The sequence below is a fragment of the Chenopodium quinoa genome, unplaced genomic scaffold (assembly GCF_001683475.1).
Source record: "Chenopodium quinoa cultivar QQ74 unplaced genomic scaffold, ASM168347v1, whole genome shotgun sequence".
In the NCBI taxonomy this organism is placed as follows: Eukaryota; Viridiplantae; Streptophyta; class Magnoliopsida; order Caryophyllales; family Amaranthaceae; genus Chenopodium; species Chenopodium quinoa.
This window is the reverse complement of record NW_018745395.1, coordinates 115,621-186,617: the sequence shown is the minus strand read 5'-3', so window position 1 is coordinate 186,617 and position 70,997 is coordinate 115,621. Positions and strand designations below refer to the sequence as shown.

Sequence of the window (70,997 nt, the reverse complement as noted above, 5' to 3'; positions counted from 1 at the left end):
GTTTTCCGATAGATTTCGTGGTCAGAAAAAGGAATATCTCCATCACACTTGTTCCTAACCAAATAACTAAACAGGTATTTATACAAGCTAGCATTAATTCAATTACAACACCTATCTTGGGCCCAAGTAATCAACTTATTCTGGGTAAATTGTACATAGTTCTAATAAGGATTTAAATGTTAAACATTTGGAATTGGGCCCCATTTGTCTGGGACAAAAGGGATTATGGACCATATATCTTAACCCGAATAATTTTGTGACACTCGTACATGATCATTGTGGCGTTTTTGTAAAATATGTAACGGGTGTTCGTTTTATTATTAGAATTTAAATACGGTTATGAATAAGTTGTAATTCACGTGTTGACGAATATCCAATGATTAGTATTGATAGGTTTATACTTTACAAAGTTGTTTTGTTGCCACTTAATGAAATAACAGTTTTATTATCATAAAAAATAAGCAACTCCATAAAACACATTCACCGTTGTACTAAGATTCGCACTTTATTGAAAACTAGGTTAGGTCCCGTGGAATAATGCACAGTAGTTACAGTTCCAATATAAGTCATATTATTAAAAAAAACTCTTGTTATATAGTTTTGTACAATTAATGCAATTTACGTTTGAGAAAATCTATAATTACCTTAGTTAAAAATTTACATAAAATAAATGTTAACCCAAAAATTCTAAAAGATACACCAGGAGATGACACGTGTGGTGTGTCTTTTAATATATACTTATAGTATATATTATTGATTAATGATGATTGATTGATTAATGATGATTTTTTTAATAAATAAAACATAGTCATAAATTGTTCAGATACCTATTTAAATTATTAAATGTCAACTAAAAAAATAAGTTCGCAATAAAATATCAAAAATAATTGAGTGACAGTTTAAGCTAGTGATTAATATATATTATACGAAGTTTAGTCCCAACATTGGGTAGTAGGTTGTGGTAAACTAACTTTAAATTTGACTTATGACAAAATGTGAAATTGGGTGGACCCAATCAAATAAATGGGCCATAAATACACAACAACTTGGATGTTTATACCTCCCAAGAATTGTACAATTAAACCAAACAAAGCAAGATTGGGCCTAATAGTTTACTTGATGTACTTGGCCCAGCTGTTTTTGGATCCACATATAATAGGGATGACCCATACCTTATGGGTGCAAGTTTTACAAGCATTTTGACACTACTGAGGTATAGGATTGGTAAATAAATAAATGTATAAAATAATCGTGTCCATTTACACTTGATTCCCAAATCACCTTGTATGATTGAAGGGTCATTCGATATTGTTATGGAGTTCATGTGTTGATAATTAGATATTCAAAATAAATGTTTATGGGAAGCAAACAAAATGGGGTGTACATTTTGGGACTAAAATTTATACATAAGTGACTATCAAAGGGCACGGAGCGAGTATATGTGTAGGAAATGTAACTTTGAATTATTATTATCTCCTAAGATTAAGGAAACAACAATAATCACCAAGTAATTATCTACTAAATATACCATGATTGTCCTAATGACTCCTAACTTATATATTACGATGATATATAATTATGCAATCTTCTCTTAAAAAAAACAATATTTGATTTAACAAATGTACCCTTAAAAAAAAGCAATCTTAGACTTAACAAAAGTACCCATAAAAAAAAAGGACTTAACAAAGATAAGAAAGATCACTTAATATAAAATATGCAATTTGGTTTTTAACAAGTAATACTTAATAGTAAGTAATATCATACTTAACTTTATAGTTGACTCACTTTTGGTAACAAACACGTAGTAGTTCGGTATGATCTTTTGCATTCTAAAAACAGATATGCCATTATCTAAGGTATGTGTTTTGTCAATATAAAAGTACTTTAAAAAAATATCGCAATCTTTGAGAATTTTTTTCAAAAAAGATATAATCTTCATTCATTTACTTGACAAGAACTACTGAAGTAGGCCCAAAAAAATTTACTTGCTATTTGTATCAACTTCTTCTACTATTTAGTACGAGTATTCTTAATTTCTTTTTTAGGAAACGCATTCTAATACATATTCTTATAAGAACAAAGGATTGAACAAAGTTTCAATACGAGTATACAACAAAATGATTGTAATTTCTATAAGAACATAGGATTAAAAGGCTCATTTGATTTTAATTTAATATTATGCAACGTTGATAATGAATATTACAATATACCGTGCATGGCACGGGACCTATCCTAGTTATCTATTAAAGGAGGATTTTAGCGATAACTCTTCATTTGTTTTCCTAAGACCAATCAAATAGTGAGTATTACTTTTATCCGCATAGTATATGTCTCATATATATCGCTTGATACACTTCATCTGTTGTTAATTAACTATAAAGTATTAATTAGTGATATTTTGTTAAAAAACTTTAGTCCCAAAACATAAAAATCAACCTGTTAAAATGTATAATGGCTCTTGTATGGGTGCACCATGTGGATGTAATAACAACTACATACACATGAATACAAGATGACTATGTCATCTATTAAATTTTGAGGATTAAAAACAAAGTTCATAACCCAATTATTACTGAAATATAATTTTAAGATTATTTTGTTGATGTTAATAAGATTCTATATTATCCAACTTAATAAATTTTAATAGTATGGGAAAATTCTAAGTTTACATATTATAATTTTTTTACAAGAGATTTATTATCTATATCGACTATATGAAAATTATTTTACTTTGTTTGTCTCATGGTGGAGGTATTTCCAACCTATTTTTGGCCTTCATATTGTAACAACCTCGATTATTGGGATAACTACCAAACATGTAACCAATCGTACACCTGAATTTCATTTCAACAACCTAATAAATAATGGCACTAAGACTTTTTTTCACGCTTGTGTTACTATAAAAGTGCAGCCGATAGATAAAGAAATCCACCATCTTTACTGAATTCCATGCTTTGTTCCTTTTTAAAAAACTTTTGTTACATCTTCCCCTCAATCCCACGATGCCTCGTCGTGCAATTACGAAATGTCAAACTCCTTCCCTCTTGTTCTTTGAACCTCCAAAAAATTCGATACCTGAGTTAGACTTCACACAATACGACTATTTGTTTGTAGATGAAGATGGTGACATTTTGGCCGAGCTCACACTTGAAACAATAGCAGCTCTTATAATCCACCCTACCCACACTGATAACGACCTATTTAACTCCTTGTCATGCGTGAAATTGGGTCTGATGCATCCCCAAAACCAGCTCATTTTCCGAATATTCATGACACCCATCCTATTAAACATGAATTTGAAGTTTTTTTTGTTATGGTGCCTAGGCTCCTTACCTCCGTCTTCTTTCAACCCCGAATTAATGAAACCTACAATGCAATTGCTAGATCCTAAACCTAATATCAACCTTTCATGTCCAATTTTCGAATTAGATGATACATCGATAAGAATGTGTGTTGGGGCTTTCACTGACACCTTCCAAGTTTGTAGGGTTCCTCCTTTTCCCCATGTGCTACATATTAGGGTACTTTATTCCAAACTTCCTAACAATGTTCTGGGATATCATATGGTGGATTTAACACCGTATGATAGTAGAAAGGCCGAGGACGCTATAAATGGCCATTTTGGTCCACTTCCTTTAAACTCCCTTGTGTGCATATGGAATGTAAGGGGGATTGGGAGGCCTTCATTTATCGAAAACTTCACAACCATGTATAAGATGCATATGCCTCTAATTGTTATACTCCTCCAGACTAGGCATGGTCATCAAACTATCAAAAAATTAGTTAAGCAACTACCAGGAGATTATGGCTTCGGACTATCATACCCCAATGAAGGACCGTGTGGTGGAGTAGCTTATATGTGGAAGGGCGACCTTGTTGGGATTAAGGCCATGGGACTGTATACAAGCAAAACGAAAATAGATATCTTTGTTAAGGTAAGGGTTACTTCTTGAGTTGTTGCACTTTATATGAAACATTCTTACATCATTGCCATTCATGTATTAATTTTAGGGACATCCAAAGGCAAGCCGAATTCTTTTATGAAGGTTGTGTGGAATGGTGCTCAAGTAGTAATTACCAAGATAAATTCTAAATGAATCTCGCGTAGTTCATGTGATATGTTGCAATGATGTGTCTGTTACTAGTTACAATAAAAGCTATGTACGTCTTAGTTTATCTTTTTCCAAGTTTACTCAAGTAACGGTTAATGTATTAGGGGCCGGATCTTTATTTATGTACGACTTATGAGTTGGAAATATATGGTAACGTGTTATTTTAAATATAATGTTGATTATGGTATAAGTAGGACTTATGATTAGGCATGATAAATTGGTTTTTTTTTTTATATAATGCTCATTTATGTATATGTATCAAGACCATGGACTCACACTTATAATATGAGTAGCTGATGAGTTCAAAATTAATGGATTGAACTATTTATAATTTTAAATGAGCTTTACCTTTATGCAAAGTACAATTGGTACACACCCAATAGTACTTTGATACTTAAACCTAGTTCAGTTACACTACATAACAACTAACATGGGTATACGCATTTTTAAACAAAAAATTTAAAAATATAAAAAAATATTACAACCAACCAGTCAACGTTACACATAAATTTTTTTTTTGTCAATGTTTACTTTTTAATTTTTAAAAAATCTAATTTATTACCTAACACCAACCATACCAAAATAACTTGTATTAGAAGATTCATTATATGTAAATTTTGAAAAATATAGTTTACTTCCTCTGTTTTTTTAATGCACATGTTTAACCATCAATGATTTTAATTTTGTGTAAGTAAAAATTATGAAAATTATAAACTCTTATACGAGTAGTACTTATTAGACGATTCTAACAAGATCCTACATGAAATATATTGGTTTGTATAAGGATGAAGTGATCAACAATATAGAAGAGGCCTATCGAGGAATTTAGAATAGTGGGTTCCGTAACGGCACCAAAATAAGATATAGCCCGCGCTCCTTTTAAATTGCAATGTTGATGGTTTTACGCTTCTCAGTAATTATATAACATTTATTATATTGTTATTTTTTTTAATAAGGGTGGGATTGGTGGATAATGTTATGTTTATATTTAAAATATTATCAGGGGATGCAAATTTTTAAATAAAGTTGTTATCAATAAAGCCTTTTCTAGAGGCATATAATTTCCGAAGATACCATATGAGTGTACATTTGTTTCCCGACATGAGAGTCACAACTTAAAAAAAAAACAATATAATGACTGTGAGTAAAGATTATCTAACCATTGACCTTAAAGTCTAAGAAAAGAGAAGCAAATTTGGAAAACTACTTTAAACAAGTCATACTAGAATATATACTTTAGTCTAAAACACATAGAGATATCTCATCAAATCCACAATAATATAATTCAATTCTCACCCAATAACTACGAAGTGATATAATATACTAATCCCATCTTATTCAGATACCAACATCTATCATATCCATATGAATATAGTTGATGTGAAATTTGTATCTCGTCTTCACGGCTTATAACAATGTATAAATTACAATTTAATGTAGAAAAAATACGGAGGTATTTTTTTTAAAAAACAAAGAAAATCAACATTAATATTAATTCAAAATATAAATGATACATAGCACTATTGAAGACATTATTTACACTTCTTCAAAGAAAAAAAAAAACAGTATTTACAATTAATCTGACATTGCTCCACACATCATAATTGCATATTTATGACTAATGAGATTTTTAACAACCCTTAACAAAAGGTAGGAATACATTTTCACTATATTTCTCTTTTGAGTCTTCAGTTTTGCGTCAAACAGATAACATCATAGAGTATTACAAAATATTTTCCATTTAATAAAGTACATTAAAATAAGATTATTGTACTCCAATTTAAACAACTCGGTTGCTACCTTAAAGCCAACATACGTTATCATAAATTGCTTCCGATGTACTATTTATCTTACCGTTGTCCATTACATATTTGTGTCTAATCTAATTATTTCAGAATTGCTTTAACACGTGTACAAATCCTTAAATGGACCTGGTTCACACTAATTTATTGTGCACCACTAACATTAGAGACAACATGATTGTTTTATTAATAAAAAAATGTCACTATATTAAAATAAAGGTTACCCATCAGCAAAATCTAGTTAACTAAATCTATATAAATTTTTAATAAATTATCTCACTTTTTTTTTGACAAGATAAATTATCTCACTCAAATGAAATATTAGGTTCCAATAACTAATAAAATTATAAATACAACACGCAAACCTATGAGCTGTAAATGTATTTTCATGTGCATTCAATACCATCAACCATTTTCAGCTTTATTTGACCAAAATTGTACTAACCCTATACCTTTATATTATAAGTTTTAATTTACCTTAAAATTGACACGTTTACAAAAAACCATTACATCCTTTCATCATCACAAGATTCACAACCCGTGAAATAGTTGTAAAAAAAAAAAAATTATAATATTTTTTTTTAAATATAATAAAAACCCTTAACTTATAATAAAAAAATTGACACGTTTACAAAAAACCATTACATCCATTGTTATGGTTATAGAAATGTTTTTTTCACTATATGTGTTAATTTCTAATTTAATAAAAGTGTAATCTTTTTATTACGTTTTTAGGGTTAAATATTTGCGAAAAAAATGATAATTATTACTTCATATATATAGTTCACACTCTTATCTGTGAAACCCACGCATCACATTCCAAAGCATCACAAAATATCTTTTCTAATACTAAGCTGGAGTTTTACAAAAATATTAGTCTAGTAGGTTGGTTCCCGTGCCATAGACGATAATTATTAATAACCATTATTAAAATATCATTGCAATTAGTTTTATTTTAAAAAAATTCTTAAATTATAGTTTTTTTTACAACTATTTGAGATTATTTTTAAATTAAACTAATTACAATTATCTTAAATTGTAGTTGACAACTTTCGAGCAAAATAAAGGATTAACTACTATATGTTAAACATGGTTAAAATGAGTAAAAATATGTTATGCTTATTTTTTGTAAGCTACAAATCTATTCGTGTATAAAGAATATGTTACTTTATTTAACATATAAGTAAATATATTACATCAGCATATAAAATAAAATTTTTTGTAATAGAATTTGTTTCCTTAATTGAAATTCATTATCATACCAAAAAAAAAAAAAAAAAAAAAAAAACCTTTGACCAGAAAATATTATGTTATTTACATAGTTACTGATGTTTTAGGTATTAACATTAATCCTTAAAACGATAAAAGGACTTGAATTTTTATTTATTATTTTCGACAAAATTAGCTACAATCATAGTATATAGTGCAGTTAGGATTACTAGTGTTAGTGACTATATTAATGCAAGCAATTGATTGATTAGCAACAATCTTAACATAATCCTCAGCAAAATATGATGTTCTAGATTAATGCTTACTTATTGTAAGAATAAGTAGGAGGAATCACCTTTTACCTTAAATCTAATAAGATTTCATAGCTCTTATAGAATGTAACTGTAAGAAAAAAGAAGAGCAAAGCATTTGATGGTTTTTTCAAGTTGGTTGGGGTCATCATCAATGCACTAGTTATACATCATATCATATTTAAGCCATGCATAGTTGATTGCTACATAGAGTACAATATTGAGTAAATGCAATAAAGTGTATTTTGGTTATTTATTATTCTTTATTTTAAAAATCGAATTACAATAAAAATAAAAATATCTTTTCAAATCTAATGCTCTATTTAGTTTAGACACAATTAAATCTGGTCGAATGAACCTTGTAGAAGTTAGGTGACAATAATAATTTCAAGGTTATTTTTTAATTAAATGCCTTGTGACATTGTATTCTTTTTGTTTCAATAAATATTGAGGTCCATATTACATGTAAATTTAGGTTCATATTTAGTAATTAAACCGTAATATAAATAATCTTCGTTTACATATTGGTTTCAATTTTAAATTTTTGTTCCAAGAAAGTCACTTTGTTTGCATATTCAATTCGAAACATAAATTCTAGGAACTACTCACGCGGTTACCAAATCGAGTTAGTTAACATCTTAAGTGCAGGTCGAGATAAGTCTAACCCGGCAAAAGTTATGAACTAGAGATTATTTAGTGGACCATGAGTACATTTCCGACAACATGTGTGACAAGTGGGATATATTTTTATTTCTTGAATTCACAACATCAAACCCGTAAAGATTAATTATGATAAGATTAATCCTGCTACAAGCTATTATAAATCTTTCATTACACATGTGTACCTTATGCCCATCATCGATATTTTGATAAGTAACTGAAATGAGGTCCACTAATTATGATTATTTAAATCAACTTATACCTTAAAAAACATGTAAAATTGTGTAATGGTTGAAAATAACTTTTACAAGCTATTCTTACTGAAATAGTTTTATATTCATATTAGCAAGGACATTTAAGATTCAACAGCTTTGATAACTATAGTTGCAATATTAAAAGAAGTAGTACAACTATTCATGTCACACTTCAAATATTGCCGACGAATGACAGGTGACTTCAATCAAGCACTTTATTTAATGTGCTACTCTATTGTCAGAGTACTATCCTATAGATAATTTGTGTTTTATTTTCCATATTTGTCCCTTAAATGAAGTCTACCAAAAACTTTTCATATTTTACCCAAGTGATTGTTAAGAGGTTCAAAAATCCTTGGACATCAATTTGGTAGGCCACGAATCAGGCAAACCCGACTTGGAAAATGGTACCCCCAAACCCGAAATAGAAATGTCAACAGCTTCCTTTGTCAGTAATAAGAACTATAAAAGAAGTTCACGAAAACTTATTTGGATAATTTGGATCCTGAATTTTGTTCCTACTGACCCGAGTTTTTTACCCACAAAAGGTTACAATTTATGATGTAGATTTCCATATGGTGATATTACCAAATCAACATTTAAAAGTTGGCTCCAACTATACTTAATCACAAATGGTATGAAAGACTTGTAAATAAAGATGTTCGCTACATAGCATCATTAACTATATACTAAAAGACACACCAGCAATGATAAATGTCATCTCATGAGGTGTCCTATGATTTTTTTTTTCTATATAAATTTCTATTTAGGAAATAAATCTTATACAATATAATTATTTAAATTTGAAAGATTTGACATATGTTTAACACAAAAAATTTATAGTTATTAAAATAATCCCCTAATCTTATAGATGTATTTACTTAAAATTAAAAGATTTGACATATATTTATAGTTGTTTAAAAAATCATTCTTAACATAATAACGTACAATATATTTGTTTAATTATTTTATTTTTCTTTATTAATCTTCTTATCAATTAACACATTTTTTTCTTACATAAACTAACGGAATTTATTTTTCATTTTAATTATTAAATATGAGTATTGTTTTAAAGCAATCATATCTTTGATTTATAATACATCATCTTATATGTATCATGCCTTATGAATTCCCCCCCCCCCCAACACACACACATACATTTTGATTTCCATATTTTTATCAAAATTTGACACCAATATCTTTATTGAAGTTGTATATTTATAAAAAAGTAATTATAATGATAATTTAGTAATAATAATTATTGAAAATTACCGTGCATGACACGGGAACTAACCTAGTAAGTATTGAAATTTATGACCTATTGCATGGTAGATCTATTCATAGCACTATAATTTTTATGTAATCCCAATTATTTTATCCACCGATGAATTACATTTTCTTATCGGACTTAATCCCATCCATACTTTCAAAAGCCCCTAAAATTAAGTCCTACTATATTTGGTGTTTGTATTGGCGATTTACAAGCGGTAGTCGTATCTTGACAAGTTTCTAACTAAATCACATAAACTGGGCCGGTTGATCAGCTTGGTAAATATCAACCCTTTTAAGGGGGTAAAACCACATTGGTATAGCTTCACCTATGAAATTGTTGAAGTATCCTTCTAAATGAAATTCTTTTATAAAAGGGGGTAAAACCACTTTGGTAAGCGGGATTTAGCAAAATGAAAGGGCGAAGTCTTACTACTTCAAAATCTTAAAAGGGAAATATGAATTCTAAAACATGAAACACAATTTAAATTAAGAATTTTAAAGATGTTGTGCTAAATAAGTGTAGAATTATTTGGGCTATGTGTTGCCGGAGTTTATATTTTTTTACCAAGTTGTCGCATATAGTTTGGTTATATTTCCTAAGTGTAGTTTGAGTAGTTTTTAACTTACTAGTCAGTAAGGATATTTATTATTTACCAATCTGGTCAATTGCCCACATAAACAGATATACCTAGCTTTACCAACGCATGCATTATTTGCGTACTATTATTTAAAAAAATGGTTGTCTAATTCTTTTATTTCCTCATAAGGCCAAATATGATTCACCCCAAAAAAATAGACACATTTTATATTATGCATGCTCAAAGAGTTCTGTTTTAGGATGGAGTAGTACTACTATGCTACATTATTACTCAACATGCAAATACTTTACATTCCGGCTAACTTTACTTAATTATGTCAAGAGTAGAATTTCCAAAGGTAATTAGCTTGAACTCGTAGTCATTTGCTAACATATGAAATATTCCACTTATGGAATGATTCAAACCAATTACCCCTATATTGAAGTTCATGCTAAAATAGGTTGATTGAGGCTGTTAATTATGTCCTTATTATTTTTTGTCTAGTTAAAAAGTTGGGATACGTAGCACGGTCTAATATGAATCAAGAAAAATATGAACGACCAATTCACATAAACATTGATATGGTTCAATAATTACATGTAATTACGGTTCGAATCTAATTATATTTAATTTAAGATGGAATAATTACTCTTTAACTAAATAAATAATAATATTTTAAGATAAATAAAAAAAATAGAGATTAAACGAAAATATCTACCCATAAATTTATTTAAAACTCAATTGCCTTTAATTGGCTCTACCAAACTAAGTAGGAGGAGAGTAATAAGAAGCTCATAAATGTATGTACTATCTTAACCTCTCATTGTATTTATTAATTTATGTGTTTTTTATTAAAAAAAATTTAGACACACACAAGATAAGTTAAGTCAACAACATTATTAGGGGGGGAAGTGCTATAAATATAGATGCCTCCAATACCTTTTCCTCACTCCTCCTCCTAACCAGTTTGAAAACACTAAAGAGGAAAATGCCTAGAAAAAATCAGATTAACACCCAACACCCTATTGTTTTCCCACGGCCTGGTGGGAGGAGGCGTTGGAGTCTTAGGGGTCAGGGCGGGCCTAATTCCCGTCAGAATATGCGGGCTCTTGCTATGCTTGCCCATGCAGCCTCCATAACTATTGGTGGCCATCCCTCACACCCTAGCCCTAATGATACCACCAACGGTGGTCGTGTCCAACCTCTCCAACCAGACCTGAACCGCCTCCCAGAAGAAGTGGTGGACGAACCTCCATCATTATCGTTAGGATCTCCTTCAACCCGAGCTCCCTTTCAAGTCCAAAACATGCCTACACCCCCTCATAGCGTTCCTCTTATGTTTCACCATGTCGAACATCCAGGTTATTGCTTGCCGTATAATTATAATGGGGGCATACCTCTTTACAACGTTAGGATCCGTAGCACCAACCCCAATGATGTAGGGATACCTTACACCGTAGCTGGAATTGAGACACTCCATCGTTTGTACCTGAATTATGCTAATAGGGTTGATCGTGATGTTGATGAAATTGTGATTCGGAGGAACGGAGGTGTGCTCTCGAAATCTCAAACCACTTTTGATGCGGGGATTCAGCAAGGAGATGTACTTACTGTTGAGGCTTTGATAACTATTTCTAATTACTTTATCATTTGCTAAATTATTTTCATTTTTATATAGATATATTAAATTCTAAGTACGTCAATTATTATTTCCAAATTAGAAATAAATGTCTATAATTACGTTACAAGTAAAAATAAAAACCGAATAATAAATATAGTAAAGTGCTAATAAATATAATAAAATTAAACATAAAACTTTTATTCATATGACATAAGTGCTAGTAATTAATGTTAAGCAAATGTAAAATTTTTTGCTACATACGGTTGTACTTTTGCAATCAAGTCCAAATCAGGATCTATTTGTTTAAGGAGGATGAAATGTGTATTTATTTCCATAATTTAATTGTTTTAATGTGAAGTTTTGCATATATAATAAAAGTATTCCTTATAATTCTTTGCAAGAGATAGGTACTTATGAAACACAAGCTAAGGAGATGTAGATGCTACTAACATTTAAAAAAACATCAATTTTCTACTTAATCATAGTACAATAATAGGAAGAATTATAGATTTGTTAATAATAGAATACATTTTATCTTGACATTATTTGAACAAAAATGAAATATTTCAGGTGAATCTTGAAAAAAAATAAATTAACATCATATCGGAAAAAGGTGTTAGAATTATGTAACGTTTGTTGAAACTGTAATATTATGTGCATGAACTTGAGCTGGTTCGTGGAGAGTAAAATAAACAAAAAAAATAAATACAAAGTCGAGTTGTAAATTACAAATTAATCTCTTTTTAATTGTATTACAATATTATGAAGAATTTCAAATACGTATCTCCACTGTGTACTTGTACTCTATGCATTTATATATCCATATAAATCAGAAGGTGTATATATGTATAGTTATTTTTAATAAATTAATATATTTATTTTAGCCTGAAGACAAGTGTAAATTTAATCTGAGAAAAGGATGGGAAAAAAAAATGAAACAAACAGATATTATGGAATAAAATATTCTGACAGGAGCAAAGGAATTAGAATTAGATTATGTAACTTTTGTGATATTGAACAATTAATTTTATCATGATGTCAGTATATGGACTTCATCAGATAAGGCATTAAGTGGTCCCCTATATATATGCTATTCATTGGTAAATTGTGTAAGTTAAATTTATTCCAAGTATAGTTGCATGCAATTCATTGGTAAATTCTATTTCACCCACTTTATTCCAAGCTATGAAATTTTTGCTGTTTAGAGAAGCCGAGAAGGTATAATGATTTTTATGTGTACAAATAGTTCTAGCATAGTTTAAATTATATTGAATACGCTCCAGTATATGAAAATTTATAAAAATTTAATATGTCTTTCTTTTACCAATGAAAGTGATAAATCATGGTTACATGTGTACAAATAATGCAGGATCCGAATCACAATGTGGACACCCGTGTCAAGGTTTTTTGGATGCAGGATTTGGTGTCTTTTCCTCGAATGCTTAGAGTCACTGCTTTGCCCGAGGACACATTGTACACCGTATACAAGAATTGGGGGGAGCGTAACAACGTTCATCCTCGTAACTTGTTCGGGGTATATGAGAATGTTGTTGTCACCGAACTCGACACAATCCGAGAGATAGGAATCAAGAACAATTGGATCCTGTATGTGTTGCCAAACAATTGGAGGAACCCTTGAGAAGTGTGGTGCTAACCGTTTCATGATCAAAGTTTGATCTGTATCGATATATATAATTATGAACTTATGTCCGTTAAATTAGGAATGAGTAGTATATGTATTAATCCAGGTACTATGGAACTTATGGGAACTAAGTCTAAGTATTTTTAGTGACGGATAGTATTTGTCATGCCCTCATCTGAATTTTTTTTTAACAAAATATGTAACGATTGAGTTGTTTATTTGTATAAGAAGTGGATTTGGTTCACTATGGGGCTAAATGTAACCCAATTATTATATATATGATATATATTATGAGTATTTAAGAATACACCTATGCCTAATGAAACCAATACTTTGAAGCTATTATATTTTGTCACACAAGCTGTGATAATTTATTCCAAGCCAATAGATCAATGCAATAAAAAAGGTGGCGCTGATGTTTAAAGTAGAGTCATAACAATGTTTATCACTCTAATACTAACCTCTCTCACATAATGGCTGTAGGGGCTTTGAGATCGATATAGATGCAACATGAGCCTTGACATGTCAAGTGTTATACGTTATAGTATAAAATTTTTAATAGGAAAGGTATACGAGGTACCAATTTATTCGAGACAGTGATCTTCTACTAATTTTGGAATGCTTGTTTTCTACCGTAATAGGATGTGCAATTATAAAGGTTGTATTTATTTTTTAGAACAACCTTCATATTTCTAAATTGTTTTATTTTTTTTTTAAATCATTCAGGCCAAGGTTTCCATGACATTCTAGTATACCCTAAATAAGTCCATACATAATTATGTCGGAGTAGTGGAATACGGATCTATTACATTGTACGAATTATATTATATAGAATCATTACCAAGTAAAGGTTGAAGGAAAAAATATCCATTCATCTGTATATAGTATGTATATAAATAATAAAAATTAAAAAGAATTAAGCAAACCATTTAAGTAATGGAATGCACACATAAAGTATGTATATAAATATTGAAAATTAAAAAGAATCATGCAAGCAATTTAGTATAATCATGCCTACAATTAGGTACAAAACCACGAAAAGAAAAAATATGATCACTTCAACAACATAATATGGACATTCTACTTGATATAAACCCAAACATTTGGAATCTAAATATGGGGAATTTAGAATTGCAAAATCCACATTGCGTTAAAAAGTAGTATTGAATTGAAATATCCATCATGGGGAATTTAGAATTGCAAAATCCACATTACTAACTAGTAGTATGTAATGAAGATGAATTATGAATTGAAATATGCACCTGCGATCCAACTTGGAGTAAAGCGTATGCTAAGATGAAATAATCGATCAACTAAGGAAGGGAATATACTTGCCATTCATAACAAATTAGTGGTGAAATTACGTTAACATTAGAACTATAATTTAGAAACATACTCCAAAGGATAAGTCAAACTTAAAGCTTACATGGGTTGACAAAATTCAACCTCATAGTTTCCAATTCAAACCTTAACTATTTCTTAAAATAGGTGTAACAAATTATGTTAATATCCTGAGGTGTCAACTATCAATGTCAGCCTATTCATATCCACAATATTAGGCTATCACAGAAACTTATCCCAACCAAGCTCCTTTGATAAACATATTAAGTATGAAGGTCTTACAAATAAAGCATCACATTCACTTATACAAAGTTCATAGATAAATGATCACAATCATGCAAGCAATTTTGGTTGTCACATGAAGTTTAAAGTTTTTGTTAAATTAAATGTGTAAAAATTGTAATACTTTTATGAAACTTATGTTATAGAATATAAATAACTAAAGATTTATGGATGATTTGGATTATTTAAAATCTCATTTAGGATATCATATTTATTTATATTAGGAATATTTTTTTAGGGAAACAATCATATAAGGATACGAATAATGTAGAGAGTAATTGAATTTTGTTTATGTTAAGGGAAATACAGTAATCTCTTTTGTTTTCTTAATATATTATATTTAGGAATCAATAATTTAGCTAGTTATGGAATATAATTATAAAAATAGCCAATGTTTTGTGAGTACTATGTTCTTCGTATTATATTAAGGGGTTGTATTTTTTATTTTTAAATTTTTAATTTTTTTTAGAATATTTAAACAAGATTAAAAAAATTATGCAATGAAGGCAAACTAGAATTAGCTATTTATTTATTTTTTTTTAAAAAAAAACTTTGCTAATAAGTAGCCATTTTTTTCATTTTTACTAAATAATTCAATTTCTTTTTTCCTTCACTGTCTATTTTACAAAATAATAGCATATATAGTATCGAGATAGCATTAGTGTATGTTAGTATGTACATAAGTGATGTTAGAAATATGTATATATAATAAATTTTTATAATGAATTGGCTAATTAATTAAAAAATTTGTGAGGAAGTTTAGGGAGTTATAAGTAGGGGTGGCAATATCATCCAAACCCGATGGATAACCATCCATCCGATCCATATATATGGATGAAAACCCGAACTTAAGCGGTTGACGGATGGATGATGGATGGATTGGGTGACGGATAGGGTCGGATACGGATGATGTTAAATCCAACCCCTCACCGGGTCCATCCATCCACCCGTTAAATTTATATATATATATATAAATAAATATCTATTTATAATAAGTTAATGTCTATTGTTGTGTTAGGTTTTGACATTTCTTTTAATTTAGTAAAAAGGATCAAGTATTAGAAAGATGTATCAAGGTTTTAATAAAATTGATCACTTTTTTTTTTCAAATCTTGTTTTTAATTATGAAAAATGAAAAGTTATATATATATTATTTATTTTACCCGAATTATCACCCGATCCACCGGATTCAGCCATGGATGACGGATGGATTGGATGTGGATGAAAAAAATTTAGGTGATGGATGGGTCGGTTGATGGATGGATCGTTGGTGGATGGAGTCGGATGACGCATCACCCGACCCACCTCCGATCCATTGCCATATCTAATTATAGGAAAGTTTATGGTGTACACTAACATTTATGTCAAAAAGTTTAGGGATTTCTACCATTAACCTGTAAATGAAGGTGACAATAGGTTATAGTGAGTAACTTGAAACTTTTAAACGTTCGGTGAACTAACTACAACTTTTTGATTAGTTTACGGAGTAGTTGTGCTCTTTACTCTTAAATAGAATGTTAAGATAAAATCGGTCAGTTGTTAACGTATACAAGAATTTAATGTAATGTAAATGTTATACGTGGGCCCTCTTTACTTATACATGTATGTAATTTGTTTCAGTTTCTTTTTACTTTTTCTTTTTTTTATATTTTTAATTTTTTTTTTCATAAATCGGGACTAACTACTACTCTCTAGTACTCTTTTAGCATTAGATCTAATAGCCCTCTTTACCTCTCTACAACTCACACCTCGATTCCCTCCAATTTTATAAATCCTAAATCCATTCTCTCTCTACCTTCATTGTTATAGTGACTTCATTGATTTAGTTATACCTATGTACGAAATACTCAAATGACAAGAATGTTAATTAAATAGTTCTCCTCGTATTGATTCTTTGTGTTTTTAAAAGTTCGTATTTGTGAAACCAAAGAAGATGATATTATCACCCCTTATTGTTGAGTTTTGGGCATAATTTACCGATTAAATAAAATGAATTGTTAATTACTTGAATAAAGATTAAGTTTAGATTGTGAGGCGTAATTAGCCCACACGAATGGTTATTTAAATAGGCAATGTGTCTGCTTTTGAAGTACATCACAATCACTACTATTATTAGATCTTGTATAGTTCTTCAAATGAACCCTGTTGGAAAAGTTTGATAGGCCCTTCTTTGTTGAAGATTTGAAATGCTTGGTCACTATAAGAAATAATTACTATCTAATTGCTTTAATTGTCATGGGATTTGTATAATATGAAGTTGAATGCATCACAAAGAACTATTGAAAGCGTTATGAAAGTTGCTTTGCTATATGTGGTTATGTGGATCTTGTTCAAGTTTTCTGTTGAGGAAGAGGCAATTTGTCATGTATTGGATTTTTGGTATTTGTGCACAACACCATATTAATCAGGGAATACTCCTTGGTGGTGGTTTATTTGGTTGAATTATTTGGCATATTCTAAATAGATTGTTATGTGATGTAGGAATATAATGTCTGCTTCTAGATACGACTTCACACTACGATCAAATCAATGGTTAGAAAAAGTGGTGAGTTCATGTCTATAATTGATCCTATGCTTATTTCTATTTATGTGAAAGTACGGAAAATATAATTAGATAAGTGGGTATTTAGCTAAAATATATTGACATAAATAATTTCAATTATTATTGCAATAAGCAATTGATAGACACAATGAGTTAATTGTGTTAATTGGCCGTATATATAAACTGTATATTGTCGACTACTCGACTATATATGTAAATAAGTGCTAAATTAAACTTAATTTGATTCAACTTTAACATGATTATGATGATGCATTCCTCACATCACTAAGATTATATCGGTAATTATTGGTATAGCTTTCAAACATCTTATAAAGAGTTATGTTAATCAGGGTTGCTAGGTAGCTATCTCTACATCGAATCATAAGAAAAATGAATGAGTGGTCTTTCTTGGTATTGGACTACTGGTGTTTCAATGGGCCACATTTGTTATCCTGTTAATGTTTAGTGAGTCCCATAGTAGGAAGCCATTTGGGGCACCACATCTACATTTTTATTCAATTAAATGTTTTGTTCTATAAGTAATTGTCTAAAAGCAATTTTCATTTGACACATATCTAACTAGATTAGATTAACTACGAGTTATTTCTCTTTTTATTCTCTATATCAATCCGTTAAAAATAGACAGAATTTGTCCATGGAAGAAAAGTCAAGTATATGATAATTATTGAAAAAAAAATCATAAAACATAATTCAAGATTGGTGTTAGAATTAGGGGAACAATGGCTTAATCAGAGCGCAAAAAAATATGTCAAACCATCAAAAATAGACAAGTATACTTCATTTTTGCAATGTGATCCTAAATTATGATACTCTCGATTTTTAAGCATCCCTGATGGCTAGCATTGATAACAAATGGTTTTGAATGTTCATAGGCTCTTCCAAAGCGTATGGGTACGGAGTTGAAAGAAATATGGGAAGCTAACAAGAGTGAAGAGGGTGTGATTCGCCTACACAGAGGCACTGAGACAAAGGTGTACAAAGTAAAAGTGGGAGAGGGTGTTGATAATAGGGGTGTGGTTGAGCGTTTCTTAGGTGATGGATGGAGAGAGTTTGTTACTTCAAACAAATTGCAACTTCAAGACCGTATTAAGTTTATGTTAGAATTTAGTGACGAAATGTTGTGTGAGGTTAGGATTTGGCGTGACGGTGAGGAGATCACACTGACCCTCACATACTCATAGAGCATGACGGCTCAGTCAGTGATGCTGACACATCGGAGTTCGTCCCAACAGAAGTACTTGGAATACCCTCCTTCAAGTTTACATTCAGCAAAGGATACATGGGGAAACCTGGAATTGTAAGTTGCCTACTCACGGATTGTTTAATTTTTTTATACTACATTTAGATATTTTTGGAACAAGCAGTTGACATCTTAGTAAAGCATCCTTATTTATGTCAATTTGGAACAAAGCATCCTTATTGTATTCAAGTTTCAACATCACCATTGTTCCGTAAGCCATTGCATATTTTCCATATTCATACAATGGTATTGTTGGTGATTGTTTTTGTAGAATGTTCCTTTACCGTTTCCTAAAGCACATTTCAAAGGAATTGGGAAAGAAACCCCCATAGTACTTTGGGTGAAACGCAAGTGGAAAGCAACAATGCGCATGAGGTTCGACAAAAAAAAATCAATACTGTCCTGCAGCATTAAGAAAGGAGTGCCCGAAATGATGCGGGGTGAGGGGGTCCAACTCGGTGAAACGGTGTATGTGGAGTTGGAAGGTATGCGTCCCCCACTTCTGACCTTAACTTTTACTTGAAAGTGACCATCCAACTGATGTAAAGTTTTGTTATAGTCGGCTATTAGTGAGGGTTTGTAGGGCTTTTTTGGGACTCTTTCTACACTAATTGATAATCTAAAAATATATAATAATAATAGAAGTGAATCAAAAAATTTTACATATAAAACGTATTTACATTAGTAACATTGCACGGGCGTACCCGTTAGAGATGTGGGCCTAATGTTGGTGTCACAGTTTATGCGAACAAGTTGGGCCCACATTAACACGACTGATAATTTTCAAGACATGGTTTTCACGTTTTCAGAATCCACAAGTACGTGGTGTTGTTTAGAACAACTCATAGGTTTTATTATTATTAATCTAAGTATAAATAAGTAATATTTTTATTATTTGTAGAATTGTTATAATTATTATAATTATTGTTTTCATTACCTTAGCATAATCATTGTTATTGTTCAATAGTTTATTGTTATTGTTTTAATTACTCCGTATTATTATTATTCCCTATTCACGTATACATATTTATTATATAGTCACGCTAGTATAACTAAAAAAAAACGACCGTGATTTTCCTATAATATGCAAATCAGTCCGAAATATTTTAAGTGAAACAAGGGGAAAGTATTTTCTGTAATATTAGCAACAACAATAACTCGCAAAATTTTTGCCATTCACCATGCCAAACACTTGATCGGTAACTAATGTAATGAATTTTCATAAATAAACAAGAGATAAAACAGTTATTTATATTTAATTTAGCTAAACTCGAATGTTAGCCCTCCGAAATTTATATGCTAATATACAAAGGCGCAACATTATAGGAGTAGTGCTAAGAAAAAATAATCTAATTAGTTTAGACTCCTCATCAAAATGCCCAACAGGTAAATGTGGACTTGCATACATGTAAGACATAAAGTGTAGCAGACATCTAGGCAATGTACTATCCAGTGGTCAGTTCTTATAGCTGATAGTTTAAGGGAATGGCGGCTTAAACCATTATTTGATTTGGCATCCATAAGAGAAAGTGACGGTAATTTAAGTCAATGGTAAATGCTCCCCAACCACCTTCAACTCCACATGACTCCTATATATATTGTGAGACCTCAACCCACATAAATAAATCCTCATTCACTCACTCACTCACTCACGGCTGCATAAAACCAGTTAATAAACAAAGAAGTAAGAGAGGTAGTGAGGGTGTTAGGGAAGGAAAAATAACTAGAGATACATATGTGAGGTCAAGCCTCTTTGTCAGGCCTAGGGATAGGTTGCTAACACCTATCAACGAAGAGATAGATGAGGGAGTCACAAACACCCCTTTAAGCCCAATGTTGGGCTCACGCCCAACATCAATGGACTTTGAGGAGTTGTTTCGAGGGGAACTGCCTTACAATGGCAACGAAGAGGATGATGAGTTTCCTTCTCCCGTTTATATTTCGCTTACCAGCTTGTTTTTGCTACGTCTGATCATGTCACCTAACCTCTTAGGGCCTTGGCTAATTCAGCCTAGAGTTGAAAGTCCTGAGGCTAGGTCAGTGATGGATGAAAATGAAGATGAGTTTCAGGTTTCAACCATGGTTAAGAAGATGTTTGCATGGACAAAGGGTAAGATCAAGAAAATGGGTCGATATTTTAATACCAAGAAGAGGCCTTTGGCCGTGGGTGTGGGAGTAGAACCGTTTGTTACTCCAACCAAAAATGACCCCATGGAAGAGGACAATGAAAGCAGTTGCCAACGCAGAGGCAAAAATGTTCGGTGTGGCTGTTTTGCTTAGGTTATGCTAAATCTTTGTTGCTAATGTATTAGGTCGGCTATGTATTAGGAAGTATTACTTGTTGCTAATGTTTACTTAACAGATTGGAATTTTAAGACTAACCAAGGGCTAATTTTTTAAAATTTAAGTGTTAAAGCCCGAATTTGTGATTTTCTTAGCTTTTATAAATTATGTAAATCATGTCCCTACCATGTATTAATTGACTTGATTTTATGCATGCTAATGGTATTAGGTCCTCAGAGTAATTAGAGGTGTACTCCATGGAGTGTTTTAAGTAGCACGTAAAATGTGTTGTATTGCACATAGCCAAGGTTTTTGAAATGTGTAGGCCGAGTTATAAGGCCCAATTTATCCAACTTTTACTATCTACTATTGTAGACACCCATTTGTGTCTCCCCAAAACCAAACCCAGTGATGAGTACCTTTCGCGTCGAATCATAATCGAATGAAGCGAAAGTGTGGAAAGTTTAGTGTTACGGATAGTTTTAATTTCTTTTCTATTCTCTCTGTTTTTGAAAACTTATTTTAAGAAAACAGCCAATCCAGTTTGGTTGGTCCATGATATGGGTCCAATAGTAGTGTAGTTGGATGGGGCTTGACAAGAGCTTTCCAACGATATATTATAAGCCCAATTCCGATGAATATTGAGGAAGTTATGGCCAATTTACTAAACTGGGCCCGGTTTGAGCTTTATATGCGGCTTAATGATCTAGGGGAGGGCCTAATGTGATTTATCATTCCTAATGCAATTAGGAATGGTTTTAGTCTTCTAGATTCTTCTAGAAGGTTCTTTTCATTCCTAATTCAATTAGCATTGATAAATTGACTTTTGTTGACTTTTCAGAGTTATAATTAAAATCAAAAAGCATTTTCAAGGAAAAGATACGATTTTATCCTCCTGAAAGGCAAAACTTATCTGATTTTCGAAAACGCGTCAAAAATAGGCTTGGCGCCTGACTCCAAGCATTGGCGCCTAGAACCAGGCCTGGCGCCTGGCGCCAGCCATTTGCGCCTGGTGCTAGCCATTGGCGCCTGGCGCCAATTAGCTGGTGCTGGCGCCAACTTTGTTTTAGGTGCGCCAATCTCGTTTTGCGTGCGCCAAGTGCTCTGTTTTGATATTTTATCTTTTTGGCTGATTTCTCTATAAATAACGTATTAAAAACTCCATTTTCATTCACCAATTCTCATCAACAATCAGTTTTCAATTCTCTTTCATTCTCTTTAATCATTCGCTAATTCTCCTTAAGATTTCCCTAATCAATTCATTCATTCATTCATCTCTCTTTTTTCTAAACTTGCTTTTTACATACAAAATTCCGCATTCATTAGATCTAGAAACACCTAGCCATATTCCAAGTTGTCTTCGCCCTAGACGTGAAAGGTTTAATTTTTGAGGGTTTGGTCCCAAATCTCTCTTCCAATTATTTAATTTAATTGTTACGCTTTATTATTTTCTTGAAGTTACTAACGCGTGTATTTTGTTATTAGAAAGAGGTACGAAGCATCAAAGTAAGTACTTTAATTGATTTATTGGTGTTATGATGTAGAAATCATGTTTAAATTGTTATTATGATATTCCTAGTATCATGTCTAGGGTAACTTTAATATTAAGTATGATTAAAAGTATGATGCTTTCTATTCTCTTCCTAATATTTATAATTGTTAGTATCATGTTAGGGCTAAAGATTTGATTTTTATTGCTTAGTGACATGCCAGGGTTTGTTATTAATCTTGTTAGTATCATGCCTAGGATCTTGCTATTATTATTATGCTTTAATATTGACATGAACATGATTATGATTATAATTGTTATAATTTATGATGATTATGAATATTATTATATGATTATTATTATTTTGATGATTTTTATTGTCATGATATTTATTATGTTGCTTGATGATTTTTATTTTTATTACTTGATCACGCCTTTATGCATGTTTAAAGGGAATTTGGTACTTGTAATCACGCTTAATAAGATATTTAATAATCTTGTTAGGGTTAATTTGATTATAATTTCAAGTGTTCGCCAATAATAGTTTATTTGTGCATTATATTCAACCAACATAGATAAACAGGTTTAGGGTTAATCCTATTGATTGCATGTTAATTAAAAAGCGCACATGAATACGATCAGAATAAAGTAGAGGCCTATTATTAGGGCAGGTTCAATCTCTTTTAGGTTGGATTTGTACCTTCATCCCCGAACCCTTATTTGGTTCTAGACCTTATGGAGTTGACGATCTCTTGGATCGTTAAGGGGTGTAACCTTCACCCTGTGAACGGTTTACAAGTTCCTAAAACTTGTTGGCGACTCTTTTACTCTATCTTCTTCCCTTTTGGACGCCACCGTACTTTAGTGTATGATCACAGTGGGGTTCAAGCTAGGGGTTAATGCTTGAATTTATTCCCTACAATTTTTGGCGACTCCACTGGGGAGGATTTCTATTTTAATTCCTGAATTTGTTTCGTCAATGGTTTAGAATGAATGGATGAGACTCGAAACGTTCTAAGTATTTCATGTGCGTAATTTTGATTAACATTATTGTCATATGCGTAAAAAAGATCTCATTGGAAAGACCATCCGTAATGAGTTAAAAACAGAGGATTTTACACGTAGGAAATTTGAGAAATATCTTTCACAACTAGGACCAAAATAACACCGCGTGAAACTGGAAAATTTTATCGAGCACAGAAAGCTGCTGAGGCATGTAAGAAGTAGCACCAATGACCAGAGCATTGGCGCCAGCATTTTAGCCGTAGCGCCAGACGCCAGCATTGGCGCCAGGCGCTACAGTTAAAAGCTGGCGCCAGTCTCTGATTGCTGGCGCCAACCTCCCCCAATACCGAGCCAGAAATATGCGTTCTAATTTCGACCGGTTTTTCGTATTGTTTGCTCAATCCTACTTCCTGATTGAATTCTTTCTCACTTTTCTGAAACCCATATGTGTTCTACATATGGACATAACCCTCTGGGAATTCATGCTCCATCTACCCGATTGAACGCTCCGTGCAACAAAGGGTACATCCGAGATTGTTGAATTCACCAAACCATGGAAGCGAGTTTTTTCTCAAACTCGTGGTGTCCCATCCACTCGCGCCAACCCTTCACGGTTAGGCTTCCGTGCGGTGCATCCGGACAATTAACCATGGACCCTATATTGACTAAACCATATCCCGAAATTTAGAGAACTAGAGCCATGGTTAGGTTGCAAACTCATTGCATCATATTGTGCCTACTTGACTAATTGTGCATTATTTGTTGTGCATGCTCTATGTGATTTTTCCTAACCGTTTGTTTGACTTGTTGTAGGGAATAATTTCAAGCCTTTAATAATCCCACTAGCTCGAACCCCACTGTGATCATACACTAAAGTACGGTGGCGTCCAAAAGGGAAGAAGATAGAGCAAAAGAGTCGCCAACAAGTTTTTAAGGAACTTGTAAACCGTTCACGAGGTGAAGGTTACACCCCTTAACGATCCAAGAGATCGTCAACTCCATAAGGTCATGAACCAAATAAGGGTTCGGGGATGATGGTACAAATCCAACCTAAAAGAGATTGAACCTGCCCTAATAATAGGCCTCTACTTTATTCTGATCATATTCATGTGCGCTTTCTGACTAACATGCAATCAATAGGATTAACCCTAAACCTGTTTAATCTATGTTGGTTGAATTTAATGCACAAATAAACTATTATTGGCGATCACTTGAATTATAATCATAATTAACCTAACAAGATTATTAATTATCTTATTAAGCGTGATTACAAGTACCAATTCCCTTTAAACATGCATAAAAAGGTGATCAAGCAATAAAGAATAAATAATGTATCAAGCAACATAATCAATAATAATCATATCATAATAATAATCATAAATAAATAATCATTATCAAAATAATAATAATAATAATAATAATAATAATTATAACAATTATAATCACAATCATGTTCATGTTAATATTAAAGCATAATAAAAATAGCAAGATCCTAGGCATGATACTAACAAGATTAATAACAAATCCTAGCATGTCACTAAGCAATAAAAATCAAATCTTTAACCCTAACATGATACTAGCAATCATAAATATTAGGAAGAGCATAGGAAGCATCACAACAATCAGATTTAATATTAAAATTACCCTAAACATGATACTAGGAATATCATAATAACAATATAAACATGATTTCTACATCATAATATCAATTAATCAATTAAAGCACTTACTTTGATGCCTCTTACCTCTTTCTAATAACAAAATACACACGTTAGTAACTTCAAGGAAAATAATAAAACAAAGCAATTAAATTAAATAATTGAAAGAGAGATTTGGGACCAAACCCTCAGAAATTAAACCTTTCACGTCTAGGGTGAAGGCAACTTCGAATATGGCTAAGTGTTTCTAGACCTTGTGAATGCGGAATTTTGTATGAAAACAAAGTTTAGAAAAGAGAGAGAATAATAATCAAGAAAATATTGATGAGAGTTGGTGAATGATTAAGAGAGAATTAGAGAATTAATGATTGCGAAAGAAAACTGATTGTTGATGAATGACAACGGAGTTTTAATACGTTATTTTATAGAGAAAATCAGCCAAAAAGATAAAATTAACAAAATAGAGTCTGGCGCACGCAAAACGAGGTTGGCGCCAAGAATTGGCCATTGGCGCCAGGCGCCAATGGCTAGCACTAAACGCCAATAGCTGGCGCCAGACGCCAGGCCTGGTTTTAGGCGCCAATGCCTGGAGTCAGGCGTCAAGCCCGTTTTTAACAAGTTTTTGTTTTTATCATATCTTTTGATCCAAAAGTCCAAATCAGACATATAATATGTCGTTGGAAAGCTCTTAAAGTCTACTTTCCAACCCAATTAGAATCAGATTAAAATATTTTTTAGATAAAAAGATATGGCCAAAATAGTGGAAGGGTGTCAGTTTTGGATAAAGTTTCATGTCTCATTCATATCTTTTTCGTTATAGCTCGGATTTAATATTATAATATATCATTGGAAAGATAATTTAAAGATCTATCCAACCATATGAAATTTGGATAAATATTATGAAGCACGAAAATAAAATCTGAATATATTCCACTTCGTACAAAACAAGGATTCTTAAAAGGAGTAGTTTTATTCAATTTCAAACTCTTTAAAACATAATTATCAATCCTAACTCCATTAGGATTTAAAAGAACCTTCTAGAGTATCCTCAAGACTATAATTAATCCTAATAGCTTTAGGGATGATAATTAATAATAGGTCCTCCTCTAGATCATTGGGCCGCATATTAGGCTCAAACCGGGCCCAGTTTGGTAAATTGGTCATAACTTCCTCAATATTCATCGGAATTGGGCTTATAATATATCGTTGGAAAGGTCTTTATAAGCCCCATCCAACTACACCACTATTGGACCCATATCATGGACCAACCAAACTGGATTGACTGTTTTCTTAAAATAAAGTTTTCCAAAACAGGGAGAAAAGAAAAGAAATAAAACTTTCCGCAACACTAGACCTTTCCACACTTTCGTTTCATTCGATTATGATTCGACGTGAAAGGTACTCATCACTGGGTTTGGTTTTGGGGAGACACAAATGGGTGTCTACACTTGTGTTTAGACTAAATAAACTAATTAATGACTAAAGGACTTTGTTTAATTAATTAATTAATTAATTATTTTGAGCTAATAAATAAATATAAATCGAGTCATAGTTCCTTTAAGTCAACCCGGATTTTTATTCCCGTATACTACACAAACGTCAATTTGTTTTGGTCATATCCGGAGTTATAGGAAGAACTACGAGTCGTACAGCCTATGGATCTGTAGCCCCGAGTTTTATATTTAATTTGGCGTTGGTTTCATCTAAATCAGAGTCACAGATCAAAAGTTATGACTAAAATACCATAGTCTGTCCAGTTTAATGCATATATGTGAAGTCTTAACTTAGTCTTTGCTTGAGTCTAGTCACATAGTCTAGCCACATGGTCATGACACGAGTCTTAACATGTCACCTAAACTCACTAGTCTTAGCACACACTCTGAGTACACATGTCACCATGGCCATGTCTTAGGTTCATGCATAAGTCGGTGTTTCCGTCATTTAATTTGGGGGGTATATTCTATTCCTAATTCTTCATATACCTCCATCTACATCTTTTTTCTTCACATTCTATTCCATCTTTTTTCACTTCCTCCATCCATTGCATGTTGAATAAAGTTTGAGTCAAATAATTAACAATGAATATCCCCAAATTCCTTTTCCACAGTACTTGGTCGAGAAGAGAAGGGCGATTAATCAAGGACAACCTCTTTATTCAAGTCTCGCTTTTTGATAAACCGATTCGTCAAAAGAGAAAGGCTAAAAAGATAATGGCAAGTCAAGAAGAAGTCAATGAGCTTAGGAACCAATTGGTTACCGTGACTGAAACACTGAAGCTGCTCACACTCAAGATTGATGACCCTGTGAAGCAACAACAAATGAACCTCATGCAAGAAAGTTTGAGCAAGCTATCTAGTGACTACAAATTTAAGGGAATGAGTTCACAAGGGGTCTCGCTGGACAAGGAACTTCTTCCACATAAGTTCAACGCCACTGACATCCCTAAATTCAAGGCAACAGATAACCCTTACTTCCATCTAATAGCTTTTGAAACTATAATGAGCATTAAGGGTATCGATAAGAAGGTTTTCCCCTCTCTGTTCCCACTATCTCTCGAAACCGTTTGTCAACAATGGTTCTTTTCTCTCGAGAAAGAGAAGACCTCTTCTTGGGAGTCAATAACAAACGCTTTCATAGATAGATATAAGTGCAACATCCAAGACGAAACAGACCACAAACAACTTGAGATGTTAAAACAAAAAGAAAACGACGGGTTCACGTCTTTCTTCAACAAATGGAGGGAAACTTCCGCTAATATGGTCAAGGCTCCTACCGAAAAAGAATCTGTGAGGATGTTTATCAAGAATCTCCAAGGGAAGTATTCAAGGCACTTAAGGTACCAACATAATTTAAATACTTTCAAAGCTGTCTATAATATAGGCATTGACATTGAAGATGACCTTCTGAAAGATAATGGTGCAAGAGGAAAGAAGAACGACCATCCTTCTTCTTCCTCTCCCATTAATGAAGTACATGCCACGAACACCTCTAAACCACGAATCCAAAGATCAAAGAGGGTGTTCACTCCACTTGGTATGAGTTATGAAATAGCTTTCGAGAAGTTACACCACAAAGGACTAGTCATGCCCATAGGGCCTATCAAAGATCCAGGTCCAGAAGCCAGGCCACCTAAGTGGGACCCTAATAAGCACTGCAAATATCACCAAGGAAAGGGTCACGACACTGAGGAGTGTTGGAAACTCAAAGAAGCTACTCAAGATCTGATCGATAACAATGAAACTTCCGAGATTTCAGCCATCGAAGATGACCAAGCATCCTTCGATCCATCACTTCTTATCACACCTGTAGGAGAGCCCATGATCGAGACAACTTATATAACCTCTCTCGATGAAGTGGCCATAATTGAGGAAGATGAAAGTCTGTTCTTAGATAATTTCAAGGAAGACTCGTCAAGTCTAAAAGAGGACGTTCGAAAACTGCAAGATGTCATTGCCATGCTCTTAAATGTGGTAGAAGGATTAGCAAATCGGGTGATGGCCAATGAACAAAATTCTCGCCAAGAGTTTAATGAAGAACTCAATGCTCCTAAGCCACAGGCAAAACGGACCATTGAAGAATACACACCAATAAGAATGACTTGCAATGAAGCTTTCAACTGTCTTCACGATCAAGGTCTTATCCACCCCATTGGTCCCAGTCAAGATCCTCCACCTGAAAAACGTTTTCCCAATTGGGATCCAAATTCCTATTGTCGATACCATAGAGGTCGCGGTCACACTACTAAAAAGTGTCTCGCCCTTAAGGATCGTGTTCAAGACTTCATTGATTCAAATCTCCTTCATGTTCCTCCGCGCGACAAGAAGGCCAAGATCAGTGACAATAGTAACAGTGGCTGTAAAGGGAAAAAGAACGACTATCCTTCTTCTTCCAGAAACACCTACTCTATTAATAGTGTTGGTACTTTTGACCTTAGTGAGATCCTAGCCATGGGTAATCGAAAGCAACTGAGAAAGGATTTTACCCCTATTGGAATTAGCTACAATGAGGCTTTCGATCGACTCCATGCCAAGGGAATCATTACTCCCATTGGACCTATTCAAGATCCCCCACTTAAGAAAATATTGCCTAGTTGGAATCCAAACGAACACTGCAAGTACCACCAAGGTAGGGGTCATGCTACTGAGAGCTATTGGAAGCTAAAGGAGGATATCCAACATTTGATTGATAACAACAAGCTTCCCATACCTCCAGTTTACAAGAAAAGCGAGTGATGATAAAGCAAACAACACAAGACAAGAGGCGAGCTTCAACGACAAGATTTCGTGACCTCTTTTTTTCTATTTCCTTTTTATTTACCCTTTCCCCAATAAGTCTAGAATAGGCACCTTTTTATTCTCCTTAGATTCATTTTGTAGGATCATTATATATTTTCTTTTAATAAAATGAGCATTTATTTCCTTATATATGATCATTTCATTGCATTGCATTAAAAAAAAAATCCATTAAGCACAAGGTATACCAATGATTTAAGGCACCCCTTGTAGCCACATCATATCTCATTTCGCCCTTCAATTATACATCCTTTCTTCATAAACCACTTTAAGCCTCGTTTGACGATAAACCTTTCTTTTTTTTTTTCAACCTACATCTACCTAACCTTGGGATGGGATGGTGTGCAACTTATGCAATTTAAAAAGGCTTGAGTGATTTCAAAAGATTAAAATACCAAAAATAAGCAAAAATAAATAAATAAATAAAAGTGTACAAAAGGGCAAGTGTTCCAATGTCTTTGATATGAAAATATCTTCGATAAGAATACGTCTCAGATTGCGTCTCTTATCGAGTGCTCGGTACCGTGCCTGAGAAACATGAATGCCAAGTGAGTGATAGACCGCATGATCGGGATTGCCCACACTTATAAAAATAAAATAAATGCTAAGGCATAAGCAAAAAAAAAGAGCTAAAAAAGAGTAGAAACTCAAGCATAAAAATACAAAGATTCAAAAGCAAGGTTGCACACCTTGGGGGATTATCTAGGGTCTTGAGCCTTTATCCTCTTCTTCTTCAAACCTTTAGCCTAACCACGTTATAATCCTTAAAAAAGACCTTTTTGAGGTATAACCACTTGTGCGAGGTTCGGCTAGAGCTACGTTCGACCTGATTCCTAACGGATACGTAGGCAACCTCACATCGAGGTGCGGCCGTAATAAACATGCATTCATATTCAAATTCACACAATTGCACCATGATCATATCAAGGGATCCCCTGTGCTAATCCCTATTCACTTAGAGCTAGACTTGGGGGCTTGATCCTTATATCATTAGCTTACCTAGCCTAAGAGTCACCATCATTTGACTCTTCTTGAAATAATATTTTCTCCACACACTTAGCCCTTGCGGCCTAACTTTAGTGTCACTTTCACACACCGCACAGATACATGACCAAATATACTTCCCTTAGGAACCCTTTGTCATGAAATCTTAACATAACGTTGAAGCATGCCTTGTCATATCAACATCACTCGTCATTGCATCACGAAGTATGAAGTACTTAGCCTCCGTGCCTAAGTTACCCAAATACTTTCATCATGGAGTCAACAGTTGAGATAGCCTAGGATGGATTAATCCTTGCACCTTGAGAGATAGTATCAAATGACATTTGACTAAGCTCGTTCAACATGCATTCGAAAGCTTCTTTCTTTTTCACGTCTTTCTTTTTCGGGAGAAATTCGGTACCCTCCACAAAAATGACGGAAAATTTTTGCTTTTTTGCATTTTTGAGTCGCACAATCAACACTATGCACACACGGGTCATGAGTCACATGTGTCATTTCATTTTGAGTCGAGTCAACCTCGAGTCAGTCAATCACAGCGAGTCAAGTTTATACTTTGAGTCGTGTCAAGTCAATGAGTCAAGCAATGCTAAACCTTAGGTCAAACCTAAGATAATTAAAGAGATTGGCAAAGTTCTATAGTCAAAATAAATACAGGTGCAGCAAAATAGGGAAGACCCTATCACAGCGTTCGGCGACAGAGTCAATTCTTGACGCCAAAGATCTTTTCAGTAGCGACAGAGATCGAAGCCTCACAGAAAGGTGATTTCGACCTCATATAGCAATTTCAGGTTCCTTGGTACGTCAGTTAGCCCCTATAAGCAATTTGACATGATTAAGTAGTCAGTTTAATTACAATCGTAATAAGTGGTTGACCTGATGAAAGATCGTCTCACTTAGCTTAAAGCGCCTAAGAATTGGCTCATCACGGAAACACCGACATACTGGTTTCAGCGGAAGCAAAGTTCAGGCGAGCTTTTAAGATCGACAAACGTTGGTCTTCGGAAATTTTTCTTCAGAATATTATCGCAACAAACGTTCAAGTACCGAAGCTCTATTGTTCAGAGACACGTGAACATTTCTATCAAAGCTCTATTGTTCAGAGATGCGTGGACATATTATCAAAGCTCTTTGCTCTAGAGACGCGTGGGCATATTATTCAAGCTCTTTTGTTCAGAGACGCGTGAACATCTCCATCAAAGCTCTTTGCTCCAGAGACGCGTGGGCATATTATTCAAGCTCTTTTGTTCAGAGACGCGTGAACATCTTCATCAAAGCTCTTTGATCCAGAGACGCGTGGGCATATTATTCAAGCTCTTTTGTTCAGAGACGCTTGAACATCTCCATCAAAGCTCTTTGCTCCAGAGACGCGTGGGCATATTATTCAAGCTCTTTTGTTCAGAGACGCGTGAACATCTTCATCAAAGCTCTTTGATCCGGAGACGTGTGGACATATCATCAAAGATCTCCTATTTTCAAGCTCTTTCGCTCAGAGACGCGTGGGCATCCTATTATCAAGCTCTTCGTTCAGAGACGCGTGGACACATCATTCAGAAGATCATATCAAAAAGAAGCTCTTTGTTTAGAGGCGCGTGAACATATCAAAAAGAAGCTCTTTGTTCAGAGACGAGTGAACATCGAAACAGCAAGGTGGCGTTCCCTAGATTATGGAGAGTTGTCACAAACAACTGAGGATTGTTTCAAGAGAAGCAATCTTCGATGGTATTCCCTTGGATGTGGAATATTATCATAGCGGAGGAGGGTCATTTCAGGCGAAGCAATTTTCTATATTGGAAGCAGTTATAGGCGTAGCGGTTTTTAAGCGGGATGACATTCTCTAGCTTGTAGGAAGTCATCAAAACAACAATCGGTTACTTTCAGAGACGTGTGCTCGACGGTGTAAGATACGCGTTTCTTAACTCTTTTATCTGTTTAACTAATGCTAGTTTTGCAGGTATCGGCATTACAAGAGTGATTTAGGATCGCAGAACGTTCTGAATCATTCTCCGTCCCTATCGATACTTTGACTTTTGTTTTCGAAACTTGCGTTTCTCAAAACTCAGTCAAAGTGGGGGCTTCTGTAGACACCCATTTGTGTCTCCCCAAAACCAAACCCAGTGATGAGTACCTTTCGCGTCGAATCATAATCGAATGAAGCGAAAGTGTGGAAAGACTAGTGTTGCGGATAGTTTTAATTTCTTTTCTTTTCTATCTGTTTTTGAAAACTTATTTTAAGAAAACAGCCAATCCAGTTTGGTTGGTCCATGATATGGGTCCAATAGTAGTGTAGTTGGATGGGGCTTGACAAGAGCTTTCCAACGATATATTATAAGCCCAATTCCGATGAATATTGAGGAAGTTATGGCCAATTTACTAAACTGGGCCCGGTTTGAGCTTTATATGCGGCCCAATGATCTAGGGGAGGGCCTAATGTGATTTATCATTCCTAATGCAATTAGGAATGGTTTTAGTCTTCTAGATTCTTCTAGAAGGTTCTTTTCATTCCTAATTCAATTAGCATTTATAAATTGACTTTTGTTGACTTTTCAGAGTTTTAATTAAAATCAAAAAGCATTTTCGAGGAAAAGATACGATTTTATCCTCCTGAACGGCAAAACTTATCTGATTTTCGAAAACGCGTCAAAAACAGGCCTGGCGCCTGACTCCAGGCATTGGCGCCTGGAACCAGGCCTGGCGCCTAGAACCAGGCCTGTCTCCAAGCATTGGCGCCTAGAACCAGGCCTGGCGCCTGGCGCCAGCCATTTGTGCCTGGTGCTAGCCATTGGCGCCTGGCGCCAATTAGCTGGTGCTGGCGCCAGCTCTGTTTTAGGTGGGCCAATCTCGTTTTGCGTGCGCCAAGTGCTCTGTTTTGATATTTTATCTTTTTGGCTGATTTCTCTATAAATAACGTATTAAAAACTCCATTTTCATTCACCAATTCTCATCAACAATCAGTTTTCAATTCTCTTTCATTCTCTTTAATCATTCGCTAATTCTCCTTAAGATTTCCCTAATCAATTCATTCATTCATTCATCTCTCTTTTTTCTAAACTTGCTTTTTACATACAAAATTCTGCATTCATTAGATCTAGAAATACCTAGCCATATTCCAAGTTGTCTTCGCCCTAGACGTGAAAGGTTTAATTTCTGAGGGTTTGGTCCCAAATCTCTCTTCCAATTATTTAATTTAATTGTTACGCTTTATTATTTTCCTTGAAGTTACTAACGCGTGTATTTTGTTATTAGAAAGAGGTAAGAAGCATCAAAGTAAGTACTTTAATTGATTTATTGGTGTTATGATGTAGAAATCATGTTTAAATTGTTATTATGATATTCCTAGTATCATGTCTAGGGTAACTTTAATATTAAGTATGATTAAAAGTATGATGCTTTCTATTCTCTTCCTAATATTTATGATTGTTAGTATCATGTTAGGGCTAAAGATTTGATTTTTATTGCTTAGTGAAATGCTAGGGTTTGTTATTAATCTTGTTAGTATCATGCCTAGGATCTTGCTATTATTATTATGCTTTAATATTGACATGAACATGATTATGATTATAATTGTTATAATTTATGATGATTATGAATATTATTATATGATTATTATTATTTTGATGATTTTTATTGTCATGATATTTATTATGTTGCTTGATGATTTTTATTTTTATTGCTTGATCACGCCTTTATGCATGTTTAAAGGGAATTTGGTACTTGTAATCACGCTTAATAAGATATTTAATAATATAATCTTGTTAGGGTTAATTTGATTATAATTTCAAGTGATCGCCAATAATAGTTTATTTGTGCATTATATTCAACCAACATAGATAAACAGGTTTAGGGTTAATCCTATTGATTGCATGTTAATTAAAAAGCGCACATGAATACGATCAGAATAAAGTAGAGGCCTATTATTAGGGCAGGTTCAATCTCTTTTAGGTTGGATTTGTACCTTCATCCCCGAACCCTTATTTGGTTCTAGACCTTATGGAGTTGACGATCTCTTGGATCGTTAAGGGGTGTAACCTTCACCCTGTGAACGGTTTACAAGTTCCTAAAACTTGTTGGCGACTCTTTTACTCTATCTTCTTCCCTTTTGGACGCCACCGTACTTTAGTGTATGATCACAATGGGGTTCAAGCTAGGGGTTAATGCTTGAATTTATTCCCTACAACTATCTTTGAATCTTTTAGCCCAATTTATATTCATATTACTTACATACTATGTTAACATGGCCCCACTTTTACTATCTACTAACTTTGAGTCTTTTCGCCCAATTTATATTCATATTACTTAAATACTATGATAGCATGGGCCTTTACACTTATATAATATAGGCCATTGGAAATCCATGGTAACATACATACTATGTTAAATGAATTGGGCACCACTATCCCCATGTATTGTGGGCCATAATATGGACATGATTCTAGGGTATTTTGAGACAAATTAATATTTATACTATAAGACATCTACACCTGTATCAATTTAACAATTGTAACCCCACTTAATTATATATTTTTAAACTTAACATTAAATTATAAGTTGATCCTACAAACACACATTATCACCGTCGTTGATACAACAAATTATACCCCCCATCAGTCCTTACATTTCAATAGGACTTTCATTCCAAGCATTGGACAATCAACTGCAATTGTTCTTCTCAAGTTACTAACAAGAGACCACATAACATACCGGAATACTAATTGTTAGGTGTTCGTATCCATAATTATAATACCATACACACAACTCAAGTAGAGATTTGTTTTAATTAATAATGGATTAAAGGCATTCACATAGAATGTCCCCTATCCATTGATTTCCTATCCGTTGAGTCCTACAAGTATTCTGAAAAGCTGGTAGATGTGCCAGTTAAAAGTATATCATCTTCGGCAACAAATTCCATTTGATTAGCCTCTGCGACTGTTTGTTGAGGAGGGAAATTTCGCCTAACCTGTAAAAAACACCATTTAAAGAAGATACTTGCGTCATGGAGATAATTGCGATGGGGAATATACTTGTAATGGAATGTGTAACGAACATACTCTCATCTTCTTAGGCTTGTTAGAGGACACAGCTTCATCTCCCCTATGGGTGTCGGCGTTATCCGAATAAGGGTTATCTTGGGAGTGATTAGAAGAACTCCATTAGTAACGTTAATTTATTTTTTTTTATTTTAATTTTTAGTTTAATATATGTATTAGACAATTATATTACCTGGACAACCTTCTTCTGTCGTGGCTTCTTATATCCAATCTCTGCTAGTCCCTTGTTGCGAGAACCTTTGGGCCTCCTCCTTCCCCTTTTCTTGGGCAAGGGATCTTTAACACCCATATCAATTGGTTGCGGCAACGTAGTTGTTGTACCAAAGTCATCCGAAGTTGGTTGACAAGGTGGAACATTCTCTTCCGGGTACATTAACGGGACTGTTTGCTCTAACTTTCGCTTGTTGCATTGACCAACTTCTGACTTAAGTTTCTCAAGAGACTCAAGCACCATTGCAACTGCCTCGTCGTTCACCATGGCAGCCTCCTCACATATTGGCTCAAACGCATTCATTAGTGTATTATATCTTTTCCCCACCAAAGTCTTATTAGGGTCATAGTAAGAAACCTTCACACATGTGTGCTTCCTTAGTATATCTTTCCTCCACCTATTCAGAATATATTGTTGGGGGATGTCAACAACCTGGTTATGTTCTAGAATCCTAATGATGTGCCTGCAAATAATGCCACTAGTCTCAAATTTCCGATAATCACAATATACGAATTTTGTTTCCGTGTTGAAGGTGGCGGAATAAAACCTTTTCCTGTCTGTGATAACACCCTCACTTTTACCCTCAGGCACAACCCAAACACGGTCTTCAATCAAATACTGAATAAGTGAATCAGACACTTGTATCTCTTCTCGTGGGTAGCTATACATCAGACGTGTACATTAATTTTGCACCTTTTGGAACTTGGTGTCAGTATATATCTTCTGAAACACATCTTCCACAGTGAAACCACTTACGAGTCTTCGAATGTACTTCGAGCATTTTGCATCAGCATCCGTCTCATCTCCAACTCGTTTATCCATGGCTGCTGCATACTTTTGTGGAAATTCACACAGCTTTGTGTTGCGCGTAAGGAAGCCATCAAAGAAACTGTTTATACTTTCCACCCTCTGTGTTGTCTTCATACCCGCCCAAAAGTAGTTTATCATGAAAGCAGGTACCCACATATGACGTTCCAAATACAAATCGCATAGCCAATCATTGTTTTGCAACTTGTACTCAACAATGAATGCATTCCATTTGTTCTCAAACTCCATTACTGTAAAACTCTCATATACAACTTTCTTCATCTCAACTTTCAGGTATTGGTACCTATCAGACATACATCAGTGTTATTCATTATATCAAACGCAACATGTTAACTTTGGTGAATATAAAAAAATAATTAATTTCCTTCTAACCTTTCACATTTGCCCAGTTTTTCTGAAATCTTTCGCATTATGTGCCATATGCACCACCGATGTCGGGAAGTTGGCATCACCTCTTCCAGTGGCTTCCTCATGGAAGCAGCCTGATCAGTGAGTATAGCTTTGGGCGGGGTATTGTTCATACAATGTAACCATTGTTGAAACACCCACCGGTACGTGTCACAATCTTCATGGGATACAAGAGCAGATCCTAGCAATATCGACTGCCCGTGGTGATTTACCCCCACAAAATTAACAAATGGAAGGTCGTATGGATTTGTCAGATAGGTTGCATCAAAACATAAGACATCTCCAAACTCCTCATATGAAGCCCTGCTACGAGCATCCACCCACAACACGTCTTTCAGCCTTCCCTCCGCATCCAACCGTTGAGAGTGAAAAAAGTCGTGATTAGCAGCTTGCATCTCCTGAAAATATGTCATCATTGCTGCAGAATCACCCCCCTCCATCTTTAATCTCCTGATTCTGTATACCTCATGTTGAAGGTCTTTGACAGTGTAAGACAAAGGGTCCGAGCCTCCCATCTCCGTTCTAAAACACCCATGAATTTGAGACACAGGTACACCCAAGTTAAAATAATTCTCTAACCTCTTTCTAGCCCTGGAATTAAAGTTTTTCATTCGATATTCTTTCACAAGCTTTGCATCACTAGGTTTAGGTGTGTGATTTGTATGTTCCAACTCAACGCCCTTAATTTCCCATTGCCCCTGCCGATTCAAGCTAGCATAAACCTTTGCTTTACAGTCACACTTCTTAGACCTCCTTTTACTGCAACTAAGCTCATCCTCAAACTCCACTCCACCAACAACTCCACCTGAACCACATACACCCATAGCCTTTGCCCTCTTTTTGGCCTCCCTTTGCGCCCTCATATCAGGCTTACCATAACACTCACACCGCCATGTTGTAAATATTCTATGCCTCCTCTCGCCTTTCGATAACACACCCTGAACCCTACTCACACCAAAACCTTTTTGCTCCCCATATTCTTTGTAAAATGCTTCAACATCTTGCCATGATGTAAAGACCATCCCTACTTTAGGTTCTTCCACTATGACAATACTATTCTGGTTACTTCCCACCACTGTTTTTGATGTCTCAAAACTCCCTATAGGTGATCTCAAATCAATACTTTCATCATTAATGCAAGGGGAAGGAGTAAAATCTCCACCTTCACCAGCAGATGGAACAATCACACTAACACTAGATGTATAGCGATCAATGTTATTTGCAGGCGCCTAATGATTCCCAATATCACATCCTCTAACCCCGCTGCCCATATCACACACTCCATTTTCATTACCAGACCTAATAAGCGGAGATTGGACACCACTATCCATTACAATAAACTTATACCTACAGAGTTGCACACACACTCATCACGCAAATCCATATTAAACACTTCTCATGAGATCTTGATACATACATGCAATATCTCACAAAACGATATAGGATTTACAATATCTATTTACTGTGATTTTGTCTATATACAAATACATTTAGAATATTATATATTTTCTTACGACTTCTAATGAATTATTTTCATTTGCTAATCAACTTATTAGATATACATTAGTAGTAATAAATTATTGTTCATTTCCCCATTTATCCAACAGTTACATAGCAAAGAGATTCCTAGCCTAAAATTGTTAGAATATATCCAATTATATTCGTTGACTTTGTATATAGTTAATATAGCAAGTGTATATCTCTTAGCTTAGTCATAGCCTAATTTGTAGCTAGCCTAATCATAGCCTAATTTGTAGCTTGACAGTTGCCGAGTTTATCTCGAAACCTTTGTATATTTATACTCTTGGCAAATCAATACAATGATCAACGATCATCGTATTATCTAAAACATGGTATCAGTAAGGTTGGCTAAATTTTTTGAATCTAAAACAATAATACATAGACAATTCTGAATTAATACCCCAAACTAATATAACCACTTCATACTAATTATATGATTAACGCCTAAATCATTTACATCTTCATATACTGAACAATTCCAAACTATACTACGTTATAAGTTAAGCTAAACTCAATAAAATTCGATTTACATAATCTTATTATGAATGAGAAATCAATTCACTACAGATCTACAAGTTAAACCAGCACAGTAATCAAAATACATGTCGCAACGTCCACATATAATTCTAAACAAACGCAACATGCTTTTCATCTCCCAAATACATGCGAAATTATACAACAACTGATAATCAAACGTACCAGGTTGAGATATGTTCACGAACAAGATTCAAGCTGATACACTTGACGCCTCACTGAAAATCGCCATTCTTCTTCGCTATTGTTTCGCTTTGGACTAATTGTATCGAACAAACAAGAACTCCAACTACTTACCATGTGCTAAAGGTCAAACATTTATTACTCAAACACTGCTGCCAACCACTTTGCATCAGAAACGGTGTTATATTTTGCGTCAAACCACATGTACTGAAATCTAAGTCTTCATGCCACATTGAAACCAAGATAATACAGCTCAGCTCTTACGTGGTTAGCTTACTGTTCCTCGAATTTACTCTTATTCCACAAGATGAATGGGGGCGCCCTCAGAGAATATATTTACCAACTTTTTTTTTTGAAATAATATATACGGAGTATATACCAACTTAGATATCTAATCAACAAACATAACTTTGATAAAATCAAACCAAAGTCAAACGAAGTAAAATAAAATCAACCTACAACTTGGAACCATTATAGGCCCTTATTAAAACCAAACCAACTTCAAAACTTTTGTGTTAGTCATGCATAATAATATCATAAATATTTAAATAAAACATTAAACACATCATATACACTACTACAAAATTGGCCAAAGAGACCTAACATAAAAGACCTGTTATCTACATAACGGGTCTCTTTGGTCCAAGAGACCATTTATAACTGATAACAGGTCTCCAATTTAATTTCTTTACGTGGTCAAAAAACTCGAGAGACCGGTTATTTAAGATAACGGGTCTGTGTGATTTTCTTTTAATATTCCTTTTAATAATAAAAACAATTTGAGACCGGTGGTGTAGATAACAGGTCTCTTGCGAATTTAATTTTTTATTTATTTTATTTTAAAAATTTGGAGAGACCTGTTTAGTTAGTTAACCGATCTCTCTACATTCTTTCCTAAACCATCAAAACCCTAATTCTCTAACTCACCGCCTCTTCATTTTCTCTCTCTTCTCATTTACCCCTTTCGCCTACCTCAGCTCCTCACTTCCGACTCTTCACTTTCTCTCTCTTCTCATTTGCTTCTTTCGCTTACCTCCTCACTTTCTCCATTTCCCATTTACTCCTCTCACAATCTAAAACATCTAAGGAGAGGTTGCGATTTTAGAAGTGTCCTCTTAAAGTTCTCCAATGAAGCAGTTTTAGCATTTTTCTCTTCTCCTTTGAAGCAAATTGTGGGTTTCATCATCTCCATTCGAGCATCCATTCATAGGAGTGTTTTAAATTTGGGTTTAAAAGTCATTTATAACATACTCAATGTTAAATTTCTGGCATGTTTTTTTAGATCTTAGCTATTTTATCTTAGGGATCTGATTAATTTTTTGCTAAGTTTGCGTTTTTGTTTTTTTTTTTCTTTTTCATTTTATGTTCTTCTAATATTGTTTTTATTAAATTTTGATTTAAGATATATTAATCTAGATTCGAGATTAGAGATACATTCGAATTATATTATAATCATTTTAATTTTTTTTTGCATTTTTTAAAATAAAATTAGGTGCCCATCATGTGGACTTGAGATTCTCGACGAAGGAAGATAAAAATTGGTTGAAAGAAGTAAGGAAAATGGAGATCTATTTTCTTGTTTGCTTTTGGTTTTCAATTTTGACAACTTTAAAATAAGTCTTTAGATCTATCTTTCATTTTCGTTTTTAGATTTTATAATCTTCATTTTTGTTATGAAATATTTGTGGATATCCATTATCCTCCTTTGTATCATTCCAGAACAATCTTGATCTAGGGTTTATATTCTTATCCATTCAAACCCTAATATATTGTATTTATATATACCCCATTATATGGAATAGAAATACACAGATATATTCTCTATCAATCTCTCTTATATTTCTCTCTATTTTATAACACGTTATCAGCACCAAAGCTCTAATCAATATGTATATTTTATTGTTGATTTCTTAGGTTAATGATTAATTCTTTGTATACTGAATGTGCTAAATTATGCTCATTATTATCTTGTTGTGTCGCATCTTGGGAAGAAATTACAAGGAGATTAATCTTCATCATGGGTTTTGATCATTTAATAATGAAATCACACGTTTCAAGAATGTCATATCATTCTCAATCCTCATTAATTAATTTGGGACTAGTACAAGTAGTCTCACGGTATTAATATTTTGGAATGTTAATGGTAGTTCCGCTTTATTTAATTACAAAGAACTCTCGTATTATTTTTCGGTTGCATTGGTTTGTTTATCTTAAATAATTGCTATACTTTATTTTCTTTTCATTGACGTTTTCATGAGTTACAGGCTAGTAGATGACGTTGACAATATGAAGTTGACGATAAGGCTGGTTTTTATAGTGGGGAAGGTTTTGATACGAAGAAAGTTCATTCTCAACTATCCTGTCATTGTTAATTTTAAACCTTTACATAATATGTTTATATTGTTTCCCAAATTTTTGTATTTTTATTATTCCTGGAGTTCAATGAGCAATTTGGGAATAGTTGGGGTTAATTTTATGAACGTATGGTTTTCATGAAATTGTATTACATATATTTGCTAGATTTTGGTATTACTTTTCCTATCCGTAAATGAGTTTGGTTATTTTTCTATGCTTGATAGCAAATTATGAACGGTTTGATTTAGCAATTATTTACCCATATAATTTGTTTGTGAAATCCTATGTATAATGCCTTGAATGTTTGTAAATTGTACGAAGTAAGCCTAAGGTACATGTGAAACTATTTATAATTTATGTATTGAATTATGTTTTTATATTTCAAGTATGATATGAAACATGTGGTTTTCCACTAACGTGAACGTGTTAATTTTGGTTGCTTATGTGCTTGTTTCTATTTTCTAATTAAGCTTTATCAGGCAATATATTGATATAATTGATCAGACAGTATAGTTGATTCAATCGTTTCAGGTATGTTTTTATTAAAGCGTGAAGTAGTAGGTTTTCATATTTTTACCTTCTCATTCAATTATAGTATTATGTACCTACTTGAAGTTAGATTATTGGAATGAATGTAAATTGAATATGATTTGCGGACCTGAAGTTCCTTATATTTATAAATATTATTCACACTAGCTTGAACATATAAATGACTCAAAACCCTTAAGGATAATACAAAGAAATGTGCATGATCTACAAAGCTAAAGCATATTGCTTAGATATCCACTACATACTAACGTGATTCTATAAACACAATGTCATGTTTACTTATGTTTCCAAATATTAATTTTAATTTGGCTAGTATAGTTGAGTGGATCGAATAAGGTATGTTTTGATTAAAGCTCGAACTGATTATGTCATGTCTTATTTTTACCTTCTCTTTCTGAAAAATGTAGATGGATTGGTATATATTCTCGTACATATGGACTTGAAGTTCCTTAATTAATTAAATATATAACAAAAAGTGTGTTATGAGTTCAAGTAATTAAACATGACATTGTGAGAAACTATACATAATCAACGTTTTATTATGCCCATAAATATAAGAGGTTTTTTTTTTAAGATGAATGTAATTGGGCATGAGAAACATGATAAGTGTTCTATAAGTATAATTTTATATAAGCATGTTTTTCCTAAAAAGAACATGTTACTTGATACATGACATTGCCAAAAGAATTTATGGCTTAAAAGTTGCAAGGATTTTAAAGGTTGTTGGATTGATTCATTCCATACCCCCATATGCAAGGATTAGGGGGAGATTGTATGTAACCCTTGCATATAAATAATAAAATATATTGATGGTTAGTTTGATACATACAATAACTTAAATATCAACGATTTATTTAATAAAAGTGACCACATGTTCATTAAATATTTTGAAATGGTACCATCCTGAAGATGGATATAAACAAATGACATTTATCATATACTAGTTGTAAATGATCTAATTTAAAATGGATGTCCTAAGAGTACAACATTAATTGTTGATAAACCTATAGCATGCCTGAAGCGTGATAAATCAATAGGTTCTAAAGATAATTAAGTATCTTTGAAAAGGAAAGGAGTCACTATTGACAATGACAAATATGAGGAAGTGGTAAATATCATTACATTTCTAGAAGAAATCACTTTTAGTAAAGTTCATATGTTTCATGATTATATAAAAGACTCCAGAAGAGTATGAAATATCCAACAAGATTAACATGTATCAAGTTTATAGTTTAAACTCCAGTAGAGTATGAGTAATTATTGGATAAAATATTAATTGATTGTCTTGCCAATTGTATAAAGAAACACATGTTGGTGTTCTAAAATCACATCACATTCATGGCCATGCATATATTAAGTTTAATAAAGTGATCACTAGTGTTGAAAACTGACCAGAGTTCAAATTTAGAGAAGTGATTGGATGTGATAATTATATTAGGCCATCCGGGTTTAATAATTACCCGTTATGGAAACCTGAAGTTTCATTTGATAATGTGCTGACGCTTTCTTAATGTTAAATATATAAGATGAATTGAATGGCAAGACGTAATATTGAGATTGAGTTATATTTGGATTGTGAGTTATAATAATTTGTATTGATGAAAATTTCAAGATTTAATATGTTTTGATTTTTTTAAATAAAAGAGTAGTGCCTGAAAAAAGAGTAATGGCTGACCAGAAGTTCATCAAAATAACTTATATATTATTGTCAACTATCAAGTGATCAGAAGCTCACCAAATACACTATTTAAGTCTTCAACGATCCAGAAGATCATCACCTACTAGAATTACGAGCAAGTGATTTATGCTTGTATAACAATTCTTTTGATTGGGGCTATTATATGTCAGCACATATTAAATTGGAGAAGAAAGAAAAATGTACAACTGCACAACATATGTCTCCTCATTGACATTGATCTCCAGAAGAGAAAATATTATTGAAAATTTAATAATAAATACACATGAAATATAAAGTTAATGAATAAATGATTCTTCATCGAAATTGTTCTCTAGAAGAGATAAATTTTGATTGTGATCCTCCCAATGAAATGAATTTTAATGCTAATTTATATACTAAGTTGGTATAGAATTAGATGCCCCTATAAAAGAGATATATTACCAACTTAGGGGGAGAAGAAATAGCAAAAGTTGGGAAAATCAAAATAAATAAATAAATAAATAAAGAATATATATTATCCCTATAATGGTAGTTTGAAAAGTTATATATATGCCAACTTTTGTATATATATTATCAAGATATGTTGCACATTTATGATTTAATTTGTATTCAGTTATGACTCATGTTGCATAGCGTTGAAGATACATTTTGGCCATATTAATTATGTGTATACATTGAGATAAAATCTTGCCAATTGTACTTGAATCACTACACCTGAAGTGTAGGTTATATATGATCGGTTCCAAAATAAAGATATGTTTAATAGATATGATATTTGGCAAGATAGTGCAGTTGATACTAATAGTGTAATAGTATATAAATACCATAGTGTATGAAATACCCTAAAAGTGGTATATATATATATATATCTGAATTATTATAATAGATGGCCTATGATGTAAGAAAAATTATGATGGTACAAATGAGAAGTGTATTCAGATATCATAGTAAAATAGCATGCGGAATGTAAGTTAAAGGAATTTTATGATACCGGTACATAATAGAACCGATGAATAATATGCATATGTATAATGGAATGGACTAATAAATAAGGGATCTGAAATATATGTACATTTTGATGTCGACATAATGATAATGATCATAAGTTTATCATGGACCCGAAGTCCAATGAAATATGGATTTTTAAATCCACATTGTACAGTGTCTTGCATCATTTTGAGTCTTATATTCATGTGCATGTGAGTCATAGGTTAATTGTTTATTGCATATGTAGGAAGTTAGATGCATTACTCATTGTATAATTTGTTTATATGTTATCGTGTTTTATATATCTCATATTACATGGATTAATTTCTTACAATGGCTGTGGTGTATGTGAATGTTCATTCAAAGTATAGTAAGACATATTTACAACTTTGATGAAAAATTAGAAAGAGATATTTATATTCCAATGGGATTATAATTGTAATGAAATTATTGATGACACTTATTTAATAACATGTTATGAATCATGTAAAAGAAGTTCCTGAAGAACTTATATACGACGTATTAAATGCTCAACCCTACAAATTTTTATGTCTTGAATATTGCAATTATTATCAAACTCTTGAAAAGTCTATGTGACTACATTATTGACATCTCAACCTGAAGTTTGAGCATATGAGAGTTAGTAAGATTTACTATTTGTATTTACAAGAGAGCTATCCGGTCAATCATGAAACATCTAAATAATATCAATGGAATACTTATGCGCGAGAATGCTTTCTCATGGTCTAGAAGAACCATGATTAGCGTACATAATTACATATGTTATATTATAATTCATATGAGATTGAAGAATGACATTAATAATATCAAGTTTTGTCATCAAATTATTATTAATGAATGTTAAATCAAATAATGATCACCAATATTTATTATTAACGACTTCCAGAAGAAGTCATAACCGCATGCGTTTAACCTTTTTAATCAACTATTAAATAGAGATTTGGAATGGTGATATTAGAGATAAACACATATATGGTGAAATGAAGACATTTCACATGTTCACGTGAAGACTTGAAGAATTGAAGATGCAACTTCAGCTTAGGAGAGTCGAAGATCAACAAGTGATATTTTACCAACTTATTAGAAGATATCCAACATATTGGATTCATTGTTGCGACACTAGAAGATCTCAAGTTATGTATTCATCAGGGGGAGAAAATACGCGCTGCACTCTTTTTCCCTTGACCATGGTTTTGTCCCAATTTGGGTTTTCCTGGTAAGGTTTTTAATGAGGCAGCATCTCGAGCGTATTACGAAGAATGATGTACTCTTTTTCCTTCACTATGTTTTTATCCCACAGGGTTTTTCGTAGTAAGGTTTTAATGAGGCACAATCTTTGATAATGGACATCCAAGGGGGAGTGTTATGAAATCCTCCTTTGTATCATTCCAGAATAATCTAGATCTAGGGTTTATATTCTTATCCATTCAAACCCTAATATATTGTATTTATATATACCTCATTATATGGAATAGAAATACACAGATATATTCTCTATCAATCTCTCTTATATTTCTCTTTATTTTACAACCATTTTCGATTTTAATTCTTCAATTTTTATTTTTGTGTTTTTATTCTGATTTCAAAAAACAATTTTCATTTTAATTTTCTGAATTTTGTTTTAGATCTTACCGCCGTTTAAACTTGTTTCTTTTTTTGTTTTTTTTTGTATTTTATTTCGACTGTAAATTTTGATGTAATATGTGATTATACAAACTGGGTAGTTTTTGTTTTTTTTGCTTTATTATATATTTTTTTTTCTGTTATTTCTTTTTAATTTCATTATTTATATGTACATTGTTAGTATTATGAATTTGGATTTTTTTAACTCCGTAAACTTCTATTAACGATAAATCTTTAATTTTTATTACTTGTGTTTAATGTAAATCTAATCTTATTATTGTTCGCTCTTATTATAGGTTATCTATGAGCTACTGTCTAGTGGAGATGATGATATGAAGATGACAAAGGATGATGATAGATGAAGATGAAACACTCCAATGAAAAAAGTGGATGATAGTTCATTTTTAGTGTTAATTTTCTTTTAATATGATTACAGATTAATAGATTATAGTAGCTAGATAAATTATCTAATACATACTATAAATTATCTAATATGTAAATGTTATACTTCATATGTATTATGTATTTATTTTTTTGACACTACCACAAAATAGGGAATAAGTAACACTCAATACATAACTGTCAAGTTGGATAGGCGATCTCTAGAATTATACAGAGCACCTATGTAAGATAAGCGTTTTGTAGGTTGAAACATATAGATCGCCTATCTAAGTTAGTCGCTCTATATAGTGTATCCAAATTTTACACTACACTATATAGATCGCCTTTTTTGGTTGACAGTTCTATAAGTATTTTTTTTTTAAAACCCAATTGAACCTACCCACAACCCACCTAAGTACCTAACCCTAAAAAATACGAAGTACTCCTTTTAGCCGCCCCCTCTCTCTCCATTTCTATTTCTTTTTAGATCAAAATCATCAGATCATCTTCTTCTCTTTCTCTCTCCTCTTCCCCCTTTTCCTCTCTTTCTCTCTCCTCAAATCCCCACCCACCGTTGAGCCACGACCGTCAACCACCGAGTCACTAGCCACTGTTTAGCTATGAACGTCCACCCCCGTCGATCCGAGCATTCAACTTGTCAAGGTTAAGATATAAATTTAATTTGTCTTGCTTTTATTTTTAATTCAAAGTGCCTTCGATATGTGCCGAAGATTTGAAGATGAACTGAGTATCAATTTTTTTTTTTCCTATCTACTTCTGGAGTTTAATTTTTCGTTTATGTCTTGCTTCGATCAAAGAAACAATGAAAGAAAATTAATTGATTTTTGTTGATTAGTTTGATTATGTTGAGTTGAATATATGCATGTTTTCTAGTGTTCTTAGTATAATTAATTTGTTGTTTTTGTGATTGCTTAGATCTGATTTTACTTTTGCTGATTTTTGAGATAACTATTTGTGTTAATTTCTTTTTTTAAATTTTTTTTTGTTAATATTTGGGTGTGGGGGCAGTGCGTGCATTGTTACTTGTTAGCACATTGTTAGTATTATAATCTATACTTCGTAATTGCTTTGTAACTAAATTATTTTCTTTTCGACCTTTTGATGCAGTGCGTGATTTGTTTTTAATATGCAAGTTTGTCTTTTTCATGTTTTACAGATATTAGAGTTAAAATTTGTTGAACCACCGCAATGGTCGACAATATCTGCATTGATTTCTTCTATGAACTTGCAATTGTTGTTTAGCAGTATACGAAATTAATTACTTGTATTGGAGAACTTGTAATGTAATTGAAATACATTTTTTAGATGAATAAAATTTTATTGTAATGGTATTTTATTGATGACGTATTAATCATTTTTATTATTATCAATAAAATAATTTTATTGATAATAATAATAATAATTTTTTTTTTGAAAAAAATAAAAGGAAAAGAGATCGCCTATCTGTAGATAGGTGCTCTCTTTGTATACAACTATAGAGCGCCTATTTGGAGTTAGGCGCTCTCTTTTCTTTGTTTTTTTATTTATTTGTACCTAAAATACGAAGCGCCTATCTTGAGGCGTTCTGTATTGTGTGAAATATAGAACGCCTCTAAGAGGCGTTCTGTAGACTTTATAGGGCACCCCCCAGAAGAACGCCTCTGAGGCGTTCTATATTGCATGTTTTAGGCGTTCTGTATTCTCATTTTTGTAGTAGTGTGAACAAAATTAATTGAAATTGTAGCTAGATAAATTATTTATTTGTTTTCGTAATTTAGTTTTTTTTTTAAATAGAAAGTAGCAAGAAACCGCTTATCTAACATAACCTGTCTCTCTTTAACTCACGAAAGAGACTACTTTTGTAAGTTCACAGGTCTTAATTTTTAAAATGAGAGACCGCTTTTCTGACAAAAAAGGTCTCTTCTACTTCTATAATTTTAATAATTGAACCACCCAAAGAGACTGCTTTTCTATGATAACATGTCTTAATTTTTGAAACTTTAGACCGCCTCCATAGAGGCAGTCTCTTAGCCAAAGAGACCGCCTCTAAGGCAGTCTCTTTGGCTAATTTGGACGGGTCTCTTTGGCCAATTTTGTAGTAGTGATAATTATGGAAACTAGCATGATTCACTCTTCACTCATGTCCATTCATGAATATGCTTCATCACCTGAAAAGCTTCTCTCTACTTGTTTCCACTACTCTCCATTAAAAATGGGTCATCATAGGGCCAAGATAAAGACAAGGCCAACAAACACACAAAACACAAAATCAGCAAAGCTGAGTACATAAGCGTAATTAACACACTAACATGCAATTACCTATCAACACACAACTTACCTTGTTGCACCTGTTTTTCAAGCGTAAAACATTCAACAAAACTTCTCAACTAAACAACTACATAATTTATTTAGCGTTGATTACACATCGAATGGGTTTTCTAACCAACCTCCCCCAATAAATTGAGGTTACTGACACGGGAGCTAACCGTGCCAGCATCAATAACCACTCGTAAGTGGCGGAATTCCTGTGCAATATAATAATAAAAGGAATGTACAACGTTTTGTACTCCAGTTTAAGTTATGGTTGAATATAAAACCCCATAACTCCCCCCATATGTTCATACTCAAGGTATATACGTTCCAAGAGTTTTGGTGTGTAATCTCATTCACTTTACGTTATTTACATATTATTAAACTTGGTGATGACTCTTAAACCATAATCATTCAATCAACAATAATTATTCAAACAATCAAACATACCAATTTAATTCTTGAATAATTAGTGACCACATAATATTTAATGTTGAACCTTTTTTAAATCTACCTCGATGTCAATGACATCTTAAACGCATAAAGCGCCACAAATCCTATCCCTCGGTGTTAAAAACACCTTAAGTGCACTAAGGCACCAACACAATTTATTCCTCGTGTACTTAGACACTTACATAGCTCCTTTCCCATACTTAAAGAATTAATAAAAATTATATGAACCATAATAAAATTCCCTTTTAATATTCCAAGCCAAATTAAACATTTAGTTTAATTAAACATGCTCTCTAACATGCCATAAATAAAAGTATGGTTCATAAACAATATTCCAAACTATAATTTTCCATCCATTAATCCATCACAAATAAATCATGCTTCATAATTCAATCACCAATAACAACTAAATCATAATTTCCATTCCAAATCTAGCATGATACTACTTGTAATCAATTAAACACATTTAGCATGCTACTACATCAATAAAATCATGTTAAGTACGTGAACGTACCTTGTATACGATCTTAAAATCGCCACGACTAATAGAAAACACTAACTTCGAAGTCTCCTACAATTTAAAATCATTGAAGAGTATTAAAATCCTCTCTACACAAATTTCCAGCAATATATACCATTATTAAACCCCCTCATAATTTAATTAAAATAAGCCGAAATTATGTTTAAAACACCATACTTTAATCCCATTTAATGGATAATTAAAATTCCTTATAGAAACTTGATTTTAATTCACTACCAAAAATTCCAACATATATAATATACTTCGTGTGGTGAACTCACTCTCTCTAAAAGACGCTCTCCCTTCTCTCTAAAAGCAGAGAACTACTTCAAGCTTTCCCCTGCCGGCGGCGGCCAGAGCAACGTTAGCTCAATTAAAGTCGTCGGCGAGCAATTCTTGACGGCCTCGAGGCTAATTAGGAGCAGCGCTTTGCTTAGCTTACTCAATTGCTCGAATTTTCCTTTAGAAAAGTTAGGGTTAGGGTTTGGTTTTTCGACTTTTGGGGATTTTATGGTCTTACAATCTCAGACCATTCTCGCATCAAAGAACTAGTGAATTGGCATATAACTACGGATACTCCAGGTGGTATAGGTGCAGCGGCGGCGGCGCATGTGTTGGGGGTCTCTCGTTCTTGTGCCAAAGTATTCTCGTCAAAATGGTTTCTTTTGGTATGGCTTATTTATGTTATGGAGAAGCATGTTTGATTTATGTGTAATAGTTTGGTTTTTAATTTCTATTTGCTTTTGGTGTGTTTAGTTGTTATTATTCATAATTTTTTATGGATAACTTTGAAGAACTTAGGGGGATTTTGTGTATTGCTCATGTTGAAGAGGATGATATCTCTTCTCATAATTTAGAGCTGCTAGTTGGGAAGTTGGAGAATCCCTTTGGTATTCTGAACTTTGTTAGGGGTTTGAAAGATGAAGGTAACACTTTTTACAAAGAGGGTAATATGGGATTAGCGCTTGCAAAATACTCTCTTGCACTCAAGATCTTATCTTTTGTTATGGTCTATAATGATGAAGATAAGTCAGTTTTTTCGAGCCTTGCTGTGTCTCTTAATCTTAACTTAGGTACTTATTATGTCAAAGAGAAAAACTTTGACAAGGTGGGTCAGTTGTGTTCTGCAGTTTTGTGTTATGATACTACTAATGTGAAAGCTTATTTTAGAAGGGCGGTGGAAGCTGTAGAGCTCAATAAACCCGACTTAGCTTTCATGGATCTTGCACAAGCGATTAGGATTGATCCCAATAACAAAGAGTTTCAACATAAACTCAAGGAGGTGACATCTTTATTGGGTTGGTCTCCGAATTTTGTTAATGAGGCACTAGCAGTTACAAGAGACGATGAAATGTTTAGAGATTACGCTACTTTTGGGAAGGAAGAAGAAAAGAGAAAGTTAGGGAAAAAAGGGAAAAGAAGGGAAGGAGATGGTGGTGGAGGTGGTTGTGTTCCTAGGTGTATTGGTGTACAAGATGTCACCAAAAAGAAAGAGGATGTTGTTGGCAAATCTTTGAATTCGGAAGAGGGTAAAATCAACATTGTCGATCAAGATCAAAGGCCCAACATTATTGATAACAATTCTGATCTGAAGTCAACTTCAGAAACAAAAAACCCAAATCTTACAGGGTCAAGTTATCGGTTTTGTAACCGAAAATGTATTGATTCCTATTTGCATCTTACTCCAACAATGTATGGAGCGATTTCTAAGGGACGAACACTACACTACTATTGCTCCTCCAAGATGGGTTTCATTAGCATCCGAGTATTGGATACTCCAAAAAAGACAGACTGTGTTAAAACTCAAGAAGTTTTAACACCAATGGAGATTAGTCACCCCCCTGTGAAAGGGCATGATAGGTGTGAAAAAACTCCAAAATTGGCACAAGAAAAGTTGACCATAGGTGTGGTTGATCAAGTGTCATCATGTGAAAGTTTGTCTGTGCCCCTTCCGGTTGCTCCTGTCTGTGCCCCATCGAAGTCTCCTGCTTTCCTCAACGTATCATATTCTCAAAATTTGATGATATTGGCTTCATCCCGTCGTTCCAGAGCTAGAAGGAAGAGTCATTCGCCAAGAAGCTTACCTTCCTCTGTCTTTACTAACTCTTTGTTTTGCAGGATGAGTGGTTAAAAAAGAAAAGCGTCCTACCCCACCGAAATTATTTGGTTTCCGAATAGAAAGTTGTTATATGGTTCTACCCCTAATGTTTTAATGTGTAATTTAGTTTATGTTTAATTTAGGATTTTGTTGTTGTCAAAAAAAAAAAAAAAAATTAAAAATTCCAACATTATAATTTAATGAAAACTTGATGTAATCAATCAACATATATATTAAAACTCATGGCAAGACATGATGTTTTGCCATGTGTCAACAATTTTGCCATTTGGCGTATGATGTGTTGTCGCCAAATCATATCATTGCATTAATTATTGAAAAACTCTACGCATTAACTTTCATGTATTAATGTTAAGTTTAATTGATAAACTCTTCATATGCATGACAATTTCCCTTAGACTGTAACTCCTTAATAATTACTCCGTACATAATAAAGTTAGTAAGAAATAACATTACTCCATTTTTATTCTGTGCATTAACTCATAAAATAGTAATCATAGAATAAAATATTTTTTTACATTATGGAGTAGTATATATTTTGACATCAAATTTATAAAGATTTGATTTATCATATTTTTATGATTTTAATGTAAAAAAATTATTCTTATAATCAAACCAATTCATACAAGCAACAAACTACTTAAGCTATCATATTAAATAAATAAATAAATAAATAAATAAAACCACCACTTAAGCTCTCAATGAAAAACAAGCCAAAATATTTATAGTTCGATTAAAGTAATAAATTTATAATGACCCGAGGCATCGCCCGGGCCAATAACTAGTTAGGCCTTAAAACATTTAAATCAAAGGTTTAAACCATTGTATATCATAATCCTTAAATAACTAATAATTCAAGACTCTAGGGTTTTAAAATTAGGGCTTTTCAATTTAAAATAAAATCTGAAAATTAATTTACACGATACTCATAATCAAACATCACAATCAAATCACAAAGCTCATAATTAATAATTAGATCTAGGATTAAACTAGTTTTTAAAACAAAAGATTTATTATTTTTTTTTGTTCGAAAAAAACTAGGCAGCCGACAGCCACTGCCGGCGGCTGGTGCTGCTGGTGGTCGGCGGGCCCATTGGTGGTGGTGGTGGCCAGCGGAGAGGGCGAGGGCCGAGAAGGGGAAGGGGAAAAAGAAAGAAAAAGAAAAATAAGGAGAAAGGGAGAGAAGTTTACCTTGGGTTTTCTCTACTCTGGGCAAAGTTTGATTTGCCTCAAGTGTTGAATATTTATACCTCTTCTCTAGAAACCCTTCTTCCTAAACTTTCCCTTTTTAATCTTTCCTAATCCCTTCCCTAATAAAACTTTACTAAAATAAAACTTTCTTAAATCACTAGTAGAAAAATACAATAAGGCACCCCCATAAAGGCACCGGTTCAGGCCAAACCGGTGCCCTAAACCGGCCCAAAATTGGGCGCAATTTTACACAAATAGAAAAGGTACCGGTTCAACCCAAACCGGTGCCAAAAATAAAAAGAGCACCGGTTTGAACCGGTGCCTTTTCGAACCGGGTCATTTAAATATAAAAAAAAAAACCGCCCTTATAAACTACCCCCAAACCCTAGCCAATTCATTAGGCCGTTCTCTTTCTCTCTCCTCTCCTCTCCTCTTTCTATCTCCTCTCCTCTTCTCCTCTTTCGCCTCTTTATCTTTCTGGATCTCCTACCTCCTCCTTTCTATCATCACTCAAAAACCACCAACAAATCGAAGACAACAACATGCAACAGCGATTTTGAGGTTTTTCAATCGATTTCTTGTTTTTTTTTTTTTCCATTTCAATCGATTTCTGGGTTTTTCGATTTCAATTTTTTTTTATTTTTTCAATTATTTCGATTTTGATTGTTTATTCCGATTTCTGGTTTTTTATAATTCCAAGTTTATTTTCGATTTTGATTTTTTCAATTTCGATTTCTGGGTTTTTATAATTCTTTTTTCGATTATTTTTTTCTATTTCTGGATTTTTCTTTTCGATTTTTTTTTATTGTGTTTTATTCGATTTTGATTTTGTTTTTCAATTTCAATTTCGATTTCTGGGTTAATTTTCTGTTAAAATAATTGATTATTTTGGGTTAATGCATGCGGTTTGGGGTTTTTATTTTCGTGATTTTTAGGTTTTTTTTCCTGGGTTTTTTTTTTCCCATTTCAATTCTCTTCTTATTGGTTTTTTTTTTTCGATTTTCATTTTTGATTTTGGATCTCTGGGTTTATTTTATTTTCGATTTCATTTTTGTTTTTCGATCTCTGGGTTTTTTTTTTCCAGATTTCAATTTTTTTTTTTTGATTTTAAATTTTTTGTTTTCTGGGTTTCGAATACTGGGGTTTTTTAATTTATTTTCTGGATTTGAATTTTTTAATATTTATTTTCTGGGTTTTTTTTAATCGAATTTAATTATATTTATTTTCTGGGTTTTTTTTTTATGATTTCGATTTTGATTTTGATTTTATTCGATTTTTTTTCTGGGTTTTTTTTAATATTTTTATTTTTCGATTTTCTTTTTATCTGATGTTCTGGGTGTTTTTTTTCTTTTCAACTGCTTTTCTTTTTTATTTTTTCGATTTTTTGGATTTTTTTTTTAAAATTTTTTTTGCAGCTTAATTAAATCTTTTTAATCAATTTATTTTGGTTGTTTTAATTGGTGCAGGTACTTAGATCTTAAATTGAAGAATCAAGATGCAAGTATATTGATTTAGATGTTGTATGGGTTTTTTTTTATTGTAAAGTTGTAAATTTTTATTTTGATTTATATTGTATTTTTTTTTTATTCATATGTTGTAATTTTTTTATTTTGATTTATATGTTGTAATTTTTTTTTTATTGATCTATACTGTAATTTTTTTTTGATTATATATATATTGAACAGATTTGATTTATATGTTGTGATGTTCGATTTATATTGTGTATTTTCATTTAATTGTAGTTTATTTAATTTTTAAGAAGAAAAAAAAATTTTGGCACTTTTGGCACCGGTTAACCGGTGCCAAAAGTGGTGAATTAAATTTTGTAGGTACTTTTTGGCACCGGTTAACCGTGCCAATTTAAAGTTTTGGCACCGGTTTGAACCGGTGCCTTTTTATACCCCTTTTTGGCACCCCCCACATTGGCACTGGTTCAAACCGGTACCTTAGGCCGGGTTTGAACCGGTGCCAAATTCAATTTTTCACGTAGTGAATTAAACTCCAACTTAAATAAAATAATTAATTCCTAATTAATTAAATAAACTTTCCTTTAATAAAGTATCTTTAAACTTCTTAAAATGAATAATTAAAACACTTTAAATAAAACATTTCAATTTATTTAAATACTTCTCAAAATACTTATTTTAAATAAAATACGTATAAAAATACGGGGTATTACACCGATCGGCCCCAGTTGTTGACAACAGTTTTCTTGGTGCGAGCTTGCCCGATCGGGCTTTGGTGTATTTGATCGTTCTCAAACTATCTCTGTAACGCGTTTTAACTAAATCTTTAGGCCCTTGAATTTGGTCCTTTGGGCTTGATTTTCTTGGGTTTTTTTTTTATTTGCCTAGCTATATATTAAGCTTGATTGTTGGCCTTCTGGTAAAAGTTTTGCAAAACCTTGGATTTTGATTCCCTTGGGTTTTTGAACAATTTAGTCATATAACGTGATCCATTTTTAACATTTTTGCAGTGGCTCAATATGCCTACGAAAATACATTCACCAAGCTACAAAAAAGTATAAAACACGCATTGGTATAAAAAAAATCACTCAAAAGAGCTCTTAAGCAGAAATATGACCTCGAGATGGGGAATGTAATCTACTTCTTCCGTTTTTTAATTATTGCACCACCTGCTTTTTAAGGAAGTTTCACAAATATTGCACATTACCCATTTAAGGAAACAAAATGACTATGTTCACGCTGCAAAACCCCAATATACCCTTACTTTTAACATTTGATCATTTAGTAAATGCTTACATCATATAGTTAATGTAGTACTTTTACCCTTCACTCCACCTTTTTTTTTACCACCCAAAAATATTGTCTCTAACCTATATGGTGCGATAATAAAAGAACGTAGGAAATATTTAAAATAGATACATCAACTCATTCTTATTTGATCATGCTAAAGGACCATCTTATGATAGTAAAATAGTGTTCCCGCAATTTGTAAGAAGAGTTTATACTAGACATGTGTTAGTAACTTTAGAAGGGTGTTAGATAGTGGCCTACACGGCTACAAGGCTACAATACATATATCAGTTCTATATTATTGCTATAGGCAATACTGATAATAACTTTGAAAAAAACGTAGATTAGAAGAGTATTTAGCTATGAAGCATATGTTGGTGTGTGTTCCACTTTGTTGTGCAACCTTATTTTCAACACAACATAAATACTAAATAGACCATCTTCAATTTCCCTTCTCAAATGTACTTACAATCACATTCGCAATTATTATAAGGACAAAGTTCTATACTTAGCCAACAACTGTAAGACTTGGTAATAACTAAAAGAAATTAAAACACAACATAAATTAAGAGTATTTGTATATGCATTTTGCAAACAAATATATTAGTTTAAACACTATAATTCAAATTATTTGTTTGTTTTTTTTTCTCTTTTTTGGGTATTTGCAGAGCCACAAGAGCGGGGGTGAGAATTTATCCCAAAATCTCCTTTTGCTCGTAAAAGACATAATGTTTTTCAAATTTACCTTTATTTTTGGGAGGCACTTAATGTAAATGAGTGGATTGAAAAATAAATAAATAATAGCGATTTCAGTAAGTTTACAAGGTTTTTGTTCACTTTAAAGGATTGAACACTATGAGGCATTTAAAGTTAAGGGATAAAGCTGAAATTTTGGTTAAAGTTTAGTTATTATCTGGCAATATGAGAAGTTGAGAACTCTACGTACTCTAATTTCGAAGTATATTAAAGGGAGTATTCATACCAATTTTGTAATAAATGTTGGACCGTATGCGTGTACATTTGGTTTTGTTTTGGATCTTGGGCAAATTTAATCCATCCGAAATAAAATTTAATCTAATTCGATTCAAATTTCTTACCAAATCTAATCCAAATTAAAATTCGATTCTAAAAATTTGATACGAATATATGAATTAAAATACATTGAATTTTTTTAATTAGGGCCTAACTAATGTGATTTTATTTTTCAAGGAAACAAACTAATGCGATTATTATAAAAACTAAAATTGCGATTTACAATTAAAAATGCATTATCAAAATAAATTTTGTCCAAACCCATAATAAGTGTCCAAGTATTGAAATCATAATGTAATAGTCCAAGTCAGTTAACTAAATAGATTGCACTTAGGGCCGAGCAAAACTACCCAAAAGACCGAAAACCTGATCCGTAACCGTTTCGAATATTAGGGTACCCGATCCGATAAACATAACGGTTCGGGTACCCATTCTGATAATTTGTTATCGGGTATGGTTATTAGGTATCATGTTAAAATTAACGGTTACCCGATCCGATTCGATAAGCAATTTTTTGGTTTTTTTTTCATACTTAAATCTATTTTTCCATAATCTAAACTCTTACTTTACTTCATAACCACTTTATAATATTAATGATTAGTAGTATTATTAATAATTTGGTCAAGATCATGTGGTATTGTTGTTAATTTATGTTAAATGATATTATAATAACCACATTATTAAATCTAATAATCATTATTGGATACTTCATCGGATACCCGATAACCGATTTGAAGTACCCGAAGTCCGGGTACCCAAACTTATCAGTTAGATTTATAGTTATCACTTTTAGTGATAATGGTTATTGGGTTCCCGAACCGTTAGTATAACGGTACGGGTACTCGTCTCATGCTCACCCCTACCTCGTACAGGCTAAGACATCAGATTGCAAAGCATAACTATGTGAGAACAATCCTTATACTCTTTTTGTTTTTATTACTTGCTCCACTTCCTTTTACGACCATATTTTATTATTTCTCCATTCCCTTTTTATTTTGTGAAACACTAAACGAGGCCCTTATTTTACCGAGTAACACCCACATTTAAAATGAATGGACGAATTTACCATTTTCATATACTCTACGGTTTTCAGTTCTTCACCGCTCTAACTCGAGAACATTCGCTCTCCTCCTAACAAATTAAACCACCACGCCACCACCAATTAAGGGACATTCGTCAGAAAAAATATGGTGATACTTTTTTTTGTATGTTCTGACAAAGCCATAACCATTTAATTAAGGTTGAAAACACAAAAATTCGTAAACCCGCATGGTTACGTTATACGAAATTTTTGGGATGTTTAACCATGATATTCTTAAAAATGCCTAGAAATTTCATATAACCGCATACGGTGCTATGAAAAACCTTGGCGTTTCTGTCATGATTGTCCAAAAAAAGCAAACCTAAACTACCAAGGCGAAAACGCCTAAAATTTTTGTAACCCACACGGTTGTACGAAAATTTTGGGCGTTTTTACATATAACCGCTCAGATTTATATTTTTTCTCTGGTCTTTCACCCATGATTTTCAAAAAAATAAAAGTAGGCACTTTTGCCTTTCAAGAAAAAATAAAAATAATTAATGTGGTGGTTTGTGTAGTGTGTGGATGGTGGTGGTTCTGTTGTGTAAAAGGGAAGAGGATGTGGTGTGGTACGGTGGTGATAATGATGGTAGTTTAGAGAGAGAGGGTGGTAAAATAAGGGTATGTTCGTAAAATAACTTTTATTTTGTGAGCGGTAAATGGAGAATTGAGGTCGCTGTTTAACAACCTCCCCCCAACCCTTTTTTGGAATCTTTTAGGGGTCGTTTGGTTGGGGGTATTCAACAAGGGAAAAGGGAATCAACTACCATGAATCCCTTTGTTGATGTTTGATAGACAAAATCAATAACTCCCTTTACCCCTCTCATCACCCCATTTTCCTCTACTCTAATTACCCACCCCCTCCCCAAAGGGAATCACTCAAACCCCCAAAATCCTCTTCAGCCAACTACCTTGACCACCCTTAAAAACACATACTGACCACCAACACCACCGTCCAACCACCGCAACTATCACCTAACCAACACAACTATCGCATAAAATCTTAAAATATTCGAGTATTACAATCTACCCTCTTTAAAACAAGTTTCGTCCTCGAAACTTAAAGTAGAAAAGTTTAGGGTATTACAGAGGGATGACATCCACATTTACCCATGGAGTTGGTGCGGTGGTAGATGAGGGAGGGGTGGCGATGTTGCAGGGAAAGGGGAGTAGCTTCGCCGGAAGAGAGGGTGGGGGCCGATGAAGGGGGGTGGGGGAGCTCGACGGCACTGGGGGTAGGAGGCTAGATCGGAGTTGGTTGTTGCCCTTGTTGGCTGTGCAATTGTTTTCAACTTCATTCCATTCTTTTGAAGTAAAATAAACAACCGATAATAAATTAGGGAATTGCTTTCCATTCCCACTCTTTCCCTTTCTTTAAATCATTCCCTTTCCCCTTTGCGAACCAAACGACCGCTTACTATTTTCTTCTCCATTGGTGGTTTCCTCATATCATATTTTTAGTATTTTTCATAAGACTTTTTGTAAAAAAAACGCTATCTAATAAAACTCAGCTAGATTTTGTGAGAAAGTATCTAATAAAAAATTGTTGTAATAAATTACTTAATAAAGGTAAAATGTTGTAAAATCTATCTAATAAGAAAAGGTAAAATGTTGTAAAATACTACGTTCCTACCTACTCCGGATTTCACTGTTGACCGACCTCAAAACACTGTATAAACCACCGCTTTCGCTTTCATTCCCAAAACTAATTTAATTTGCTTGAAATCGCCTCCACCACACCTAGACCACCTTTCAACCTCAAAACCACCACATCTAACCCCAAAAACCACCGTCCCGAAGCACTAATCTACGCTCACCGACTCGTAATATCCTCCAACCACCCCGAAAATAATTTTACCACCTTGAAAACCAGTGTATAAGGTGGATCAACGTCGTAAAATTCAATCAATAATGGAAAATCGGTCAAAGCTAGTATCTTACAACATTTTACCTTTTATTAGGTGGTTTCTTACAATAACATTTTTTTATTAAGTTTTTTCTCACAAATTTTAGGTTTTATTAGGTAATTTTTAGAAAAAGTTATTTTTCATATTGCATATCCTCCCCACTTATACTTATTTTGACTTTTTTTAAAAAAGTTTTTATTCTTCAACCAATCTCATTTTCATTGCAAAATAATAATTTTCACTATTCATCATAAAACACCGTGTCTGAAAATGGGGCAAGTTTTAACATACAAAGGAAGTATTTAAAAACACACCCGGCCCATTCATATTTCGGTTAATTATATTTTTTGGTTCCACGTAAGTTCAAGAAACCAATGATACCAATCTAATTAAAGAACCCAATTTCCAAAAAATTTCAATCCAATCCAATTTAATTCAATTCAATGTAAATTTCAAATCAAATTCATCAACTTAATAATTAAATTTGAATTGAATAGAAACATCGGCTTTTAAATCTTGTAATCCAAATACTACACACCCCTACATAAACATCAATGGCTGATCTTTTAGCTTTTAGGGGGCGTTTGGTTAGAATAATGGAAAAGGAAGTGAAAAGGAAGGAAATAAGAAGTGGGAAAGGAATCATGTTACTAGTAGTACTACCTTTATTTTCATTTGTTTGGTTGAATTATAGAAAGGAAACCATTTGTGTTTGAAGAAGGTAAGGTATTTGTTAACATAGGTTTTAGACTGGTAACAAATGGGTGGAATCCCTTACCTTTAGGTAAAGATAATTGTTACCAAATCTCAATTGATCAAATATTTGATAACGATAATGATTTAGCCAAATCTATTTGCAACCTAAAAAATATGCTAAGACCCTATTTTTTTGAGCTTCTGAGTAGTGCAGAAAAGGGATCAACGTAGCAGATTTGAGTAGAGCAGAGCAGATTTATTATTATTATTATTATTATTAATTATTAACTATTATTATTATTTATTATTATTATTATTATTATTATTATTATTAAATATTTGTTATTACGCGCCCCAGTTTATATAGTTGATAAACGTACAATGTTTATATAGTCCTACGTGGGTTGTAGTTAGCTCTTTCGTGGGTTGTAGTAATCTCTGACTTTGGTACCTGTTGGATTTTGTAGTTGATTGGTTCTTCCACGTAGCTTTACATCTGAAAAAAATCTGACCGTTCCAATTCACGACGTTAATTAACGATTTCTGTCCGAAGTATCCTATTCATAGTTTTTCGTGGGTGGTTGAGTTTTGTCTGCGGTTTACAAGCATAGCTGATTACCTTGTTGTCGCTTGAGAAGGGGCTAGGGTTTGGATCACGGGGGAACTGGAGCATTGAAGCCTCTATAGACGGGGTTCTCCGTTAGTATGTAAGTGAGTTAATTTGATTTGTGTTTTTGTTGTTGTAAAATTTAGCGAGTTGGGGTCGCATGTGTTGGTATTTTGATTTTTTATAGTGATTTTGAAATTTTATTACCTGGTCATTTCCAAGCATGATTATAGAAATTGTTTTGGTAATATAGTAATAACATGATTATTGAAATTGATTATTGAAATTGATTACTGAAATAGTTTTGTCTCTTGTGTGGGCATGTTTGTGTAAAATATATTTGAGATTGTGTGTTGAATGTTATTCATTTTTTGGAATATCGAGACGCGCATATGTACTGTGAAGATATTGACATTCTATATATTGTATTGCATAACGGCTCACTCAATGATGTAGTGTAGTGATTGTTAAAGCTTGTTCTGGATGTGTATTTATTTATTAGTGATATTGAAGAATGGTAGGAGTTAGATGTATATGTGTTTTCTGGATTGCATTTTGTTAAAAATATTTTAAAAGGCCCGATTTCTGCACAGATTTCTGTTGGTGTAGGGGTGGGAATCAGGATTTATAAAATGGAGGACGTAGGATTTGTAGGTGGTGAAGGTGGTAACGGAGTGTGTGATTTGGGAAGTGGCGTTAATCCCCTTATGGTAGAGGATGATTTGGTTAATGGTGTTAGTGGTGAAGTTAGTGTGGAGGAGTTAAATCCCACAGGTGATGGGTTTACAACACTAGCCGCAATGAGAGGAGAGTACGTGTTGTGAGGGGCAAGAATTTTGTCCTCCCTTTAACACAGTAGAGACTATGGAAGCTGAAGTCGATAGTAATCGTGGTAGTGGATTTAATGTTGTCAATGCTCCTTGTGTGGGAATGATTTTTAAGACTTAGCAAGATGTTGAATTTTATTACAAAGAATTCGCACAACAAAAAGGGTTTGGTGTGAGTAGGGTTGTTGGTGTGTACTCCAAGGATGGTCTTTGGGATAGGATTGCTATTACTTGGAGGTTTGAGTGTTGGGGTAGGCCAAATATGAGGGCTGTTAGGGAAGCCAAAAAAAGGGCAAAAGCAATGGAAGTTGGTGGTACAGTTGGGGTGGCTGGTGCAAAAGTTTGTGAGGATGAGCTTAGTAGGAGAAAGAGAAAGTCTAAGAAGTGTGAGTGTAAGGCAATGATATATGCAGGGCGGTGTAGTGAAGGGGGTTGGGTTATAAGGAGAGTGGAGTTGGAGCATGCTAACCATTCTCCAAAACCAGATGATGCAAAGCTTGTGAAGGAGTACCAAATGAAGAAACTCACATCAAGTGTTAGGAGGAAGTTGTTGAAATATCATGATAAAGGTGTACCAGTTTCGCAAATTCATGGGTGCTTAGAAAATGATAGTGATGTAGAAGAAAGGTTGCGGCTGACAGTGAAAGACCTTCAACACGAAGTTTATAAGGTAAAGAAGTTGAGAATGGTGGGTGGTGATTCAGCTGCAATGATGGTGTATTTTGAACAAATGCAAGCAGACAACCAAAATTTCTACCATGCACAACGTTTGGATGAAATGGGTAGATTAAAGGATGTCTTTTGGGTTGATGCAAGGAGTCGTGCGGCCTATGAGGAGTTTGGTGATGTTGTTTGCTTCGATGCAACTTATCTTACAAATAATTATGACCTTCCATTTGCTAATTTTGTTGGGGTAAACCACACTCTATCCTGCTAGGATGTGCGCTTGTTTCCCACGAGGACTGCGATACATTCACATGGGTGTTTAATCAATGGTTGTCTTGCATGAACAACCGTGCGCCTTTAGCTATTCTTACTGGTCAGGCCCCGGCTATGAGGAAGCCCCTAGAGGAAACCATGCCGGAAACTCGTCATTGGTGGTGTATTTGGCACATAATGAAGAAGATCCCTGAAAAACTTGGGAAATGTGATGGGTATTGCTCTACTCTTGTGATTTGATTTTAATTTTCTAACTGCAAAAGTTTATGTATTTTTTAGTCTTTGTCGGTGTTTGTATAAATTGTGTGAAATTAAATGAAAAGTTACTCATGCTTGTTTTCCTTTTTTTTTTGTCGTTGGTGAATTAGCTACAATGAATCGAAGAAAGAGTTGAAGGTTGTTGTGTATGAGTCTGACCGTCCTAGAATTTGAGGACCGTTGGAATGAATTTATTACATAGTACAAGCTCGATAGGATTGAGTGGCTTAGCTATTTGTACAAAGAGCATCACATGTGGGTACCAGCTTTCATGAAGGAGTATTTCTGGGCTGGTTTGAAGACAACACAACGTGTGGAGAGTATTAATAGCTTTTTTGATGGCTTTTTGACCCGGAACACCAAACTATATGAGTTTCCCCTCAAATATTCACAAGCCATGAGGAAAAGGGTTTGCGATGAAACGGATGCTGATGCAAATTGTTGCAAGTATATTCGAAGACTAGCTACCGGGTATAAGGTGGAGAAGGTTTTTCAGAAAATTTACACAGACTGCAAATTTCAAGAAGTCCAAACGGAATGTATTCGATTGAATTATTGTTGAGGATCGTGTGTTTGGATTGTGTTGGAGGGGTCAAGTGAGGAGTTCATAACCGATCGTAAGAGGCTTTATTCTGTGCAGTACAACAACAAAAGTAGAGAGGTTTCATGTAAATGTCGGAAATTTGAGACGCATGGTATTATGTGTAAACACATGATGAGGGTGTTAGATTTGAATATGGTTTTTGACATTCCAAGTAAGTACATTTTAAATTGGTGGCGGAAAGACATATTTCGCAAACACACTCTAGTTAAGGTGGCTTATCATGATCCTTCGGACACTATAGAAGTGAAAAGACACAACAAGCTAATTTCTGCATTTGAACCGATTTGTGATGGTGCTGCCATGGTAGATGATGAAACTGTTGTTATTGTGCTTAAGACGTTACACGATCATAAATTAGACACAAAACATGAAGTAGGGCAAACATACAGTGAGTGCACCATAAATTACTAAAACTATTTCCATAAACACCAAAATATTTAGTGCACCATACATTACTAAAAATTAATTCAAAAACACCTATATAGAAACAATATTTAGTTACTACATGAAGAAATAACTTAGCATCAGATAGCAGATGTAGGCACACATAATGAGTTAAACACCCTTGCTAAATAAATTTATGAGTCACTTTTCCGTAGTACACAAATCACCCTTCACTTACACATTATCAAGCATTCCTTGTGCTAGGGTTTACACGATTTCCAAAGTACTTGCTGAGCCATTTTCTTGGCTTTGCCCTATTAACAAAATTTCTGAAACGAGCCAATCTGACTCTCACCGCAGCACTTGCCTTGATTCTTTCCTTGTTGGACCAAGGACTGATGGGGTCCTGAGGGTTTCTAAAAGGCAGTGGTTGAATAATGGAGAGTAGTTGAACAGGTAATAAGGGGGAGATCCGATGTCGTAAGAAGTTGTTGATGAGGCGCTCATCATACTCAGCCTCATCTTCACTTTCATACCCCTACTCTAGCGCGAGCTGTGCAACGAGAGGTGGATTTGGCCCAGCTGCTAGGCCTAGTGGGCAAGCCAAGATCAGTGGGTCATATTTGGACATGTTGCTTACAAGCAACCTATCCATTGCTGCTTTTGCTAGAAAATTGCAAAAACACAAATAGTTTTAGTGTAAAAGTGAGTGACCAGTGAGGAAATGAGACATTGGATGGGGATACAAGGCAGTAGTACTCTTTTATACTAAGCCAAAGGTGAAGATTTATTATTGTACACCTTAGTAGTTAATGAAAGTTGGTAACCATCATCTCAAATTCATCTAATGCATTACGCCTCCATTTTGTGCATACCAATAAAGCTTCATCACATCAACATCCACAAGGGCAATGCACATTGGTTTATTGTATGGTCTTGAAGGGTTTAATTCAGTAACCCTTTTTTCCTTCAAAAGAATACCTTAGCTAGTATAACATTAAAAAATTGTACTCAGTTTTGAAATACAAATTGTTACTCAACCAATTTGGCAAATGATCCTTTAGTTCCATCATTATAAAGGCTAGAGTCATAGATGAATCAAATCACAAGAAAAGTTGTACTGATACATAAAATAGAGATGAGTCACATACTTATCGAAAATAGAAGACGAAAGCTTGGTACAAATCAAATCTTCAACAACAATAAATACTTTAAATAAAATAAAGATACCAAATAACTAGTACAGATACAAGGCTATTTCTAAAGCTAAATGGTCATACATAGTTCCTTAAACATACATATACTTCCATAATCAACTTGCTACTTAACCATAATTAAAATGTTTTATACTACTACCGCAGGTGTGACATAGAGTGCAACTACTTAATTACACAACTTAATTAAACAACTTAATAATAAAACAATTAATATAGTAGAGCAGCTTCAAATAATCCCCACTAGGCCTAAAAAATAGCTGCTCATCCAAAAGTGATCACATATGATCCGGACTCTTACTTAGATGGATTAGCCAAAACCAACGTTGACTTTTGTAATACTTAACTTAGAACTGCCACACATAACATTAACCGATTCCTAATAGAAAACACTAACGATCAGAGTACCACCATAATCCATGCCAAGCTAGATATGAAATCTATATGAATGGATTATATTAGGCATTAAAAACAAGTCATACTCATTTTTAATACCCACTCCCTGAACCGTGTCCACCGTGGTGTAGTGTTTGTCTTCATACATGACTTCAATATGGCCACGAGCAAGGTTCCTCTGCAAGCCCCATTCCTCGAAGATGTCGCCAAGCCTCTGATGTGGCCTTCCTTGAACCCTGACCTTGTTTGGGAAGGAAACCACGCCTCGTAAATAAAATTGCCTAAATCGTGTGTCGACATTGTGCTTTGGGTTCTACGTACCAATTAAAAAAAAATTAACTACACAAAGTTTTCAACATATTTTGGTTCAAAATACATTTAATATTGTAATTGTTTCAGCACTTTATGCACTGCTACACATTCCCTTAATCATTCTACAACATTTCGATGTTAATAATTAAAATTTTGATTTTCTTTATTTTAGATAGTAGAAAATTTTAATTGATTCGCTCAACTGTGTCATGTACTCCCATCCAAGTTTTTAACCTACAAATAGCCCAAATAACTACATGTTCTTCACAACTTAAATCAACCAGTGTGTTCTCCTAATTTAATTAAGGAAACCTTCCATCTAAACAAGGAATTTAGTTGGTCTTGGCATTGTCTAAGACCCCACACTATGGATGCAATTTGGTTTAAAGTTCACCTAGGGTGTTTTAGTAGTCACAGTACTACTCCTTACTAATTTTATTTTCCCCTTATTTTCTCATACACAAAAAAAATTGTCCACATTGATAGTTGACTCTCAATCTTTAACATTAATCGACTCGTTGACCACAACCATATTTTTTGCTCCGTGTGTACGTAGTGGTAACATAATACAGCTAAGTCAAGGGGACCTAGCTAATTCACTTCGCCAACATGCTATGATTTCTCTTGTCCATTTTATTTTTTTTAAAGAAGTGTGACTTTATTGACTTAGTGGTCGTGCTCAAGTATTGCTGTGTACATGTATTAAGCTAAACAAATCTTAAGTGTCATATCGCAAGTTACAATTGTAGAAAAAAATTATGAATGGAAGTCAGACCATGTGTCATAAGTCAAGAATTTACACATATGTTCACCCCACACGTGGCACATATCACATTACCATTTTTGTAAAATACACCCCTACCCAAAGCGTTAATCGAAACAAATAAGTAATTTAGTACAGAATTGGACATATGTAACGATAATTTTGCATATTTAAACCAAAACTACTTACTTAAACTATAAAGGGAGTTAAGAATTATACCTTTAGCCAACAAAGAGCGTACAGTCACCTACCAATCACCTACCAATCCAGCTGATTGTGGAGTGTTAGAAGCTTCTACCACCGTTATTTTATCCTTGCAGATAACAATCTCATCTTTTTGTCGATCAACTCTCCCCACATAATCTTGATAAACATAGTCAAATGTCTCATCTTACCTCACGATGTACATAATATCCAGGTCGCTGAAGGTGTAGGTTTTCACCCGAACAACAATATCTGGTGGTCGATACATATTCATTGACCTTGATCCATCCGGGATAGGATGTGGTGGAACAAGAGGAAGTGAGTCAAACCTATAGTATGACCTTGACAATTGCTCCCTAAAAGGGTTTCTAGCAAGTGGCTTAATTATAGTAGAAGTGTCTCCTTGAGAGGACCCCTCACCGCAACACCTACCATGGTAAGTGAGTATTAAGGGTGAAGCACAACCGCTATTTTCTGACCAGACACCACCAGGCTCCGATCTGCCGTGAAGAAAGCCCCCGCTCCTCCAAGTTACAACCTGGTGGGGCTGAGAGACACCCATGAAGTCATAACCACTGTCAGGCAGCAGCGGTAGTGATGCAGAAGGAGCTGGATCCTCCGGCTGCGGCGGAGCTGGTTGAGGAGGCGATGGAGTTGAATTTTCCGCGGCCTCTTCCCTTGCTGGTGGCACTTCCACGTCGTTCTCAGGCACAACGTGCTCCTCGTTTTATGGTTCAAGCTCCATAACCTCGACGTCTAGAACTGCATCGGGGTCTCCGCGACGTCTTGGATGACGGCGGTACGCATCAGCAAGCGTGGTGGACCTTCTACGCCGGTGGGGAGGAGGGGGACGACCAAATGTTCGGGGTCGGCCAACCGGTACAAAGGTGGATGAAATCCCAGCGACAAAATCGAGAACTGTAACCGGCGGTGGCGAACTCATACCTTTTTTACCCATAAATTACTACTATGGTCAGTAAGAGATAAGGTGAAGAAGAAGGTGGATTTTTAATGCAATTCTAGCCTCTCTTTTATAGTGTGTAAAGGAAGCATTTATGGGTTGACGCAAGGAAAATTTTATTCACATATTACTGTTCATTTGAATGGTAACTTGGTAATTTTTTGTGCGATACAGAAGTTCTAAAATGTAGTGAAAATGCTATTTATCAAAATACACATGAACGTGTTACGGAGTGATAAGTGCAATTAACATAATTATGAACTATACAATTGTGACTTAATAAGTACTTGTCTTTTATTTTCATGTTAAAATAAAAAGATGTAGTTCATAAAAAAATCATTACATCCTTTCCCAAAAACAGTCGTTGTAACAAAATGAAATCAACTAATCCACGTTACACACTATAAAGTAAAGTCACCAAATTATTATTAATCCAAAAATAGGAAGAAAAAAAATGTGAATTAGGCTACGTGGGAATAAGACATAAATTTTTTCATTTACCCCCATTATGGATTTTAGGTTTCGTCTTTTATCTCACCATTACCGACCCGATTTAAGGTTTTGGGTCACTTTAATCATCTTCACGTATCGGTTGACTTTTCAAATCTTAATGTGTAGTCATATTGGTATTTTTTTAGTAAGCAAAAGGAGAGAAACACATGAAATTCAAAAGGTAAATATTGCATCTAAGTATAATGTAATGCTATTTTAATTGTAACATAATGTTTTTTACTTAACTCATTATCCTAATGACCATGCCAAGGTGGATGTTATGTGTGATGATTTGTATGATATGCTCTGGAAGTTGTTTAACCATTATGATGCTATTGTTGCTTCTTCCTTTTTCAAGAATGGTGCTCGTGATTCTAATTTTTTTTTTAGTATGGATAATAATGGTCAAGAAAATTCAAGTTCATCAAATAATGAGCAAATAAAAAAGTTTTATGATGAATTTGATGAGGAGGAAGGTGAATGTTTGGTTGAAAAATGTGAATTGGATAATTATCTTGAAGAAGTTCGAGAGAAAAGGGTTGAAGGGGATATGTTTGATATTTTGCAATGGTGGAAGGAAAAAAGTGAGAAATACAAAGTATTAGCAACAATGGCTAAGGATATTTTGGCTATACCAGTTTCTACGGTTTCTAGTGAGTCCGCATTTAGTACATCGGGTCGTAACCTTGATCAATTTCGTAGTAGTTTGGGGTCCAAAACTGTGGAGGCTTTAGTTTAAGCTCAAGATTGGCTAAGAGCATCAATATAAGTGTAGACATTGAGCGCTTTCTAGAGGATGTTGAAAAATATGAAGAAGGTATTGCCATGTATCTTAGATGTTTTAATTTATCTCTTAAATGATTAAATCTCTTACTAATCGTGTGTATAATTTTTATTTTTACAGAGTTGGATAATAGTGGGCTTACACAAGTTGATGATATTTTAGGAAACAATTGATGTAAATGTCTATTTTATTATCTTCTTTCTTATTAAAATTTTATGCTATATTAATTTTTTACTCACTAATTTTATTTTATTTTTGTTTTACAGGGAGTTAGAATAATGTGGTTTATGCTTGGATCCATCATTGGATTAATCAAATGGCTTGGAGCTTGTATTATTACTTTTGTATTGTGTAGTGGACTTTTATATTAGTTGGTTTGTATAAACTTTTAATTTTATGGAACTTTTTCCAGGAACTTTTAATTTGTAATTTATATGTATTTTTAGCTTTAATGTGTACTCCTATTAATAATTATGTGTATAATATTGTGTGTTATAAATTAAGATTGTACAGGTTGCGGGTTTTACATTATCATAGAAATATAGCATATAAGCAATTTAGTAGGAACAAATTTTTTAAAAATTGTTAAAAAAAAGTCACCGGGTACCCGGTCTTGGAACCAATCCCATCCGGATCCAATACCATGTCCAAATATTTAGGACCCGATATAACTGGTTCCGGCTCGGGGTCCAGATTTTTGGTACCCGGTGTAACCGGTTTCGGGTCCAGGTCCAAAATACCCAACCGGGTACCCGGGTATGCTTACCCCTATCATCACACACAACATCCACCTTAGCATAGTCATTAGGATAAAGCTTTTTAAAAGAATACTTCAAAAACCTAAGCTTATACCGAGGATCTAAAACAACCGAAACTAACATCATGATATTAGTCTTACCAAGATCTCCATAATACTTATCAAACTTTTCCCTCATTTGCTTACCCATAACACGAATATCTATATTTGTAAAGGTTTCCCATTTTATAAAAGAGTTTAACACACCTAAAATCTCATGAAAATTCATGTTTGAAGTGACATACAAACTTCCCGACATCTTCTTTGTAGACTCATAAAATTGCTTCAAACACAAAGCCAACACTTTAGGGTTTGTTTGGCATCAATGTTGGTTTTCAGTTTCCTTTTTTTGAAAACTAAAACAAAAAATTTAAAACAAGAAAAAGGTGTTTTCACTTTATTGTTGTCAATTTTCAAAATTATTATGATTTTTATAAGTTTAAATAAT

General features: G+C 33.5%; 3 protein-coding genes and 1 long non-coding RNA gene across 4 annotated transcripts; 2 read left to right on the top strand and 2 right to left on the bottom strand.

The window, feature by feature from the left end:
- Positions 1–35,459: 35,459 nt before the first annotated feature.
- Positions 35,460–36,547, bottom strand: LOC110712971 (protein FAR1-RELATED SEQUENCE 6-like). The gene is made up of 2 exons (XM_021891430.1): positions 35,840–36,547; positions 35,460–35,576 (listed from the first exon to the last, which is right to left on the bottom strand). The coding sequence occupies exons 1-2, from the start codon at positions 36,545–36,547 to the stop codon at positions 35,460–35,462; spliced, it is 825 nt and encodes a 274-aa protein (XP_021747122.1).
- Positions 36,548–36,559: 12 nt separating this feature from the next.
- Positions 36,560–38,445, bottom strand: LOC110712970 (protein FAR-RED IMPAIRED RESPONSE 1-like). The gene is made up of 3 exons (XM_021891429.1): positions 38,364–38,445; positions 37,079–38,276; positions 36,560–36,989 (listed from the first exon to the last, which is right to left on the bottom strand). Exons 1-3 carry the CDS (start codon positions 38,443–38,445, stop codon positions 36,560–36,562), a joined length of 1,710 nt encoding a protein of 569 aa, XP_021747121.1.
- A 22,980-nt stretch (positions 38,446–61,425) lies between these two features.
- Positions 61,426–64,500, top strand: LOC110712902 (protein FAR1-RELATED SEQUENCE 8-like). Its single transcript, XM_021891362.1, has 3 exons — positions 61,426–61,715; positions 62,209–63,596; positions 63,750–64,500. Exon 2 carries the CDS (start codon positions 62,705–62,707, stop codon positions 63,377–63,379), a length of 675 nt encoding a protein of 224 aa, XP_021747054.1. The 5' UTR covers positions 61,426–61,715; positions 62,209–62,704; the 3' UTR covers positions 63,380–63,596; positions 63,750–64,500.
- A 4,804-nt stretch (positions 64,501–69,304) lies between these two features.
- Positions 69,305–70,279, top strand: LOC110712949. Its single transcript, XR_002509737.1, has 2 exons — positions 69,305–69,927; positions 70,020–70,279. It is a non-coding gene; the product is annotated as an uncharacterized LOC110712949 (long non-coding RNA).
- Positions 70,280–70,997: the final 718 nt, after the last annotated feature.

What these genes read in the sequence shown, in the direction of transcription:
- LOC110712971 (XM_021891430.1), bottom strand. Translation starts at nt 36,547, where the DNA reads ATGTATAGCTACCCACGAGAAGAGATACAAGTGTCTGATTCACTTATT. An exon ending in GACAGAAGAAGGTTGTCCAG is followed by an intron (nt 35,577 to 35,839) that starts GTAATATAATTG and finishes TGTTTTTTACAG; the next exon opens with GTTAGGCGAAATTTCCCTCC.
- LOC110712970 (XM_021891429.1), bottom strand. Translation starts at nt 38,445, where the DNA reads ATGGATAGTGGTGTCCAATCTCCGCTTATTAGGTCTGGTAATGAAAAT. An exon ending in GGGCAGCGGGGTTAGAGGAT is followed by an intron (nt 38,277 to 38,363) that starts GTGATATTGGGA and finishes CTGCTGGTGAAG; the next exon opens with GTGGAGATTTTACTCCTTCC. An exon ending in AAACTGGGCAAATGTGAAAG is followed by an intron (nt 36,990 to 37,078) that starts GTTAGAAGGAAA and finishes TATGTCTGATAG; the next exon opens with GTACCAATACCTGAAAGTTG.
- LOC110712902 (XM_021891362.1), top strand. Translation starts at nt 62,705, where the DNA reads ATGAGGGCTGTTAGGGAAGCCAAAAAAAGGGCAAAAGCAATGGAAGTT.